The 72,089-nt window shown below is 44.9% G+C and overlaps 1 protein-coding gene across 1 annotated transcript; it reads right to left on the reverse strand.

Annotated features, from left to right (window-relative positions):
• Window positions 1-2,963: 2,963 nt before the first annotated feature.
• LOC144155403 (G patch domain-containing protein 1) lies at window positions 2,964-52,892 on the reverse strand. The gene is made up of 16 exons (XM_077686804.1): window positions 52,658-52,892; window positions 52,305-52,433; window positions 46,804-46,889; window positions 41,761-41,918; window positions 39,736-40,102; window positions 35,577-35,706; window positions 30,488-30,694; window positions 29,923-30,195; window positions 23,402-23,580; window positions 16,088-16,215; window positions 15,260-15,372; window positions 10,916-11,001; window positions 9,076-9,496; window positions 4,727-4,827; window positions 4,462-4,625; window positions 2,964-3,126 (listed from the first exon to the last, which is right to left on the reverse strand). The coding sequence occupies exons 1-16, from the start codon at window positions 52,707-52,709 to the stop codon at window positions 3,099-3,101; spliced, it is 2,622 nt and encodes an 873-aa protein (XP_077542930.1). The 5' UTR covers window positions 52,710-52,892; the 3' UTR covers window positions 2,964-3,098.
• Between the last annotated feature and the right edge of the window lie 19,197 nt (window positions 52,893-72,089).

The raw sequence follows: 72,089 nt of genomic DNA on the forward strand, positions 1-72,089 counted from the left end.
GGCGGAAACCTTCATATCTTGTGTTATGCAAATTTAAAACGACGACACGAGTTTCACAAATATTGCAGTCTGCGATGTGTATGAAACACTAAAAACAAACGTTTTAGTTTTACGGCCCTTCGCGTCTGCGCTGCACATAAACTGTAATCGTACTCACAATTTTCCTCCTTCCACTGACAAAATATGCCATGGCCTTCTTACTTGCTTGACTATTCGTACTGCCAAAATCCATTTCTTGTGACGTTTCTTCTCCCAAGGCTTTCCGTGTACGAAACAATGCCAGGCTGCCCTTCGCGATTGTGGCAGTCCTTCAATCAGCAAACAGTAACGGCGCTGCCATGAATTCTTTCCTGCAGCATTTCGATCCTTTCGGACAGTCCAACTTGCCATTATGCCTATGTTTCTTAAAAAACTTACGCTACACAGCATCGAACCTGAACGGCCGGTCACACAGCTGAACGGCCGGTCGCGACATCTACCGACCCAAAGTTGCTAAGCGGCGGCAAGAGGCGGCGCTGCAGTCGCGGGCAAACTTCAGTGTCCCGTGCCTATAGAGTGGCTGAATTACCTGCCGCTGTTTTTCCAATCGTGAGTGTGTATGTGCCAGTTGGGGGTGGCTGAACGAACCTCCATCTTTTGTGGCCAATCCCTATGCGCATCGAGCTTCACGATCGCTGCGCCGCCTTCCGCCGCTTCTCCGCGGCGCTCACGGGATGACCGCTGCGCAGCTGATAGCGGCTCATGTAGTGTTTTGGTTCTCTTTCGCTTCTTTTTGCCTTTCCGCGCCCTAAACAACTTGTTAGCGTGATGTCTGTAAGGAAATAGTACGTTTAGGGCACTTCAAAAAACAGCTGAGTCGTGATAGTGTTTGGACGCCAACAAGAGCGATCCGGGGACGCGGTACTGCGCACTTCTTCGTCACTCTTACGGGCGACGGCAGCAGCATATCACCACTGTCACCTCCGAATACGTTAGACGCAAGTGAATTCTATTGTTGCCTCATTTAGACCTGATACTGGGACAGTGAAAGGTTGGTTTCGTTTTGCAGCGCACACAATGAATGCGTCTTTGTTTCGAATATACAAGTCGTAGAAAAACATAATTCGGGGATGTGATTACCTAATAGGTAATACCTGACAATAACGCGCCTCTTATAGGAATAGAGGCCACACGAACATGTTAAGTATATTCCAGGTCTGGGGGTCGTTAAATATGTGCCCACTCCCAGCTTATAGCAAGGACAAAGGAAAGTTAATGAAACCACGAAAAAATAAACGGTCTACCAAATCTGGAAGCAATATAATAGCTCGTACAGGAATGAAAAAACCCAGTGCAGCTTTGGAAATGCTAGAGAGGTTCGTCTTAACTTAAGCAAGGTAGAACTCACTAGACCAACTAGATGCGAAATGCACTGATATTTTCCAAGACAGTGGGGGGGTGGGGAGGATTGGCTTGACTATCGTTGTGTACAAATGCGGAGCGAAAATCAAGGAGTAATCCGTTTTAGTAATCACACACACAAGCTGCGCGTTCAATTTTATTTTGGTTTTTGACTTTAACGAACAGCTGATCACTCGGCGGACACATTTTTTGAAGTATACATACAGTAAGTAAGTTCATAAGTGATAAAAAGTGTCGTATCTGATAAGGCCCTTTAATTCCACTTTTGTGTTACATTCTGCAGGCGCCACGTGTCCTATGACGACGTTTCGAAGAAGCGTTTAGTCACGAACACGGATATAAGCGGAGGATATATGTAGCAGATGACGAATGTTTGTGAGGGCTCGCCTCACGACAAGACGACCCAGCAGTAAATTTTTTGTCGTGAACTGACTCCCGATATAATTTTGCATTATTCATCATACTTATTGCGTGAATGTCCATGAAATTTATGCCATATTGGCTTGTTCTGGGTAGTGATTAGTATCCGAGATATGAAGCGTAACTGGCGTGCTGTCAAGTATGAGTGCTCCGCTAGATTATGTAAGCACACGAAACTGATTTACACCGCAGTGTATAGCTGTAGCATGAGCATCTGAATGAACGCTGCTTACGGAGGTACTGTTAGTAAATTTCAGGGCAGTGGAATTAGGTACTATCAGCTCTATGCACATACCGGTTTCATGACGGCGGCCTGTAACACACATCTGGCGCTTATGCGGACCAAATGTACCACACTACGATTGCGTCAGAAGTATTCACACTCTCGTAAATACACCACATTTGCGGACAGAGCGACTGCTCCATATAAACATGTATTTCCAACGCATACAAATGGAAAATATCAGTCGTGAACGTGCCGCAAAAGCAACGGCGACAGTGGGGAGCGGGACGGAGACTCCCACGACTGCTTTCGAAACGGGCTGCTAGGGGGATTTCAGTGGCGCCCCTACAGGCAGCGCTCAAGGCGTATAAATAGGGTAGTTGCCGCATTTTTTCTTGTCCATCACTATCACCATCATATGACCAACCAGAGCTTTCTGTCACTGCCAAACACACACGCAGCGAAAGTGGTAGAAACGTTCCATTTGAAGCTACCACAGTAAAAAATGGGCAATAGCGTGAATTCATCATTCATAAAAACAGAATAGAACTCCTTACCCAGTTTAGTCTGTAGAGAACAACTAAACACTAAGGAGGTCATGTTCTACGCAACAGCACATTGCACCTAGTGACATAGCACGCCTGCATGAGTGGAACGTACAGCTACAATCTGTGCTTTGCCCTGTTTCAGCCAAGTATAGACAAATGTGTGCTTTGTGGCCAAATATGCTCAAAAGTAAACATAATTAAATGTCTCCTTACACATAATAAATGGAAGCATTTAGATTTAAAAGATCTCTCACCATGGCTGGTCACCTGAAATGACTACATCTCATAAATTACAAAGAAATAAAGCACTGTGGGAAAAAGCGAGGATGAGGACAAGACAGAGACCAGATGAGTACAACCTTTGTCCTTGTTTTTTGAGCAGTATTTATTTCTTTGTCAGTCATTAACCAACTACCCAGCAACCAATTCATTTTACATAAAATTACAACTTTTATTGTCACAGCCTATTTACACTCCAGCATCACCCTCTTCCGAATTTTGCCTTATCACATCAGCTTTCTGAGCTTATCCAGCCTGAAAAAAAGATTTAAAATGCAGTGTTAAAGCATGAATTACTATAGTAATGTTAACTATTTTCTGCACTTTACTGCATTCTTACTGCAAGTCTGAACAGCACAAATTTAGGCAAATCCCAAGAAATACTCATATAGGAATTTGGCCAATGACAAATGAAGGCAGTGTGCAATCGTGGTGATACTTATTTCAAGTGAAGCCCGCGTAGCACTACGTCATGAAAGGTGCATGGATGCCTTGCGGGACAATCGTGTTCCACTTTTTCTTTTCAGTCAAAATTATAATTGCCTTATGCACTGTTCATTTAATGTTAACTAGAATATGTTCATTACATATGTGGTACAAGCTGGGGCTTTCTTCTAAGCCATTCTTCAACATCAGTGTATCATGTATAAAGCTCAACGTTTTCTTTCAGTCTTTTAATACCCTCCTTTCTTACTGTTGTTGCTCTCAATCTCTTTATGATGTGCAACAGAATTATTGCTCATGCAAAGTCAGTGCTGTTGCAGCCTATCATTGATACAACACTTCTTGTCCAACATAAACCCAACCACAGGATACTAGTAAGATTTTGTGTGTGAATTAAATCAAGCATTCCACGTATCTTGTGGTACACTTCCTTCTGACCTTTTCTCCTTTTTTTCTTACTGACAAAGGACAAACTTCTAACAGCTTGCATCATGTAGCAATAATTTATTCCACACACACACTCTCTCTCTCTCTTTTCCCCAATGCTCTTTGTAGCAATATTTTAAGTGTTGAATTCGGTATTTTTAAATTTGAACATTTGGAGTTCCACAGTGCAATCATATTTCTTATATGGCCATGAAACTTGAATACTCAAACACCCCCTAACGCACTACACTTCATTCAATATGAACTTGGTTCAGTTGAAGAAACAAACACATTGCAAATAACCTCTTCTTAATTAAAAACTTCTCATAATACAGACTCACCCGGTATCTTCGAGTTCATAAATGAAACATGCATAACTAACATCTTTCTAGCTGTGCCTTAAGAATATTTATTTATGATTATAACAGAGGAATCAAGTCTTTGTAAAATTATTTCTTCACATACTCGAAAGTTTAATGTAGTACTGATTTGAATCAAAGCACTGGGTTTTTGTGTGCCGCATTTAACATGTTGTCTAAAAATGTGCCTTGAGATAAAAGCAAAACCCTTTTATGCATACTTTGAGACCACATTACTCAAAGAACTTTCACGACCCACAAGTTCCTACCACTGAAGACGCAACCTTCTATTTACTGTTTACCTTTTACAATGAACAAACTGCAGAATGCAAACTGCAGAATGCACAAAGGTGATGCATACCTTGACATGATGTCTTTGTAAGACGGCTCTCTTTCAGACTTGGGCAATTCTCCATCTGAACTTTCACTGCTGTCACCACTGCTTTCAGTGCTGTCATGCCTTGAGCTTTTCTCCACAGCAGCTTGTTTCAGATGCTTCTTGTGCTTCTTCTTCTTGGATTTGGACTAATCAAAAGCAACGAAAGAAAGAAAAAATAAATACAAGGATCAGATCAGAAGCCAAGCTTCAACGGTCATGAAGCTTGCAGCAGTGAATAAAGACCTACTTTGAGCTTCTTCTTATGCTTCTTTTCAGTCTTTGATTTGTGATCTTTCTTCTTATGCTTGCGGGAATGTCGCAGCTTTGATGTCCCCTGGAGAGCAGGGCCTTGGAAAGGAATGTCAATCAAAGTATCAATAAACAGTAACAATTTTGCCCTGACGTTGAAAGTGAACAAAAAAAAAAAAAAAAAAAGAGGGGGGAGGAGAACAGGCGCATTAAAATTAAAGCATTGCAGAAAGGACCCAAATTAATGGAAAACAAATTTAGAAAATACAAAAAGAATGCCCTTTTAAAGGGACTAAATTTTCTGAAAAGTCAATCCAGTCCATTCAAGTGATAGAATGAATGGTGGAGAGTATTTGATGCAAATATTGAGCCTTTATGCTCCACCTATAATTTGTAAACTATTTTTGAAAATAGCCTTTCTCAATCAATGATGCTGCCACCACTCCACATATTTTTATCTGCCGCTGTCATTTCACATCAAATGGGAAAGCTACGTCATTTGTAAAGCTAATCTATTGGCTCTTCCCAGCGACAAAACATTAAAAAAAAGCATACGCTTCCTGTCGACAGTTTTATGGTGTATAAAATGCCAGATGGCACCATCTTTCTGTCAGACACTCAAAGAATCTGAAACTTGGATCGGCACGGAGGGGATGGAGTAAGCACAAGACAGGAGGGGAAAAGTCGCTTCCAAGGGTGGCCAAATAATGTCACGAGCACTTGGCCTAGGTTAAGATAGCGGCATCTGTCACAGGAACAGAAAGTGCATGGCCACCGCGATCAGCATTTTGCTGTGCAGCCCTGGAATGAATTGTGGCCGCTATCATTTCGTCCATCAGGTGCCACTGCCCTCTCCTTTGCCGTTGCAGCTTTGCAGTCCACGTTGGTTTGTATTGTGACATTACCTGGTCGCTCACCCACACCCACCGCAATAGGCCATTTTGCCTCCTATATACAATCTCGCTCCGTGGAATAAACCAAATTTTTAACTCTGATGTGTCGTCCTCAGCAGTATTTTTACACGACACTACAAGTTTCTGGGCACTTCTTGACCACAGGAACTGTAGGTTAACAGCGTGACAGTTAGTGTTACACATGTACTCCTGGCCTGTCTAAGGAAAAAAATTGCCCATCATGTGCAGTTGATTTACAAAGCCCCTTCTGGCACTCATCATGAGCTGCAATTCTTTTAAATCAGCGATGGAGCAGCACACAAAGCCAATGAAAAACAAAATAGGGAGATTTTAGATAGGACTGCATGACCAAGAGCAGGTGAGTAACTCAGGTGTACGAGTGGGAGCCAGCAAGCAGGCTGCAGGCGCAAACCGAAAAGTCAAGTGCTCTGACGGGACGGGCTGATTTCCTTGAAAACATGAGCAAAAAGAGAAAGTATTCGGCGGTGACAGAAAGGGACCTATAATCGCTCACGATAACTCTAATCCCACATGGTAAGATAACATCAAAAGTGCTTATTTGGCTTTGTGAGCCCCATCATAAAAGACACACTGTGCAGTTGGCCCTTCGGCATCAACACTTGGTGTTAGTACTTGCACAACACTGCTTTATCAATTCCGCCTGCCCCTCGCTGCTGGACAGGCAGGTGGTCCTGCTTCTTCTCTGTCCACTTCATTGACCACTGTTTTGAAACAGTGAGCATCAGCAGTGCAGCAGTTTATTTGGTGCTAATTGTCGTTGCCAAAAAGGTTGCGTAGGGCAAGACAAAAGTTGCCTTTGATATTGTTCTGGCTCATCCAATTACGCTGGCCGCACCTTCCCAAATTCATTGCAAGACAGCGCACCATTCCTTCCTGGCGTGAGAATTAAAATTAGGAACCCTGCATGCATCACTGTGGTACACAGGCAGGGGCTACAGACGATGTTTGTAAATGTTGTCTGCTTGCTGAACAGGCATGCAGCAAAGCACACAGCAAGAAGGTGGGGGAACAAGGGTGATTTTGACTGTTCGGTTTTACTGTGCGCACAAATACGCTGCCACATCAGGTATACATTAAATGTCTGGTGTGTAATGACTCTGGTTCACTCTTCATTCGGTGCGTTGAAAATCACGGTTTTATGACTGCACCTTAACTCGATCGTTACCACGGAAAATTGGCCGAATTTTAGGGGCCCGAGAAAAAATTTTTTGCGTGCTAAATATATTCGTTAGGCACATATTGCAGTGAACTTGCACATGATTCAATGCCCTCTCCAACAACACCAGTTTTTAGAATGTTTTCGTAAATAATTGTTGCAAAAAAATGATCAAAATCAGAATTTTTGTCACAATGTCGAAAAAAAAATTTAAAAAATGAAGTTGCCAATAAAAACCGCTAAAAGCAGAAAAAAATTAGAATATAAATTTTGTAGTTAAATATTGCAAAAACACATCCCAGAAAAAAAAAATTGAGTCGTGCAGAACAGTTCATAAGATATAAAAAAAAAATGTTAGCACGAAAATGGTGGCTGCACCATAAGGTGCAGCCCAACCTCCATTAATGTGCAATTTGGATGAATCTTTGGAAGAAATCTGGCGACTTGACGATATTAGGGGGCCAATTCATCCCCACATGATGTAAAAACACCTTCTCAATGAATGACTTGGCATTTACAGCCAGAGAAAGATTTGGGACAAGCACATGATGTGCAGAAATTCGCTTGGAGTTGAAAACGAACCTCGGTGGTCGATGCTAGTTGACGTTCACTGTCAGTTATGTCACAACATAAACTTGCGGTTTAGTATCACTTTCTGACTCACTATTGTAGCCCTGCTTGCACGAATGAGGTGCGATGCGCTAGAATTGAGCCCGGCAAGCTTTCACCGAGGAGCTCTCATGCAACAAGGAGTTCAATGCCAACAGCCTCCTGCATTGCAGCACTGTTAGTACTAACCATTTTTTAAAAATGAAAACAGTACCAATCTTGTCGTAGACTTTCTCAGAATAGACAGTTCTGCTGAGAAGAAACACTAGACATCTGGAAATACCCATGTACAGAAGCGAAACTGACTGGCCAGTGTGCAAGGCTGATTTGAAGCGCTCTGCTAGTCTGACCTGATATTTGGTGACTTGGTGTTATCTCTTACTTTCAGCTGAGGCTCTTATTCCAAAAATAAGGCAAGGGTGAAGAGAAATCATGAGCGGCATGCTTTTTTCGAAGAACAGTGGCGCTCGACAAAGGCACTATGGTGAATCGACTTGAAGTTGGGCAACTGCGTAGTATGTAGTGCCAAATATGAATTTTGCAATGCAAGAACGAAACTGGAACTGCTGGAAACTGGCTAAAGATTCCTGGTACACTTGTTAAAAGCCTGTGGGAGACCTTCAGAAATGAAGTTTGGCAAAAGAAAACTACCCAGACTCCAAACCAAAGCTCACTAGTAAATACTACAGCTGGTGTCATTTTCACATAATTACCACTGCTAAACGCTGTCAGATTGCAAAGCTGACAGCATAATTTGATATTTGACTTGCTGGGAACCTTCTGATCATGAAACTTCGATGTTAATGCAGCTGAACTCAGAGCAACATGTTCTTTTGTCAAGCGCAGCAGCCATGTTCCCTATCGCAACAACATATGCACCTTAGCCTGCAAGAAACGCCTTAAAAAATGACAATGTCGCGATAGCAGAAAAATTTAAACCGATTCTAAAAGTGCAGTGCCTAGACAATCCACTGGGCTGCCATAGGTACACAAGAAATGACTAAAACGTGTCGAAATAGGCGATTTAAAGCATCAATCACCGATGATCAATCTGAATAGGCGTGGTAACGAAAGAGTTCAGTATCCAACGCTACAGTGTTATTTTGCAGTCAGCCTTTCTTTTTTCAAATGAGTCCACCCCACCCCAACAGAAAATAAGTGATCATTGTATATGTGGCAGCATACAGTAATGCACACCACACATCTCATGCAGTTTGGAATCTTTTAGTATAGATGGCATGGCAAAAGGAAACCGGCAGCTCGGTAAAGCAAACAAGGGGAGAGACACGGACACATGCATGATGACCAGATGGGATACAGCTGACGGAGGGAGCAAAATGAAAGCCGGAAGCAGTGTGCCATGGGAACACTATCGGAGCGCACAAAGAGATTCTTCATGGTCAGGGTCAGCACTTCTGTATTATCTTACTCAGGGCTTAACACTAAACCTAGGAAACGAATTCTGGTGAGAATGTGTTGCCTCATTGATGCTATAAGGTGCCAGAGGACTCTTGTAATTTCTTGAAAGAGTGCTTCAGGGCTCTTTAACAGTGCCTGCTTAAGGAAATGCAAGCCCTATGCTTAATTAAGGTGCAAGACATGCATGCACGGCAGAGGGGGATATGTACCGCTGCAGAGTCTGCCTACCTGGCCCTGGTGGCTTGGTGTCAACAAGGCAGGTGCCACCCGGTGGGAGCTTGGGGCCGTACATGCTGCTGTCCTCTTGCTTGTGCTGGGGTGATGTGCCACCACCAGGCAAGGCCCCATCCACCCTACTGCTCACTGGTGCAGGCTGAAGGTCCTCCAGTGGTACTGGGGGTGGCCTCTGATTGAGCCGCTCAAAGTCCAGATTGGCGAAAACTCCCAGGGCAGGCCGGGGAGGTGGCTTCACCACTTGAACAGGGCTTTCTTGAGTTGCCCTTGCCTCAGAACCTGCTGCTGCCGTAGGTACTTTTGACGCGGATTCGCCTGCTTCAGGTTTCTCGTCTTCATCTTCTGACGACTCGGAAAAGATGGACTTGAAGAACGCCAAGGAAGGACGCTCTTCTTCCTCTTCCTCACTTGAATCCTGCACCAGAAAGATTAAACCATCACAACATTTAGATGAACGTTTTACAAGAGGGAAATCAATAAATCAATAGAGCGGGGGAGACATATTTCAATTACCTTGTCAGTAAATAAGACAAATACATAACTGAGAGCAAAATGCAGCTGAACCTGGCTTTATAAAATTGCAATTAATGTAGATAAGAGTGACTCAAACCTAAATTGAATTCAATTATCTTGCAAGACTGATGAAAGAAAATGACAATGCAGTTATAAAAAAAAAGCATAAAATTGATTTTTCTCACCAGGTGATTCTTAAAAGAATCATGAAGACAATATAGCACTTTGCTTCCATCAAAAGATAGCTATAAAGGAATAACAAATGTCATTCTTAGCACAATCGGTGGACTACCAGGGTGACAGAGTGGACACCAAGAGACGGGCCTAGAAACAGAGGATGGCCAAGCACTCAATGGAGGGATGAAATAAGTAATTTCGGAGGCGAAGAATGGACTCAAGCGGCGCGGGACAAGAGCAGTTGGAGGCCGATGGGAGAGGCCTTCTGTCTCAGCAGGGAGCACAATCCTACACTTGTACGACATCCCTGTCTGTACCTCTTCGGAAATAATGCCCCAATCTGCTGCTAAAGCATTAGAGTCTGTCCACCATGCACGAGTACCTGAACCCCTGCGCGAGTCTTTTGACAGGGTTATGTGGTTAGTATGGCGTGGTAATTTTTGGTGTAGCGTAGCTAGCCAAAATTGTTTTGCAAGTCTCCCTGGGGTCCTGAAGGACCTTCTGCAAATGCTATGCAGAATATAAGGTCCTGCACCGCACAGCTTCAGTAATCTCCAACTTGAAGCATTTCGTTAATGTGAGCAGTATAAGTGTAGGCATCACCTATCGAAAGAGCACTTGTTTATTTTCCTCTCGCCCACATCGTTCGTAATGTCGTGGACGTCACAGCACGATGGCTGAGAACAACTGGCCTGATTTTACACACATCTTTGTACCACTACAGGTTAGCACCTTCATTTTGTGGACACTTCACCAAAGCTCCCCAGGTCAGTGGGACCATCTGTTGAGCATGCAACGAAGTTCTAAAATTACTGGGGTCAGTGTTAACGAGTGACAGTGATTGTGCCTAGTAGGTTGTCTTGAAGCCCTCACCTTACTTACTACACCTGGTGTAATGTTAACTGTTTCAAAATTGGCATTTGCTGGATAATTTGCCTAAAGGAAGCAAAACACATACCTTTCAAGGTGTACCCAACAATATATGAGCTACGCCAGTTCCTTAATTAAACGAAGTGTAAAGATGTTCCACTTTAAAATTTAAAATGCCGTGGGCAGTGAAGGCAGACCTGTTCTGCACAGGATGGCACAGCTAGTATTATGCCGCTCCTCCTACTTGCATATCACTAGCTAAAGATGTACTTACCTCTTCAGTCTTGCCTGCCTCAAGTTCTGCTGCAGCTATTGACGTTTTGGTGTCCGGTGCAGCAGATTCAGCAACTGGCTCATCACCTGATGGAAGCCAGTTAAAAAAACACTTAATACAATCTATGAATTCAAAGAATTGCAATAAAAGCTCAGGCTAGGTGCTTTGGTTTGAACACAAAGCAGGAGCATGAAAAGCGATATCAGAGTTGCTCGGCACTTTCAGTGCACACTGGGAAACTCCTCTGTAATGCTGCGGGAGCGCTTCTGCCCAGTAGTGAGGCACTAAGCCTGGCAAAAGAAAAAAAGCTGTCAGCTATGGAGATCTCTTTTTTTTTTTACTAATCAACAGCCTGTCTGATTGCTTTCTGCAACTTGAATGAATTGGTGCATGTGAGCGACAACACAGAACGTGCACTGGGGACACGCTACGTGCTGTAGCTCCGATGCTTGGGTGTCCAACGGCAAGTGAGCGTGCAACACATGCAAGAAGGCAGGTGCAGGAAATTTGGCTGCCAGCTGTCCCACTCAACCGCAAAGAAACCACACACCTTTCTTTGCGAGTTATGTCGACCTCTGCTTGAACATAGTGTGGCACAAGAACTGTAGCCTGCTATTTTTTTGTGTAGGGGATTTGTTTTTAGTGTGCTCAAATCAGCTGCTTCTGCAAATATAGCAGTTTTCTTTCCTTCCTTTTTTTTTTTTTTTTCTTCAAGCACTAAAATGAGAAACTTTTGCCCTTCCCTACTATTCTTAGCTGACGTGGCTTTCAAAATCAACTTTTTTATTTCTGAGTGGATTTTGATGAAAATTGGCACAGCAACTGGAAATGCTTCTGTGATAACACCATCAAAATTTCAAGATAATATTTTGATAACTTTTTTATTCATTAAATTTTCTTTCTGTTCCGCTTTTACCGAGCTTGAGCGACTTATAAAACACGATAGAAAACTTGTTCGAAGTGCTTTGCATTCCCAAATGAATGGGCGAGGTCGTGACAGTTTTAGAATTTTTTTTTTACAAAACAATATTTTTTAGTTTTCATTTTTTTAGAGGTTAATGTGCAACAGGCATGTTGATTGTGAACGACTATTTGAATAAAAAAGTCACAAAAAACAAATCTGGAAAACCAAAAGTGTCACGACCTGAACTGTTCATCAAGGAATGTAATGCAAGAAACGGAATCAAAATAGACCCAGTGGTCACGAAGAAATCCCTGGTACAAGCGACATAGGTGGCAAAAAAAACTGTTTTGAGAAAACGGCTTCCGAAGTTGCAACATAGGTTTCACTTATCAAAAGTCGCCACGGTTGCAGCCTTTCATGTCCTTTTGAACATGGGGCTTCTGGAAGGCCTTGCATTGAAATTGGAGTGCCTTTTACAGCCTTTCTCTTTCCAGAAAACATCATTTTCAGCTCCTCCGTGAAGAGTACATACCCCCTTTGCAAACCAAACGGAGGGGAAGATGGGTTTCAATGGGCTTTCAATGCAAAGTAGGTTAGCTGGTTGGCTGTATCGCACTGGACAACCTCCTTTTGCAGTGTTGTCACCATGGCAACAAGTTAAGCATTTTTTTTACTTAAATTTGAACATTTTTGGCTTTTTTTATGTTTTATCTTGCCTGGCACAGCAACTTAGTACTCATACGTGCAGTTGTTCATTGCCAAAAGTTTGCATACCACACGGATGAAAATGAGCTACTTTGAAGCTTGGTAGAGTATTCTGCATAACTCCCAACTTCAATGCAAGAGCATATTTTTTTACTACTTTTGACATTCAAGGCATCCAATATTTCTCGCAGCACAGCCAGTATGCCCTAAGCAATGGTATCAATAATTTCCCTAAAAAAATCACTGTTAAATGCTGCCACAGTAACGTACATTTTTAACGCAGAGAGCATATTTTTATTCCTATATTATTAACTCAAACCTGTTTGCATGAAAATTACAAGTGCACGGGAAACGTAGCGCAAGAAAGGCGATATGGCTCGTGCGCATCGCAGCGCACGCTTACCGCGACATATCGAACTTTGATTATACCTGATATGGCTGGTCAGGTCGCTTTTAAGATTAAATCTAACGTCGCAGGCATTAATTACAACTACTGGCGTTCAATCGTAACCGGTTGCCCAGTCATGTGATGCTCCAATGCGCGTCGGCTATGCCGTGCGCGCCGCAGCGTTTGACGCGTCGACCGTTTCTTTATCAAGGCTAGCGAGCCCACAGTCAAAACACAGCAATAACTAAGCGTGTAAACATCGCAAATCCGGCTAAAAGTTCACTTCACGAACCGCTTTCGCAAGCGCGCACATCGCGTCACCCTCCAAGGTCTGGCGACGGTAGAGACACGCGCACCACGAAGCGTTCGATGACCTCCGCCTTTCGAGCCACACAACTTTCCGTAATCTGGCTCGTTATCTCTGGCATTCCCATCGCGATAACGTGCGTGTTGAATACCACAGACTGAACAGAAACTCGGCCGAGCGAAGCGGCGAAAATGAACTCAATCCGCTCGCTACGCAGCTCAGGCGGCCGCCATCTTGCGTTGCGCCCGCGACATCCAATCAGGAGGGTCGCTGTTCTGCGCCCCGACCGGAGGACCAATAGCGCTTCAGCATCTATTTCTAGCTTCGTTTGTGCGTCGTTTCTTTTCTGCCGTTTGTGCGTTTGTGAATGAACGAAGATACAAGAGACGAGCGGAACCGGAAAGACGATCGCTCGGCCGATCTAACCATATCAAAATGGCCGCGCCCGGTGGCACCGTTGTGGAGATAGAGCGCTCCGAAAATTGCCGTTTTTTCGCCCTTTTGCGCTGATAGTTTGTCACCGCGCCTGACAAAAGTATTTTTTTATGCCACTTTGCGACGCTTTTCAACGTAAAAACTTTGCAGACGCACAGAATAGGAAACATAGAAGCCAAATATGTGGGTTTCAAAAAAACGATGTTTTGGTCATTTTTCCGAAGTTGAAAGCCGCGTCCCCCCTTAGCTTTAACTTCGGCCCCCTCCTGCTTGGGCCTAATTTTGGCTCACAGTGTTAAAATAATTTTTAATTCTATATATGTACAAACTTTTCCGTAGTTCTGCAGCTCCTGGCATCTGCACTGACAAAGATGTATTTTCCCCGTTTGCTTAGATTGTGCCTCTATCTCCTGACATCGCGAAGAACACCATGCATCACTGCTTCATGAGGCAGCTTCACCTTTGATCTGGTGGAGCGCAAAGAAAGTGTGGCATCTTTAGAGCGCATGGTGCTACGGCATCATAGTGCCACCATAGTGGTAAGCTGTTTCGTGATCCAAACAGTCTCTCTTCAAACAATTTATGCTGGCAATGTGCGAAAGGTCAAGCTTTAGGTGCGTACTGGCAAAGTCCATGAGGCTGGGGGCACTTGCTCAATTAACGAAGCTTCTACATAAGTATTCCGAGATTTATAGCGTCCAAGTGGATGCCACAATGCTCTGGTCCAGGCAACCAGCTCAGGATAACAACTTGCAATATGATGGGCACAGTTGAGAGTTAAAGTTACATGCACAGCGACTAAGAATCATTACCAATCCCAGGATGAGGCATGTTCACAGTGTAAAAAGAACGTGGTATCAAGGCAGACCCAAAAACTACTACATGGCTAAACAAGATATCCTGTGCCTTTGTGCTTCCCTGGTACTACATAATGTATATGACATTTTGTGGCAGCATAGCCAGTAAAAACAACACAAAGTACCAAAGCATAAAGATCGCCCTAATCCAAAATAACATTGTGCCGGTCACGGTTAGCGGAGACCAACGCTGCAACCTTTGTACTGAAAGTGTTAGTAGCAGTACAAGAGTGCTTGAGAGCAGCAGCACAATGCGAGTGGTTTCACCACACAGACCTTACAAGAGCATAAAAATAATGGTGGGTATTAGCTATCTATATGTATGTTTGTATGTTTATGGTGCAAGGGCATCCAAGGCCAAACAGCGCAAAACTACGTTCTGTGGTATTTCAGTGTGTCATCTTTATGGTTAAAACATGTATTACAAAAGTAGAACTTTACTAAGAAAGCTGAAAACGTGGGTGTAAAGGACCTTTAGTCTAAAATATGAAGGTGGTCACAACAGTAGATGAAAGTGACAGCAGTGGATGCGGCAAATACGACTGGAAGCTCAAGGCTGCTGGTGCATATGAATGAACCCTAAAAAATCTTAATGCTAAGAGTCCAAGATTACATGTGCTTTAAGATTTCAAAATTTTGTATTACCAATTTGACTTGGTCGCTGTCAATGCCTACAGCACTATAGAAGCCAGCATGCCAAAACCAGCCTCTCGCTAACAAGAACATTAACTTGGGTGTAGAGCTTTACCTTCACCGTTTCCAGAATCTTTGGGAGGCTCATCTTCTTGGGCTGAGGGTGTCAAAAAGTTGAAGATCGAGTGCTTGTCCACTGTAACAGTTGCCAGGCCAACTTTCCCACAGCTGTGAAAAAGAAAGTGTTTCAACAATGGCAATGCAAAAACATAAGTATACGCAGTTTCACTCACTAGAAAGCAGTTTTTAGAGAAAATTATGTTGCATGTGCTTTAGCAGGACGAGTGGGGAAAGAAAGACTGAATCTATGCGATCTTTCATTCTCTACTACCTACCCACAAACAACACAGTGTCTGCCTGTGATTTAGATGGAGCCTGCAATTGGTCCTTCACGACTACAAGTAGGAGCTCTATGTGCAAATGCTACGCTTTGGCTACGAGGCGCCACAAAGGAGGGTTGTCTGGGGATGTTCAAAGCGAGCAAAAATCTTGAAATGTGGGTTTTTTTTGTTTTTAGCTTCCATCACACAAAAACAGCCAACAGGGAGCGGCTCCACTGGCTGTTTTTCCCTTACAATAACAGGTCCCTTACGGAGATGCGACTCGACCACAGCGACCATTTCTATGATAGAAAATTTCTAATTTACAGGGAAAGTAATCATTAGTTTTCACTGTGAATATTGGAGTGGTTATAAGTGCTTCATTATGATAACAGTGCTCTAAGATTCCACTTAACATGTACTGTTATATTGCAGCGCATGGGCTTGACTGTGTATAGTATGTAGAACAGGCACCTAATAAAGATTAACTGCCTTTCCAGTGGCTCTTTCTGATTTCTGAAGTCTGAAGCTTTTGAAAAAGAAATGGAGAGAGTGCAGCATACTTGGGGTATGGGTTGGGCACATTGAATCGCCTGCACAGGAGGTCCACCGGGTGCCATTCAAACTCGTCATGCGTCAGCTTTCCAAACATGCCCAACTGAGCTGCCTTGGCAGCATCAGCGGTTTCTTCCTGCACAACATTACAAAAAATCACAACAATGCTGCAGGGGGAGAGCAAGGTAACAATATAAAAGTATGTTTAGCAATGCACACAATACTTTATTCGAAGGGGGAGATAAGCTTGCAAGGGCCATTCTGATGAAGCCCATGGCTCAGGTCTTGGGTGCCAGCAGCACTGTTGCCATTCCAAAACCTCCAAAATTTAGTTCAAGCTATAAAGAATGCTCCGACCTACTCATGGTGACCTAACAGCCAGCTTAAAGCATGCACTAGTTTATAATAAGTCTGCTTATAGGCCCTTCACTCGGCAACATAACAGAGTATACTGCATAATAAGCACAAGAGGCACTCAGAGTATACGCAGTTTTAAATTGATGAAGATAAGCTTAAGTAGAGCAAAAAAGGTTGCCATAAATTAAAGGATGAGAACCATGCAGTTAAGAAAATTTACCAGGTCAGACAGTCCCCTAATGTTCATGAGGGCCATGTGATAAATTTGCTGACAGCTCCTGGGGTGCACAAATTTCAACTAGGCAATTTCTTTCATGAATTAAATAACAATGGTAACACACAACAGTTTCTTAGCTGGAAGCAATTCCAGCCAGGCAACTATACTGATCTGACAAGTATGGTGATACGTGATAGCACTGCACAGGAAAGCATGAAAGTTCGCCTCAAAGGAAACAGAGAGAGAGAGGCACACAGCAAAGCTCAGCACAATGAACCATCCCCAAGCATGAACCATGGAAAAAGGGGCCATCACGAGAGCACTCAACGCAACACGAGGTGGCACTCATTATACCTACCACAAAGCATTTCTGTAGCACAATACCACTGATGAAAAATACGAACATTCCCTTTCTGAACCAAGTTTCTTAAGTGCAGTACTTATGCATTAACGGTACTATTTTTTCACTCGTAATTTAGCCTGTTTTTGCAATCATGGCTCTACGCTTCATATTTACATGCACTTCTGTTGCTGCTCTCTTTTACTGCAGCGATATATGCTTGATGTGACTCCTGCTTTTTTTCTTCTTTACCTGCAGCTTTTTGATGCTCCATGGGCTCAAGTGTAAGTAATGCAACTCAGATGGGATTAAACAAACTTTAGCTTAAACCAATCAGTGAAGCCTGGATTGTTTAACCCATCTTAAGAAACATGCATTCAATAATAAAAGTCATGGATAAGCTGGTGACCACAAATAACATAATCCTGCACCAAAGTTTGTAAAACAGTAGGCATGTAATGCCAGCAATGCACTGCAGTACCGAGGATGCAGTATCAAGTATCAATATCGGTATCGGTAATTACCTTTACCTGCATCTTCAATTGGTAATAAAAATATGGTTGCACCCTGCTAATACTCCTCGTTGGTGCATTTCCCCAGAACTTGCAGGACATGTCACAAGCATGTTAGGTGTAGGTTTGCCTGTATATACAAATCAAAGCTCAGTCCTGCCACTGTAACATTGGTAGGTAGGTTCAGTACATGTCTGAATATATTTTTCCCATTATCATTGGTCTCATTCCTCCATTGTTTTTACAGTCCGCTTGCAAAAAATAAAAAAGCACTATCGGGGGCTCTGCTTCTATCAGTGATGATGATGATTACAATAAGCAGGAGGATAGTAGCCTTTTTTATTCACTAAAATTTCAAAAAACCAAAAATACAAGAAATAAAAAAAATCATCTTGACTTTTTCCACTACCTTAGGGGTCAGCTTCGTAAGGGTACATAAATTTAAAAACTAAGGGGGGATCAAGACATCTGAACCCCCCCCCCCCTCTGGATCCACCAGTTCAGGGAATCCTGCTCAGCCCTGACACATATAAAATTTCTTTAAATTCACAAAATAGCTTATCAATTGCCTCACTGTACTCGTTGTTCCTGTGTGAAGGCTCTAATGGACCCTTTTCCAGTACCGGTCCTCCTAGCAGCCACTACGGCAAACTAAGCAGTCAGGGCACAAAAGATCTCGCTGTACAGTCAAACCTCGATATATCGAACACGGGTATATCGAATTATTGCCTATATCGAACACTTTCTATATCACGCGGAAAATCACCTGCATTTTTAATTTTTTATTTCGAACTGGGACGAACATGAAATGGGTATATAGAACTCCGTCACCCAGGACTGCCCAGACCGCTCGCGCTCTGTTGCCAGGCGGCGAGCTTTCCCGCAGTACCCTCGAGGATAGTGGTGACGCGATGGGCGTTCCCGACTGCTGCGCATCGGTTGCCCCGAAGCAGAATTGGACGGTGCAAAAGAAGAATGCGAGCCTGAAGAAACCTGGGGCCAGCTGGAGCACTTTGTTGGTGCTGAGCCACGAAGCATGTGCATTGATGACTTTGTTGGCGGTGACGACAGCACCGGAACAACGGCGGAGTTGACGGATGTGGAGATCTTAGCGGAGCTAGGTTACTACAGAGCGCACAAACGAAGACGCTGCCGAGGTTGTACCCGCGAGCGCTGATAGTGCCCTGCTGCCGACTTCGACCGAGGCCTCAGCGGTTTTGGCCCTAGCGCACCGCTACAGCAGCGCTATAGAAGGCACCGGACTGTCGCTTGTGGAATGTTGAGAAAGTCTTGTATAACACGCCAGGCTACCCTGCTGCAGTACTTTAAGCCAAAAGAACAAATACTTTGAAGCACCAAGTGAGTATTTACTGCCCAATTCGTGCATTTATTGATTTGTACCAGTTTATGACACGTTTTTTACGTAATTTTATATATCGAATTCTGGTTATATCGAACTATTTCGCGGGTACCGCGCTGTTCGATATATCGAGGTTTCACTGTAAAAAACTTGTGCCCGTAACATCCTCATTGCCCAATCCTTCTCCTCGCCCCCCAGCCTCCGCTGCCATGAAAGCCATGGAAGAAGGTGCACATTACTGAGACGAATCTGCACTAGGCGAAGGGCCATTTTCTTTTTTTTTCTTTTTTTCGCCTTTGTGACTCCCACACTGGTAGCCATGTGCTCGCTGCGTGGGCAGCCTTCCTTTCCTGTGCAAGCTTTGCCCTTTCCTTTAGAAGCTTTTTTTTCCCTGTGCGAGTATGTACGAACTCACCGCGAACTGTTGAAAAAGCGGGTATGTCGAAAAGGTGCAGCCCTACAAAATAGCAGCTCCTCTCCCAGCAGCAAGGTGGGGATGCGCCAGGTGTTTATTTTGCCCGGGGCAACCTGACAGAATGGTGGACGGGCAGCTCACACATGTGCAGATCACTTCTGGGAAAAGGTTCATCGTGCCAGCACTAGCATACCTTAACTCTTTCGTTACCACACCTTCAAATCGATCACCGGTGATCGATGATTAATGTGGCCTATTTCGACATGTTGTAGTCGTTTTTCGTACACCTAATGCGGCCAGTGGTTAGTCTAGGCACTGCACTTTTAGAATCAGTTTAAATTTTCCCGCTCCGGCGACATTGAGATTTTTGACGGCGTTTTTTGCGAGCTAAGGTGCGGGTGTTTTTGAGGAAGGGGGGCGTGGCTGCGGCGCTTGACAAAAAAGGATGCAGATCGTGGTTAGGCCGCACTACCATAATAGTTTTTTGTCAAAAAGCTCCTGCCAAATCAAATACCAAATAATGTGGTCAGATTTGTAATCCGACAGCGTTGAGAGGTGACAGTTACTTGAAAATGGCACCAGATATTCACTAAAGATCTTTGGTTCGGACAAAGGGCAGCTTTATTCTCCCAAAGCTTATTTCTGATGGACCCCTGCATGTCTAGCTAGTGTGCCTGGCATTTTCAACCATTTTCCAGCAGTTTCGGTTTCGTTTTTGCATTGCAAAGTTCATATTTGGCGCTACTTAGCACTACTACGCAGTTACCCAACTAACAGCTCATTTGCCATAGGGACCGGGCGGCCGTTGTATGGCACCACCGTCGCTTCAGCGAACAGCGCCGCCCGTGGCCAACCGCTCGTCAGTGGAATGCAGGTGGCGTTCAGCGCAGCGTTATTGTGCATGACTTTCTGTCGTTTTTCTGCGGTACGGCTTGCTAAGCGTACATAACCACAAGGACTTTTTTCAGATCGGTAAATCTCGAGCGTGCATGTGACCTTTACGAGGCATGCCATGTGTGTGATTTACGCCCATACTCAGTATTTACAAAAAGCAGACGACGCTCAATGCGCCAAGCCGGAAGTCAAGCTGGAAATGAAAGTCCGTTCCTTCATGTAATTTTTTCATGCCTGCATGCAGTTTCGCTTATCTAGGAGTATATTGCAGCTAAATTCTCCCACAAATCCGGTGTGTGCAACCGATCCAGTAATGCTGCGGCGCTGGCCTTTGGCAGTTGATGACAAAACGGCGTCGACGTCGTGCACAAGCGAAAGACAAAATTGGGGGGGTGCCTTCTAAGATTTACCTCAAAACAGAAATTGTGATGGACGACGCTTCCGTAACTTTTTTACATACAGCTGAAGCATGTTTAATTTCACAGAAAGGCTCTTACTACAGTCATCGGGAATCGTTGATAGAATAAATACCGCATGATAGTAGAACGTTATTGCTTGTCGTGGAGAAGCATTGATTTATAAGAATTGCAATGGTTGCTGGCTAGATGGTAAATGGTTTTTCAAAAACCAATTCCTGCGTGGCTGAAGGACGCAAGACAGGAGGGTGCCCGAAGCCTGTATTCAGCTTCACAACTGAATGCTGCGGTTACAAGCTGCCACATATGCTTGAAAAATCATGCACTCTTCCGTCTAACGACGATGATGGTTTATCGCAAGGCTTTCTCGTATGGATTTCCTTGGTTGCCTTCTGGATTTAAACTTTGACTAGTTGAGCTTCGAATTTGACCAGCTCGCAGTTTGGTCTTTTGATCGCAGCGTCTTTGACTTTGACCATTTCCCATTCATTTCGCACAAAGAAAGCTTCGCGGTCAACCATTGTCGTCGGTAAATGGAGGGCTGGATGATTTTGCTGTTTAATTTTGAACTTCCATGCACCCCTCTCCAAATCGTAACTGCTTCCAGCGCGTCGGGAAATGCGACTGTGCGGGAGGACTCGGGATGATGGAACTCTATTTGAGTCAACTATTCGTGCGTTTTTGGTTTCCTCACAAGGCATTACACGATTTTTCAGGTACTCTGTAAAGAATACTTAAGCATTAAAAAACACCAGCTGACGTTAACACTGCCACATTTTTTAACTATCGGTGCCAGCCTTTATTCCATGCAGGTTGTAGAACGGGAAGGGGAGGAGGGATGGTTTGTGGTTTTGGCTGTTGGGTGGGTGAATAACTTTGGCACTAGTTGATAAAATGACCACCACAAACGTGAGAGTTCCACTTCGGCTTTCAGGCTCCCATGCTGTCACAGTGTCGCTCACCAAAACCGAAGGCACAAAGCTCACGGTTTCAGAAAGTGTGAACTACCGCAACGTTTCTACGGCTACACGGAAATCCACATCCTACGCAAAAAATTTCTCTTCAAAGCACACCTACCTAGGTATCCCAGCGCTAAGGCTGGCGCGGGAACCGTAGTGATTGGAACCAGTGAAGATAATTTAAAGTGGTAGAAATAAATACTAATATTCCTAATAGTTTTATTCCGACTCAGATCGCGCGGAACCATAGGCGCAGAGCGCTGCAAAAACCGCCCATGTCAATGTAGCCTATTCCCAACCTTAGAAACACCCAATAAGTTTGCGTAGCCGTTAGTGCATTTAAGAAGAAATGAACACTAATAATAGTAGTTTTATTCGTACTCAGAACAGGTGAAGACAAGCGCAAATCGCTGCAAAAAGCGCTCATGGCATTGCAGCCGATACCCAACTTTAGAAGCGTCCGACAAGTTTACGTAGTCGGTACTGCATCTAAGAACCCAACACATCGGTCTAGACTTCGTTTCATCTCACATGTCCGCTCACAACACCACCAAAACATTCAAAGCACCGAAGCAAACACGACAAAAACAACGGGAGGCTGTGTAGTCCAATGCACCGGCTCATTCCACTGACGAGGGGAGCGCCGAGTGGTGGCGCCACCCGTCCAGCTGCCCGGTCCCTATGGCGCCTCCGTTGCCCGCTACTGCTCCTCAAAACAAGCATGCCGCTCGCGCTTCCACGTTATCTACGCCTTCCTTCTGCGATAAGACCTTCCGCTGAAAGTCAAACGATAACACCAAGTCGTCGGGTATCAGTTCAGACGAGGAGAACGCTTCCAATTGGCCTTGAACGCCGCCAGTTGTTCACCGGCCAGTTTCGGTTTCATACGTGGGTATTTCCGGAGGTCTAGTGTCGCTTCTTAGTAGTACTGTCTTTTCTGACAAAGTCTCCAACAGCCTTGTATTTGTTTCTTTTCGAAATTGTTAGGCGGCGCTGCAATGTAGTAGGCTTGCAGTGCTGAACTCACTTCATAGCCTGACGGCGGCTTGGTGAAAGCTTGCTGGGCATGATTCTAGCGCATCGTACCTTATTCCTGCAAGCAGGGCTACCATAGTGAGTTAGAACATGATAATAAACCGCAAATGAAAGTTCTGACTGATAAGTGATCATCAGAACGTCAACAAGCATCCATCAAAGAGTTTAGTTTTCAACTCCGAACAGATTTCTTCACATCGCTTGCTTGCCTTCAGTACTGTGCCGGTCATAATCATTAACAAGGTGTTTTTACATCACGTGGAGGCTAATTGGGGCCTTTAATAATGTCAAACCACCAGATTTCTTCTAGAGAACTATCCAAAATAGCAAAACTTGAAATAGAGGTTGGGCTTCACCACATGGCACGGGCACCACGCAGGCTAACATTTTTTTTTATATCTGACCAATTGTACTGCACAACTCAATTTTTTTCTAGGACGGGTTTTTGAAATGTTTGCCCACAAAATGTATATTCTAAATTTTTTCTACTATTGCTCGTTTATTATACACAACTTACTTTTTTTATTTTCTTCGACGCGTGGACAAAAATTTCGTATTCGATAATTTTTTTCGCAATCATTACTTAGGAAAACATTATTAAAACTGGTGTCGTTGGAAAGCGCGTGGAATGATCAGCATTTTATGTCACTGCAATGTGTGCGCCTAACCAATATGTATAGCACAGAAAAAATGTTTTGTTAGACCCCTCAAAATTGGTCAATTTCCCGCGGTAACGAAAGAGTTAAACTTGAAGTTGTGAGCACTGCAACAAGCAAAAGAGGATAGGCAACCACGGGAGGAGAGATTGGAAGCACACCGCTTTATCAACGGTGATGTCTATGACGTCGTCCTCATCCTTGAGTGTCCTGGTGGAGACGAATCGGGATTCCAGGCCCTGGCTGGGCTGGCAGATCAGAGCTGCCCGCTGGAATTCCTTGCGTTCTCTCTCCTTCTCCCACTCAGTCATGCTCAGTGGCTGCATGGCAGGAAACACCTCTGCAAGTGGACGTGCAAATAAAGTTCATTCACAGACGTACCACGCTTTTTGTTTGACAACAGAAAATTTTTATGCTACCAAAATGCAGCATCATAACTGCCGATGCATTTTAGGAAATGCATCTACAAAGGCAACACTTGTCATGCGAAGAAATCGCATCGGCATAAAGGACCAGCACGAGACGAAAAAACGCAAAAAAAAACTACGACAAAAAAGAAGACGCAATGCACGTGGCGCCAAATTCATCGACACCGTCCACGGCGCGATGTGCTTGCGACCACGGCACGAGCTCGCGCCGGCAACCGGCGAATGAGAAGCTGCCAGCGACAGCGGCTGGCGGGCAGAGACGAACCAGAGAAGAACACCGAGAGAAGGGAGACTGAGAAACGTGGAGCGTGACCGGGATGCGCGGCGGTCGGGCGACCAGACCCGTGCCGTGCCCCAAGAGGTCATCCACGACTGCAGCCTCCAAGACTTCTCCTCCGCAAGTAAGTCGTCTCGCTGTGCGTTGTTGAGAGACAGCGACTCTCCAAGACTGCTGCGTTGGCCTCTCCGCAACGGGAGCTGGGAGCGCGCTCGACCACCTTGGTAACGACATCCGCTAGACCATGCAACATCGCATCACCACGACTGCGCCTCTGGGACGTGAGGTAGGACAACCCCGTTCCCGCAGCGAACACCTACCGTGACCTTGTCGTTCACCTTGAACTCTTTCCCGCTTATTCGAACTGTTGTTTCCCTTCATTCCCTGACTTTGACTCTTTAACGTTTGTTTGATCTCTTTAGCATTTTCCCCTTCTATCCTTTGGTTCCTCAGTGCTCTTTAGTTTCTCTGTCCATAGTGTGTGTATTTATTTGGGTTTTGGATAGAACATAAACATAGTCTTGTTCAAAATTTATACTTTTATTTGTTATTATTGTCCCGAACCTGACACACTATCATTATTCACAATATTGACACTGTCATTACATGACATGATAAGTGGTTTACAGATTAAGCTCACGTTTCTTCACACAAATTCTTCTCTCGTGATGTCAATCCATAAATAGTTTGAAGCAGAAAGCACCCTGGTGCATGAGGTTTGGCCAATAGTAGGGATTCATATTAGTCTGCTGCTAAATGGATTGCAGGTCTATCAAAGATAACCTTCACACTGACGTTACAGATGTCTGCAAGACCACATCATCAATGACTGTCACCACTCCAGAATTGTTGCTGAACTTTGTGAGCACTATGGTACTGACACTAGGATGAAGTTCAAAACGGTTGAAAGGAACCTTGCAGATGAGCAAATTCAACATAAAGGTTTTGATAGAAATGTAAAACTTGCACTGTTCCGTTTCCTTGAAATGTATACCTTATTTAATCGAGTATAACGTGCCCTTGGTTCTAATGCGCACGTAGGTTTTGTGACTGCAAAAAAATTAAAAAAAAAATAATAATAATAAAAATTAAAAAGCAAAGCCCCGCTTCTAACGGGCATGTGATTCCCGTAAATAAAAAAAAAATGTGCAAACACTTTCATATTTCAAGGGCAAGCTGTTTATCCCCCTGAACTTCACATTGACTGTCACTCTCAGACAGATACTTCCTCTCCAACCACATTTCGTCTTCAGTGTTGTCCATGGCATTAGAAATTCTGTATTTCTTGGATGCCTTTGCAACCATAATTGGTGGAATTCCACAGCAAGCTTTGGTCACCCACCTGTCCATTTGCTCAATTGAGACACGCTTAACCGCTTGCCGCTCTCTTCCACGTGTAGAATAACTTTATGCTTACAGCTATTCTTATAGGTTGTATTCACTGATGAGGCATGCATGCAGGCAACCATGTGAGTGCGCCGTCACTGGTTACGTCGGGCTCCACAAAACAACGCACGCTGGTGTTTTTTTTTCTGTGGCGTGCGGGCGTGGTGGCATAAGCCGTGCCATGTCTGTGGCACATCGGACATGTCCATGGCCATTCCTAGTGTTGCCAAGCGAAGAAATTGACAGCTAAATTTTCAGTTAATACCATCTATAGCAGACACGACACATTTTCATGGTCTCTGCTTTTGTTCTGAGTAGAGGACGAAAGCAGAGACCATGAAATTACTTTCTTTGCTTTTTCCAATGAAGGTGCTTACCTCCAGGCCCATAAGCCCTGACCTTTGGGACTGTTCCATTACCTGCTGCCACTTTCTGTGGCATGTACAGGGATGCTGCTGTGTAGTTCATAGCCACTTATAAGGTGTTTTGGCTTTCTCTCACTTGTTTTTCTTTACCCACAACCTTTACCCACATAAAGCTTGTCACAGTCACATCTCAATGTAAATAATACAATTAAATAGGATGTCCAGGAACAAATGAGGCTTGGTAAGGTGCTCGAGCACCAACAAAGGGCTTCTATGGGTGCCTTTCTGTGCGCTTCCCTCATGAGTATCAGCACGACCACAGCAGAATACCATCGTCTGGCATCCCACGTGCATACATTTGTTGTCTTCTTGTTTAACGCCTGTTAAGTGCACATGACAGGTTGCTTTAGCCTTTCAACATGCATCTGCACCAGTCATGATGATTGCAGCGTCATTTTGGAACATAAACGTCGTAAAAAATCTTGTTGTAGACCCCCCCTAAAGGTTGGACGTAGTGCAAGATACTGCATTGTTAAGTAAGGGCACATTCGGCTAAATATGCGCAGGGTGACACATAACAGCAAGAAGCAACGAAAGTTAACATCATGCAATAATTCAGTGTCTTCAAGTCAGAAAGGAACAGAAAGGCTTATATGTGTTCAAAAAAACCTCATGTAACCTCAGAAATGACAGCGCCCTTTCGTCTCAACTCACGCCAGGCAGGACTCATCAAACTCAAAGAGACTCAAATCCCTGTGTAATTTGAGAGTGTAGCCGGAACGCCAACTATTGCTGCATTGGAAATGTAAAATGAAATCATGGAATAAATTTTTTTGCACGTACCTTCAGGCGGTATGCATTTTCTTTCATTTTTCTTAGTTAACAAACAAGTTATCCCACAAAGGACACAGTTAAAAACTGAGTCTTTAGTGGGATCACCTGTTTGTGTAGTACTGTATGCAGCACACAAAAAGAGAAATGCAATGCTGGGAGCTTTTGGTTTCTGCTACAGCCCATAGCCCCCGGATTTTAGTCTCATCAGGCTCTGTGTGGCATCTATGTTCTCAAGAGGCTAAAAGTAAGAGATGGGTAAGGTTTGTTACCACTCGCCTCAGGGCAAGCCAGACACAGCCCAAAGCCTTTCATACATGTTCCTTCCAGGATATCGTACCGCCTTATTCTACCAAATGTTTTCCCAGCACATCCAAAAACATTGTCACACTGACACCTCCAAGCTAGGGTGGCTTGTGCACTGTCGCAATAACTAAATAACGAGGCTGTCAGTCAGTACAGAATTATGACATTGAAAAGTGTAACCAGTGCTACATGAGGTATGAGTGCTACACTTGATTATGTAAGTGCGCTACTGCACCATGGCCATGTGAGTAAACGTGGCTTACTAAGGCATCGTCACAAGGCTTCAGGGTAAAGGAATCATTCAGAGCTGCACCTCACGCTGGCTTCGCGATGACAGTCTGTTACACACACCTCGTGCATATATAGAGACCGATTGTGCCCCATTACAGCGGCATCAAAAATATTTCCACTTTTGTAAATCACATGTGCCCTGCGAGCAGTTACTGCTCCACAAAAATATTAATCTCCAATGCACACAAATGAAATCGCAGCTGTGAATGCGGTAAATACATGCAGCAACAATGGGAAACCAGCAGGAGTACCCACAGCTGCTTTCAAAACGTGTTACTAGAAGGCTTTTAGTGGTGCGCCTACAGATGGCCAGCTAAGCAGGGTTTGGCTGGCTCTTTCACGAACACGCCATAGGCCATCGTCATGGGTGAACGATGATTTTCAAACCTCACGCAAAAAGTAACAACGGCAATATTCGGACAATTGACGCCATCTGGCGTGTTCAGTGAAAACCCTTTTTTCAGTTCTGTTGCCGTTTATTTACATTTCACGTGAGTAGACCGCATCATGAGTGAAATTTGAACGCAAGGTAGCAGCGAGTTGGGCGAAAATAGCGTCCTGTTTCACTGCGCACTCTGCAAAGGCGGACAGCGGTTTCAGGGACTTCGGCCACTGCTGCTGCTGCTTTTTTTTACCGCAGCAGAAGTGATGACTCCAGCAACGATGTGGATTCTTCAGATTTTAGTTCTGATGAAGACTCTCCCGTTCAACCGCCTCACACTTCGATATGTGCTCCCAGGGAAGGTTAGTTTTTGACTTAGCGCTGTATTTATAAACAAAACCTACTTAACATCTGACGACTGCGGTATTAATTTCATGTGTAGGATCTGGACGATGTGTGGCGGGGATATTTTGCCAAATGCACCGCGCCACATCGCGTTATCACCTTCAAGATAGCCTGGGGCTCGCGTAAAATTAGCGCTGCGGTGTGACGCGTGCTGCTTTTTAAGAACGCTAAATTTTTTTATTGGTTTTTACCACTGCAGTGACAAGGATTTCGTGTGAAAACACCAACACGCATGCTTGGATGCATATTTTAGAGAGACCGATTGAGTCTCGAGTGGCTTCGCAGAGTGGCACAGCCGTCAGGGCCGTTAGGTTGGTGGGCCCACAAAAATCCAGAACTTGGTGTACAGCCTTGATTTTTTTTTTTTTTGTCAACTACGAAGTTTCTGAGAAAGCTGCATAGCTTTCCTTTGTAGCCATATGGTTGCATTGAGGTGGATGTCAAACTTTCCTTCGCAGAAACTTACTCCACCTTTGGGATTTCCCCCAAATCTGGTCGATTAAAGCCTTGGTGTATATATTGAGTCATAGCTTAGGAACGTACAAACATTTTGTATATCTTAGAATTCGTAAAATAATTTTTAGGCTCAGTAAAATTGCCTATTTGTGTTTTGTGTATACTTTTTTCTGCATTTGTTTTTGTTTCGTTGACCAATAAACTGTCAATAATTACACATTTCACAAAACTGCTGTTATGTGTTTGAACGAGAAATCTATAAGCTACAATTTCATGCATAGCAATGCTAAATGTGTCCAGTAGCTCAAGAGAAAAAAAAAAAAGTTTTTGGAAGCGCTCAAAATCGACCATTTTTCCGCAGTCACAGAAGAGTTAAAGGAACCACGAAGACAACATACAACTTGGCTCCAATTGTCAAAATAGCACTCATGCCAGTTTTCACACAAACTACAATCAAATAAGCTATATACTAAGAAAAACAGAAGAAAGGGTGGCACCAGCTACTCTACTGCACTTAAGCTGTGACACAATACATAGGTATCTAACTTGTGTGATTGGCTGATGCTGAGCAAATTAACCAGTTATTGAAACAGCTTTGGAAATTCCAGCTTGAGCTCATAGTGTTTCAAGTAAAGAATAATGTTACGCTGTGACAATAAGGTAATCAGCAAATAGCTACAGTACAACAACATGAAGAAAATCAACATTAATTGCAGGCTTGAGGCCAAAGCCACAACTGACACTGTGCCATCTCTTGAGCTGTCCAAAGTAGAAAAATTACCGACGAATCCCACCTGCCATTTTTCTGACGAGGCACAGAGGGTACAGGTGAGCCCAAGTTGTCTAATTCTAGTCGCTTGCATCGGCTGAAGCAAGGAGAAAGCCCACTGCCACAGGGTTACTTTATGCTGAAACCCCTGCGATATCTTACTAGGTTTGATCAGCGATTTCAAACTTCTGGTTTTTTTCCATGACAATGCCAAGTCGGTGCACTGACTCACTGTTTTTGGCAGGTCCCTCAAATATGTCACAGGACTTTTTACACATCATGCTGCGGCACAGTAAGTGAGTAATTTGAAATCCACCCCTTTAAACACTACTTCCCAAGTGATGGCAGCAACCTTTCTTGTCGAACAAAATTGTAGCGAGGTACAAGATGCCCAATCTTACAAATAAAGCAAAGTTATACGTATGCTGTCTTCATGTTCCCTTTAAAAAACTGTGCATGTAAAAAGGATGTTGCCCACATCCTGTCACCTGCATGGCTGTTCTTTCTGGCATAGAAAGTGACAGAAGGGGGGAGATGACATGGGAGAGAAGGGAGGAGGATGCTCCTCATCCCCTCCCCTGTCCTCTTCCTCTGCACTTCAAACAGGGACACGAATGGCTTTGGCTCTTTTTTCAGTGGTACACTGCATTCAAGATCATGGCAATGATGAGAGGTTATAAAAAGGACAACAAATCAAACTGCGCTCCTCCCTTATATCAACACTGCGCTAGCTCTATGCTAGGCTTTTCCAGGAACCTCTACACCTGACAAAAACAATACACTCACCCAGTCTGTTTGAACCCTGGAGGGACAGGTACTGCTCAAATCGCTTCTGCTTTGCTTCGTCTCGTGCAAAGGGCTTGGTAGGCTGTCCTGGCACCGGAAGAGAAACAGGCACAGGTGGCTTAGTGGCGGCTGGTGCTGCTTGGGCGGCAGCTTGGGATGGCTGAGGGACGCTGGCATCACGCTGCGCTTCCTTTGGTCGCTCTCCACTGCCGCCTTTCTTAATGCTCTCCAGCCTCTCCCTGTCAGCAGGGGACACGAGGTCAAAGATCGATCCTGAGAAGAAAAAAAATAATCAATTAATTTGCCCCGCTTGAATGCCAGACAGCAACTTTTACAGAGCCTTGAAAACTATTGGAAACACAGGATATTAGCAAATTTCATGCAGCTTTTATAAAAATATTTATGACCCAAAGAGTCCTTCATAACCTTGCTTTATTAACTCGCCTTGCTGCATTTCAAATTAAATGTTACACATATACAGCTGTCCCAAAAGCACATCTGCAAACGTGGGCGCAATTGCTGTGAACACTTGTGGATGCAGAAATTGAAAAGAGTGCATGATTACCTGAGTGTTCCGTTATCTTGTCCTTGTAAAGGTCACTCTTCGGTTCTTCAAAACGTCTTCGTTCACGCTTAGGTGGCTCATGAAAAGGTTTGAAATCAGCAGGAATCTTCGGTGGCGGGTAGAGTTTCATCACAGTTGGTGGCTCTTTGGCCAAGTGGAAGCCTTCCAGGGCCTTCGAGCGGTCATGTACGGGCTTGCTCTTTGGTCCTAGAAGAAACGTTCCAACTAATGTTAGCTCACGTATTCGTGCAAACAAGTGTTAGAAGGACACATCAAAAACAATAAGAGGAAGATAAACAACAGCTCATTCAAGGAGTCCAATGTACTTATGCAGAAAATGCCCTGATGAATGTCTGAGATACCAATAACAAAAAAAAAAAAAAAACATAATGCCCCGTTCTGGAAGAAAGATGGTTGAAATGCAAAGCTTTTTCCGATCCAAATGCAAAGTACACAATCCAATCAGTCATAGTTCAAATCTACAACAACATTGAGCTAACTGAATGTGATGTTACGATTTTCTATTAGTTTGTGATTGGTCACTTGAACATGCTGATTCGGTTAGCTAAGCGGTACTGTTCATTTGGACTTTGGCCGATTGGATTGCGGCCTTTGCATTTGTATCAGAGAAAGCTTTGCATTTCATCACCATCATCATCGTGTGCCCTTTGTGGAAACCCACTGTGCAAAGTTGGCTATCTTGCAGTGTGTTTTTTTCCCCCAACACCACAAGTGAGACATAGAAAGCTTCACTTTAATACAGTAACAGATGCCAATGGGCAGAAATAATACTCAAACTTTTGCCAACCCTGCCAATAGCAAAGTAATTTCTGGCACACCCAGAACCAAAGCAGACTGACCTGGCAAAGGGCCTCCTGAGGCTCCCTTTAGCAAAGAATAAAGTTCATGAGCAGCCTTTCATAGCTGCCAGATTGGCGGATGACTTCAATTAAGCACTGCAAGAATGGTAACACTGCTGTTAAGCAAATTTCCAGTGATCCCGCAAGTACATGCCGCCTCCGTTACATGCTCAGTGTAGCACAAACAAGCAATTCTTGCATAGGAAGCTACATTAGGGCTCTGTGCGCATCAGATATGTGCTACGTACATTCCTCCCCAAATAGCATTGCCACAGGAGGGATAAGAACGAAATTCTTACAAGACACCCTACACGTAGACCTCAATTCAAGACAGTTCTAGTGCGCAGCCATTCCGAGCGAACTGCCATGATGGAGTGTGGAAATACTATTGGCTGTAACGTAGTGGATGACAGCTAACGTTGCCAGCTTCAAAAACCGCTGGTAATCACCAGTTCTTCAAGCACTCTGCCATAACTAAAAGTTGATAAGTGTACTACTCCCACAATTTACGTCACACAGAAAAAATCAGCGGCTGCCCACAGATACCTCGAATTCACATTAGAGCTGAGTAAATAAACAGTCACTACAGCCCTGCAGTTAAGAAACTTGGCTTCAAGTTTTTACAGAACACTTGTGCGCACTTTAATTATCAGGTCATCCAACAAAAGACAGTGATGTGGCTACGCTCACTTTTTACTTGGCCCCCCTTCCTGCCTCCCCTCAGATAGCAAGCAATGGCAGCCTCTAGGGGCCTGTAAGTGTTAATACTGCAAGGAAGCTACCACGCCCATGAACTATGCGATGCAACTGCCACTGTCATTCCCACCCATCTGGACAATGAAAGTGGAAGTGGCCACACAGTGAGCAGGCAGTGCAAAAACATACAGCAATTTCAGGAAGAATGAAAAGCCCTGCAGCATTCATTTGTTCAACGCACAGTTGAAACTGCTGAAACATTCGTATCTGTGTGTGTATAATGAGCAACATTTTAAAATGCCAATCTATCTTGCTGAATGAATCCTGCATTACCAAATGAATTGGTCAAATGCTGTTATATCTTACATATGCAATGAATGACCTAACGTTTCAGTAGTAAAGTATTTCTACATGAAATAAAACTTGCAACAGCTAGTGTAGTTAGGAAATGGCAATGGCGCTATGTAAAAACCTTCAAGCCTCTCTCGGAGGGCCTGAAATCTTATAAACCATGATAGCTGTTTGACTTTATTTCGAGGAGAATAACAAAAATGTTTTTAACAAGGTTTTTAATGTAAAATTAACAAAGCAACTTGCTAATAAGTTGGACCCCCATCAAGCCTAAGCTGAATCCTCAGGAAGGCCAGACAAATGGGAAGTCCCTGGTTGGTTTTAACTCGAACCACATCACTCTCAAACTTTATCCCAACCTTCTCTGACAATCCAGCAAATTCCCATAAGGACTAAGAGCTGCACAAGAAGCAACACATCAGCACTAACGGCTTACTCCGACCAAATGATTAATCTTAAGGGGGGACGCGGCTTTCAACTTCGGAAAAATGACCAAAACATCGTTTTTTTGAAACCCACATATTCGGCTTCTATGTTTCCTATTCTGTGCGTCTGCAAAGTTTTTACGCTGAAAAGCGTCGCAAAGTGGCATAAAAAAATACTTTTGTCAGGCGCGGTGACAAACTATCAGCGCAAAAGGGCGAAAAAACGGCAATTTTCGGAGCGCTCTATCTCCGCAACGGTGCTACCGGGCGCGGCCATTTTGATATGGTTAGATCGGCCGAGCGATCGTCTTTCCGGTTCTGCTCGTCTCTTTTATCTTCGTTCATTCACAAACGCACAAACGGCAGAAAAGAAACGACGCACAAACGAAGCTAGAAATAGATGCTGAAGCGCTATTGGTCCCCGGTCGGGGCACAGAACGACGACCCTCGTGATTGGATGTTGCGGGCGCAACGCAAAATGGCGGCCGCCTGAGCTGCGTAGCGAGTGGATTGAGTTCATTTTCGCCGCTGCGCTCGGACGAGTTTCTGTTCAATCTGTGGTGTTCAACACAGACGTTATCGCGATGGGAATGCCAGAGATAACGAGCCGGATTACGGGAAGTTGTGTGGCACGAAAGGCGGAGGTCATCGAACGCTTCGTGGGGCGCGTGACTCTACCGTCGCCAGACCCCGGAGGGTGACGCGGTGTGCGCGCTTGCGATCGCGGTTCGTGAAGTGAACTTTTAGTTGGATTTGCGATGTTTACACGCTTAGTTATTGCTGTGATTTGATTGTGGGCTCGCTAGCCTTGGGAAAGAAACAGTCGACGCGTCAAACGCTGCGGCGCGCACGGCATAGCCGACGCGCATTGGAGCATCACATGACTGGGCAACCGGTTACGATTGAACGCCAGTAGTTGTAATTAATGCCTGCGACGTTAGATTTAATCTTAAAAGCGACCTGACCAGCCATATCAGGTATAATCAAAGTTCGATATGTCGCGGTAAGCGTGCGCTGCGATGCGCGCGAGCCATATCGCCTTTCTTGCGCAACGTTTCCCGTGCACTTGTAATTTTCATGCAAACTGGTTTGAGTTAGTAGTATAGGAATAAAAATATGCTCTCTGCGTTAAAAATGTACGTTACTGTGGCAGCATTTAACAGTGATTTTTTTTAGGGAAATTATTGATACCATTGCTCAGGGCATACTGGCTGTGCTGCGAGAAATATTGGATGCCTTGAATGTCAAAAGTAGTAAAAAAATATGCTCTTGCATTGAAGTTGGGAGTTATGCAGAATACTCTGCCAAGCTTCAAAGTAGCTCATTTTCATCCTTGTGGTATGCAAACTTTTGGCAATGAACACCTGCACATTAGTACTAAGTTGCTGTGCCAGGCAAGATAAAACATAAAAAAAGCCAAAAATGGTCAAATTTAAGTAAAAAAAATGCTTAACTTGTTGCCCTGGTGACAACACTGCAAAAGGAGGTTGTCCAGTGCGATACAGCCAACCAACTAACCATACTTTGCATTGAAAGCCCATTGAAACCCATCTTCCCTGCGTTTGGTTTGCAAAGGGGGGTATGTACTCTTCACGGAGGAGCTGAAAATGATGTTTTCTGGAAAGAGAAAGGCTGTAAAAGGCACTCCAATTTCAAGGCAAGGCCTTCCAGAAGCCCCATGTTCAAAAGGACATGAAAGGCTACAACCGTGACGACTTCTGATATGTGAAACCTATGTTGCAACTTCGGAAGCCGTTTTCTCAAAACGTTTTTTTTTGCCACCTGTGTCGCTTGTACCAGGGATTTCTTCATGACCGCTGGGTCTATTTTGATTCCGTTTCTTGCATTACATTCCTTGATGAACTGTTCAGGTCGTGACACTTTTGGTTTTCCAGATTTGTTTTTTGTGATTTTTTTATTCAAATAATCGTTCACAGTTGACATGCCTGTTGCACATTAACCTCTAAAAAAATGAAAACTAAAAAACATTGTGTTGTAAAAAAAAAATTCTAAAACTGTCACGACCTCGTCCATTCATTTGGGAATGCAAAGCACTTCGAACAAGTTTTCTATCGTGTTTTATAAGCCGCTCAAGCTCGGTACAAGCGGAATAGAAAGAATATTTCATACATAAAAAAGTTTTCAAAATATTACTTTGAAATTTTTATAGTGTTATCACAGAAGCATTTCCAGTTGCTGTGCCAATTTTCATCAAAATCCACAAAGAAATAAAAAAGTTGATTTTGAAAGCCACGTCCCCCCTTAATTAAGCAAAGGTGCCTGCAGAGACTGATTATTATGACAAAGACAACACAAGAGTTGCTGTTTAGAAAAAAAACAATTAGTACGTTTTTGCAAGGTTTATTTGCATAAAGGCACATTTTTATTTACTTGATTCAACCATGATGTATTTTATCGCTTGATATTTCAAATGCATCATGATTATTTCGCAGCCAAGTTCTTTTGATATGACAATGTACTGCCAAACAATGCACCCATGGGCTGCTATTCCCCGTGAGGGTCATTCATAAACAACCTGGGCCATTTTTTAACCTAGTTGTTTGCCTGCTCAATGTTCATCCAAGACAAGGTGTCATAGTGCAATGTGTACCATGAAACAATTATACACAGACTAAAAACATAGTTTGTAAAATGGTCCAAGTTGCTTGTGAATGACTCCCTTACAGAATATTACCCCTTATTTCCAATTCAGCCTGAGAGAACTGGAAACTTAAGCTCATGTATTCAGATTCATACCTTCAATGGCTGGAAGACTCTTGCGAGGCTTTTCGTCGAGTTCATCAGCTACCTCAAAGCTGTACTGAGACATATCTTCTCGTGCGTATATATCGCCATCTTCCTCTTCAAAGGCGCCAACACCAAATGCCTAGAAGAAGAGTTTCACACATCATAAAAACATATTGTGAAGAAATCTATTGAGTTTCGGGGTACCACAACATGCTTCAATATATGGTGAAGCACACAAATTTACTGTGATAAATTTACTGTGAGCATGTGAAGACAAACATAACCGCTTTCAAATATAGCAAAACCTCGTGAAATGAAAGTTGTGTAAGGTTTGTTGCTCAAAAATAACAACCCAAGAGTAGTTTGATTTTGTAAAAATAAGCAAATGGAACACATTTTATAGGCACTACTAGTGGCATCGGCAGAAATTTTCCCAGGAGGAAGCAAAACGGGCCTGGGATAAGCAGAAGGGGGGGACTAATGTGTTTGGAAAATTTTAAAATAAAGCTAGAAAAAGATATGCATAGTGTTATGTAAACAATATAATCTAACTGTTATCCTTGACTGGCTGTGAAACCAACCTTGCAACAATGCCAATATAGGAGGCATGGAATGCCCTGTAGGCTTTGTAGGGCCAGTTTTGAGGGCTTTTGGTCAATTGATTGATTGATTGTAGGGTTTAACACGCCGACGCAACGCAGGCGATGAGGCGCGCCGTAGATGAGGTCTCCGGATTAATTTTGACCACCTGGGGATCTTTAACGTGCTCCGAAATCGCATACACACGGCCGTTTTTGCTTTTCGCGTCCAACAGAAAAGCAGCCGTCGCGGCTGGGAATCGAACCCGCGTCCTCGTGCTCAGCAGTGCAACGCCTTAGCCACTCTACCACCGCGGCGGGCGCTCTTGGTCAACTCTCCCCCCACTTACTCCCGTGTAGATTTACCAGTGCAGGCTCTTAATGTAACAGCTGTCTTCATTGTGCACAGCACAACAATTTGTTGTGCACGTCTTTTGCCGGGTTTCCTTTCTGAACAAGGGAGTGCAGGCCAACGAGCAGTCATTTAAGCTGAGACAAAATGAGGTTACTTCAAATACTGATAGTGCAGTGTGCCATGTCTGTTTACTCATGTAAGTACTAAGCACAGCATGAGGCGTATAACGATGATCCAAACCCATCCAAATAGTGGAAAAAGTGTGGCTTTTACACAAGTATATATGCTACATTGCCAAAGTTTAGGTGTGTTGCACTGTAACCAGATTTAAAGCAATTTGAAAACCACCACGTATTCTTAGTGCAAGAGCGCTATAAAATCGTGACCGTCATTCTATCGAGGTGCAAAGCCTGTTAACCAATGCCCCGGAGCAAAAGTACACCATGCAAGCAATGATGAGGGCGTCGAGCCTGCTATGCACAACGGTTGCTGTATGTGCCGATGGAGAAAATAACGCATACGTAGCCACGCTCCAGCTTAGGTGGCCTTTCCTCCTTGTGTTGGCGCAGCATATCGCCTCTACCACCTTTATCACCGCGCAATAGCTTCATAGAACGGGCAACCCGGGTACGCTGACTAATATCGATGCTTAATGACATGCTCGTTGAGCTTAACACTGCCGTTACCGCCGCCAAGCTCAACGTGTGTTGATCGACCCTAAAGTAATGGCTAAATCAATAAAAAAAAAGTTAACCAAGAATAACCAAGCAGTACACCCCCGTTTGAGCGCTATTACTTGCATTCATCATAGTTACCTGACTTTCGGTTAAATTTTTAATTTCCCTTCAGCACTCCATTCAGAGTCTCACAGCATTGACCATTGAGGGTGTGAAACTTGCTTAAAGTTTGGTCATGATTACAGTGTAGCCAGCAACGTCAACGGCATTGCTATGATCATCCCAAGACACTGGACATCCTTAATTTACCAGCCCTGGATAGTCCCTGGGTAGACCAATGAAGGCCTTCAGGCTGGAGGTCTCATAGGAAATAAGTAAATAGGAAAATCAAGCACTAGATTGCGTCCCAAGCAGTCCACAGATGTTCCAGAACTGGTAATCAAAGATGCACGTGCACTATGGCCTCCTTAGGACATGGGTTCGATTCCCGGACACGGCGGCCGCTTTTCTGATGGAGACGAAAAGCAAAGACGCCCGTGTGTTCGAGATTTCGGCGCACGTTAAAGATCCCCAGGTGGTCAAAATTAATCCGGAGCCCTCCACTACGGCACACCTCATTGCCTGCGTTGCGTCGGCGCGTTGAACCCTACAATCAACAATCAATCAACTATGGCATCCTTAAAGGGGCCATGCAGACAAAACACAAGTTTGGTCCATTTGAAAGATTGCCTCGTTACAACCATACTGACACCACCTTTGATGTAAACTTTGCTCAAATAATTCAGAAAAAAAGTGAATGGTCATGCGACCCACTAGCTCATTTGCCTCACTAGAACCTATGACGTAATATGCACAGCTGCGCGATTGGCTGAGAACAGCAAAAGCAAGCGCAAGTGTTAGGCAAAGCTTATAAGCTTGCAGAATGAGCTATTTTTGCTTAAATGTAATGCATGCTCATTTCATAGTGGTAAGAATGGTGGGGTAAACAATGGAAGTTATGAAAGTACACATAAACGTAGAAGTACCGATACGTACTGCTGTTGGTACTGTGTGCACTATGCTTGTTATATCTGCACAGCAGTTCGGTGCTTTGGGGTTGTCTCACACGACACTGGCCAACTGGCATAAGCAACACTGTCTTACGTGACCCCGTTTGTTGAGCATACCCCATGTTTTACAAAACGATTTCTACCTACCGCAACAGAAACAAGCCAGGTGCAAATACAGTCACAAACAAAGCAAAGGTGCACAGCGGTCCTGAGCAGTATGGTGGCGCCATCTGGGAGGACTGACGGTAAACATGGTGCTCCACAGTCCGCAGCAGGCTAAACAGTGCACTAACGTTCATTTGAAGACCTGTCCCGATTACATCATCGCAGACATCACGAAACACAATATGGCACGAGAACCAAAATAGTAACTTCATTTGATTAATTCCTCAGTGAATAAAGCATCGTTTGCTGCCGGATAAGTGCTGGGGGCCCTATGAAACACCAAATCTATCGAATAAAACAAACTTGTATTTTGTCAGCATGGTCCCTTTAAACAATGATAGGATTCAGGTCTAGCATTATGGACTTGGCAGAATAAATAGGGTCTCGCACAAAGCCGACAAGTGATAGATAAGTCACCATGCAAGAAATTCAAATAATAATAATAATAATTGCAAAAGAACAAAACACAGAACTGGCTGTCTCCTTGCTATCCATCAAAAGTGTTCTAAATATGTTGCATTCCTAGCGCCTGCAGGAGTTGCATTCGTAATTGAAACTATCAGAGTTCGGAGAGATGTGCAGTTCTACAACTATTATTGCCTCATTGTCTCTGCCTACAGTTTCTGTGGTGGGGAATTCTATGCTCATTCAGTCTCTAATGGTCGCAGAGTTTGACCAGGACAGTGCTGATTCATCATACTGGTCGCTCCCCTGTGAGAGCATGCGCTGCCTCTAAGAGGAACTGCGGGGGCTTGGCAAGGTGCCCAGTCCTGCAACCATGATTGCCTCCCTGTGTCCGACTACTTAGTCCTGCTACTCGGATGTTCAGTTGCTGCACTTTCTCTTCTAGAGTATGCAATGGGCACCTAAAATGGTCACCCCATTTCAGTGAGAAGGGGCCCTTATTATAGGCAACAGCTGCACATAGTTTTTGCCATCAAAAATGCCACTCAAAGATGACGCTCTCATGCTGCTTCACTGCACTGCCTAGCACTGACATACAAAAGGCTATAGAGGCTACATCAGACATCAGGCAACATTTTAAGGGCTGTCCTCATAAATGCAAAGGATTTAAAAAACTGGATAAAGAATTTAAAAGAAACATTCGATTTGGCTTTTTGCTATTGCGAAAACAGCCATGCATAGTGGGATCATGATTCCACTGCTCATTTGGGGCACACAAAGAGACATAAAAAACCTTTAATCAAAAAAAGAAGAAGAAAGAAAGAAAAAAGAAGAGAAAACCACCCTGAAAAGACAGAAAGAACAATGACAACGTGAAAATGTCCACAAAGTCACTAGGTAGCTAAGAAACTTGGAAGGACTGTAAGGGGCCATCATCACCTGTCCTGTTATGGCGAGCTTTCGTTTCCCTTTTCCCAGGTGGCATTTAGTTGTCGTGGGCTGGTCAACGTCAATCGGGGCTGACAGCACAGAATGCTGGTCCAGTGGAACGTAGCCAATGCCATGCTGATTGTTCTTCGGCACGTACAACACGTCATCCACATCGGCAGGGGCGAAAGTGTGCTGCGCAGCAAGTTCATCCTCTTCGTCCGACGACTGGGTGCCCGGTGGCAAGGCACAGCCATACACCTTGGCTCCCGCTGGTGCCTCGGGCTGCTGCTTGGGCTTGGCGCGCCTGACGTGCTCTCCAATGCCCTGGCCTTGGCGCCAACCCATCTGGTTCAGGAGCTTGATCCCGATACTCTGGCTGCAAGAGCCACAGTTTCAAGTCACGTCAGCACACATGCAAACAAAAAAAGATGTGTCACGTTGGCCAAGTTACACATTTAATAACATTTTGCAGATAAAAAGCCCTCAATGCACAGCAAAGTGAATTGATTACTTCATTAAAATGAAGGGGCAAGAGTAGATATGAACTTACACGTAAGAAATATTTAGCTTGGGCCAAACATTGGTGCACACACCAGAAGAATCGCATCGTATCAGATAAGTGAATTTTTTTACCAATCGCTCAATAAAATAAAAATGAAATTGTTGCGCTTAAGAAAACGGTTGCCACCTACTGAAGGGCAAAAGCAGAATTCGACGGTAGGTTTTGGATTTTGTAAAACACAAATGCTGCAGATAGCAAAATCTGAGCAAACCCTGCATCCTTTCTAGTTAATGTGTCGATGTGAGCTAGTTGGTATGCCATCATATGAATTAGGTTTAAGCGCCAAGTGCAACTTCAGGAAAAAAGGGTTTTGATAGGACAGAGGCTCTCCTATCAAAACCCAGAATCCTTGGGGAACGCCCTAGTAAGGTTCTGCAGGCACAAGATTCAAGAAAGTTTTGTGTCGCAGGTAGAGAGGCTGTCTGCAGCGGGCTACCCCGCATCTATGCTATGTGGGTTAGCAGGAATGCTTTCAGGTGAGCAGCATGTAAGAGCTGTGGAAAGGGAATGCCCACCGAAGACCAGCCAGAAGATTGCCATGATTCCATACCTGCATGGCATTTCACACCAAATCAAGAAAAATGCGGAGCGTGTCGGTGTGCAGGTAGTTTTCAGCGCACCTAACAAACTGGGTGCTATGTGCCGCAAAGTCAACCGTTGTGAGCCTAGGCAACCTGTATGTACAAAAGCACATTGCACTCTACTTTTACCATATCAAAAAAAATGTGGTTTATGAAATTCCATTGAAATGCGGGTGTGTCTACATCGGGCAAACAGGGCACTGCTCAATGACCAGTTAGTGGAGCATGGCGCTACAGTGAAAAGAGGTACAGGAAGCAACCTGGCTCTACATTGCAAGACCCAATGCACCACAGAAGCCTGCACACCAGAGTTGGGCCAGACGAAAGTATTGAAAACATACAGCAAACAGAGTGAAAGGGAAATTTTCGAGGCCTATGTGATTAACAAGACTGGGAAGAGATGCGTTAGCAAGCCTCCTATTGATCTGTTTGCTTGCGAGATTGATTACAGTGCGCAGCTGCCGTCGTGCTTCTACACGTTTTTTGTAGCACTGTGACATGTTGTATTTTCAGAGCTTTATAATCACTGTCACTGCGACATAAAGCGTAGTTGTTAGCACCTTTGTCCTATCAAAACCCTTTTTTCCTGAAGTTGTGCTTGGCGCTTAAACCTGATTCATATTATTTCTAGAACCTATTTTTTTAGCATTACTCCCTTGAAAAGTCATTTTGATGTAGTGTGGTGGGGTGCAGATACACATAAATTATTTTGTGCACAACACTGATCTATTCCCACTCAGAGGTACCTAATCTCATAGGCTTCCACTATACTTAGCCTTGCTGGCTCTGCAATAAAATGTCAGCCTTTAACTAAGGCATTCAGTTTTTTTAAATTCTGGGCCTCTACATGTATCCACTGCAAGGAGACTTATAAAAACTTGCGTCTTCTACCTAACAGGCTTGAAAAGGTTCTTCAGTGGTGGGGAGCCAGGAATGGGGCCTTGGTTCATTCGTGGTGGATCCCGAAGGTGTTTGCGTTGTTCAGAAAAGTCAACAAAGTCCTCACGCACTTGAATTTTTTGAGGTGCAATCCCGAACTCTCCAAGGTCCTAAAAGGCACAAAAGTACACCACTTAAATCAGCACAAGCATTCGTTAGCAAAAGTGCTTTGATATGAAGCTAGACTATTTCATAGTAGACGACTCATGGTGGAACATAACAAGCCTGATAAGCAACTGCGGCAGTGTTGCACATTTTAAACCAGTTTGTTACAATGGCACGTACACAATGACACAACTGTTATCCCAAATAGACCCATTTAATTGTGGTCACACAAGGGCTTTTCAGACCTTCACTAACATTTCAGTCGCACAAGGACTTTCCAGTGCACCAAGATATGAGTGCGCAAGGTGTGATCATCCTAAAGAAAATAGGTGCCAAGCTGTCCAGCCCAGGGCTCTGCTGTGAGGTGCTTACCGTGACGATAGCAGAGCACTGTGCTTTTAGTGGAAAAGTAAAGTAATTGAACGGATGTCGTGGACAGGTGGCGACCGTTCATCAGGTAGTTGCCCCTTCCCGGGTAATGTAGAAGAAAATTGTTCAGCTAAGAGCGCAGAGACTTTCACAGGACAGTTGCCATGCCAGCCTTGAGTGTTGAAGCTGGGGCAGTAGCGAGATGAGTGGAAAGGATTTGTGTAGGTCCGAAACACTTTCGGGTCATCTTGTGCCTTTGCACCTACCCTGGCAGTATAGCTTTGCTGGTGGGATTTAGCTGATGGCTGCCTTAAAGGAGTACTGACACGAAATTTCAAAGCTGAGATAACTATGTAAAACGCTTCCTTTTTATCAGGAGATATCTCCCAGCAAGTTTCAACAGCAACGGTTCAGCGAAACATATTTAAAATCCATTTTAATCTTCGCCCGCACGAGAAAGCCCAGAGCGGGCCGACGTGACATCATCTGCTACGTGCCCCAAACTCCCGACGTCGGGGCTCCCGTGACGAAGCCGACGCGCTGGCTGTGGTTGGCGCGCGCTGCTCGAGCGTGTGTACACGTCATGGTTTTGGGACTGACGTCATGCTGCCCGGGCCTGTGGGGACGGCGAAGACCTCGGCCGGTCTGGGCGCGCGCGTGCGCTCGCTCGCGCGCGCTTCCAGAGAGGCAGCGATACGGCAAGAATGGTGACGCCATGTCATACATGCTGTCATGGCGGCCGCTCGGCGTTTTTTTGTCGAAACCGAAACTGGCACGAATAAACGACGCCGTAAATGAATGTTTACGCTTCGCTCGACCGTCTAATCTGTCATTCTATGATTAGTGGGCTGGTAGGCGCGCATAGCAGCGAAAAAAACGTAACATAAAAATTTCGTGTCAGTACTCCTTTAAGAGAACGCTGGTGGTCCTTCGCCAGTTGAAAAGTGATGGGCACTACGCAGAGGGGCTATTTTAAACAGCATTTGACTTGCTCTCACTGCCTTTATTTTTTCCAGGGTTGTCCACTTGTACATGGACGGGCCAACACAAGACGGCCCCCACATTTACAATGAATAGCTAATGCCATTTCAGACCATAAATCGTAACTAGCGATTCAGTCATCTCGATACGTGTTCGTGCACCAGGGGGAGGCATGCAAAGTATCTGTGGTTATACACAGCCAAGAGCACGGCACCCACTCTGAGTAATACAACTACGTAGCTGACTTCAATGACCTGGTGGTCACCACAAAACAAGCCCTCAGTGTGACACAAGAAAGGATTCGGGTCGGGTCAGCCACTAACACAAGGTCAAAAGGATTTCGTAGTGAATCAAGTACACAGTCTCCAACCACACATACACAAGGTTGACTGAAGTCATGACGTCAAGGAGTAGGTTGCCGAAGTAGTCTCAGGAATCCCCTAGATTTATGTGGTGGGTTACCCTCGCTGACGCATGGAAGGCTCTCAAAACACTACCACCTAGGCTATACTTGTTCTTCGGAAACATGGTGTGCACATTTGTGTCGAAAAGTGCACCATCAGTCACACTAGGTAGTGTCAAGCTGCATCATACATCATACACATCCTGACAGTGCCTGGCAGCATGAAAGACAAGCATGCAAATCTATGATTTTGTTCCGCACGCTCAGACAGTTACCGTGCCAGGGTGTACACCTTTTCTTTGTGCAAGGAGGAAAACTGCTTGTGGGTGGCACGAACGCCACCTGACTAGCATGCAAAGCCGCAAGGAATGCGTGGTGATCACTGATGGTGAGACGTGATGGAAAATGTCATCTGAAAACAGGGCCCTGAACACTGGAAGTGTACTCCCCGAAACGTCACAGTGGATGAGGTGGTGGTATTCCTTTCGTGATATTTAAGCATGCCGATGGTGGCACCAGCAGTCCCAGCGGTGCTTGGTGGTTGCACACACTTTTTCCGCAACGTGCACATGCTATGCATGCTAGTGCTTGAGGACCCCAGTTACTCGTGATGATGCCACAGAGGAGCAGGGAGGAGTGGTGACTGCACGAGAAGTATGTCATCAGCAGGAAGGTGGTGGAAGTGGACAGACTATGGCAGGCTGGTGAGGCAGTTAAGCTTAAAGGGACACTGAAGGCAAATAGCAAGTTGGGCTCAGACGAAAAATCAACGGCCCCGAAGCCCTCTCGGCGTGTATTTGTGACAAAAGATGCTTTAATTGCCGAGAAACTAGCATTTGAAAAATGCATCGCATTCCTCGCGCCATTTCACGACGTTCCGCGTGACGTCAATGGTTGCTGGAAGCGAGTGAGAGAGTGGTGTGGTCTAGCAGGGAAACTAAAACCTACCGAGCAAACCATCGCGGCCGCAGGAGCTACTGGTCGCACACTCGGCGCATATGACAAAACAACTTGCTTGTCCCACACTTCCCTTGCCTGCCAATCTTTGCGCATCAATATTGGTGCCATACGGGACGTGAGATGGTGGTTAAACAATGTCAATGTGCCGCACAGCCTTTTACTTTAACTACAAAACGTCTAGTGGACAGAGCAACCACAGCGACAATGACAACAGGGGTGCTCTTTCGATTTGCATTCTCATTATGGATAGTTGGGTTTTAGTCGCTTCAATGCACTCGGTTTAACAACATGGCGTCATCTGTCAGTTTAACCTGAAACAGCGTGCAATGCTGAGTTTTTTTTATCGCAATATGGTAACGCTTATTGTGGCATCTGTTAAATGTTTCGCGAAGCGAGTTGCCTATTAGCCCATCTGCCAGAAGTGTGCCTAGGGCTTTTACGAGCACCCAAACTACTACTAACAAATGCCTTGGCACCAGTATGGAATGAAAAACGTGCATGACGTGATACAAATGTAATTTTACCTAAGTACGCACTGCAGTGGAAGCATAGCAGCCCTGTATCAGAAGACCCAGTTTGAAGAACGCATTTTATTCAACTTCAAGACAATCAAGAAATGGTTTCGAATAAACACATCATCACAGCATGCGCTTTGACGCCAAAGTGCAAAATTAAAAGGCGATTGACTGCCTTCTGTTCGTCGTAAGGGTAGCACTCGGTTCTTGCAATTTACGGGAGCGAACAAGTCACTTCACTCCGGCGCAAGCCAAGGAGGTTTTTAAAAAACTTGCACACACTCTACTGATAATTCCAACACAGTAAGCCCAGTTACACCTGCAGGAGCACGCCGTCGAATTTCATCGTGAAGAAGACACACACAGCTTCAGCCACCGGCGGCCTGGGTGCAAAACTTTGTTCAGGCAGACAGAGCTACCGGAGGGAGCAAAAAACTTGTTCTATCAGACGCAAATTACTGTCCACAGAAGAGCGGAACCATGCAAGGCGCTACTTGTCGCCATGGCGCTACTTGCCGCCATGATGTAAACAAGGAGATAACAGACATATGACTTTGCCGAACTAGCAACAACCATCACAACCGCCCCCGGCGCCGTGGCTTGACAGCTTGCGAATGTCAGCCCCTGTACATTTATGATTAATTGTTTATGACTTATGAAAGTGAACGTGCAAAGAAAGATTTTATGTTTCTTTGAGACCTTGTGTGCGCGGTTCTCGTTCTGTTGTTCATCAAGTGACTCTTGGCACATCCGCTCAGTCGCTGTTGACATCTCTGTGGGGCGACTGAGAGATTCATGTTTTGATTATTTACGTGATTATTTTCAAGGTACTGACCCAGAGACTGGAATATTCGTTTTCTGCGGATGCCAATTTATTTTTTAGACCAACGTCGGTTTCGTCTTCAGTTTCCCTTTAAGTCAAAGTGAAAGGCAGAGTTCGTGGAAACAACATGGGGGACATGGAATGGGTGCCTAGTCATAACGGGGGATGATGTTGATCCACTGCCAATGCAACAGCGCAGAAAAGAAAGGTGAGCACCACTGCAAAGCAGAAATTGCGAGAGCTTTGATGGTATGGGAAGCGACACACCACCATTTTCAAAAAGAAAAAAAAACTTATATACTATCAAAAACACAAAGAAGCAAATAAGTTGTTATTCGAGTCAACCACATTTGAATGGCCTCCCAGCCCACAAATGACAGAACTGCAAAACAAGTAGGCTCAATATGACACTGGCTGATGGAATAAGGGAAACCACGTTTGGGTTTACAAGGGGGTGACCAAGACTGCTGGGCACTCACTTGCGATGACATTGGTTTCACTCACAGAAAAGTGGTGGCACTGACCGGAAATCATGCTTAACATAAAATGGCTCAAGCATTATGAAATAAAAAAAAATCGACTAACAAGGGGTCAGATGCATTCACGTGACCTAGACAATTAAGACCTTTACTACACTCTCCATACTGAAGTTAGGTACACTGAAAGGTAAAGCTTACAATTCAAAGCCATGTGAGTAGACAGTCAACTCCACATTCGGCTCCCAACACTCAGTAAATTTGCATGAAAACCTTCCCAGCCAACATTTTTGAGGGCACACATATTAAGTGAGCACTAATCATTTGAATCAAGCTCATCAAATCAGCTTCGGACATGCTTACCTCCTCATCCATAAAATCTACAGGCCGAGATGAAAACTTTTCTGACTTGTTCGACTTTGAGGACTTGAATGTTGAGGGAGTCCAACCTGGATTGAGTCAAAATGGCAATGTCATGAACAGGAAAAACAGAAATATCAACTGAGTGCATCGTAACGGCACGCAATAAGGGAAGCAAAACACACGGTGAGATGACAGCAATGCTGTGAAATGTAAAAGGTTTGTATTGAGGTGTGCAAATATTCAAATCTTTGAATACCTAAAAAATAGGGTTTACCGCTCGATTCGATTTGCAGTGCAGTTCTACGGCTTGAAGTATTCCAAGTTTTCAAATATTCAGAATCTACGATTACATAGAGAAATAGAAATGTGCCTCACCGCACAACTTACCCTTTGTGTTGGCTTTCTTGCACAAGGTCAGAGTTGTGCAAAAAAGCCTGACACATGCAGGCCTTGCGTGAAACAAGTGTACGCTAACGCTGGTGCATATTAGCTGCACAGGAACACTGCTTGTGCAAAATTTATAAGCTGAAAAGAACTCCCTGTCAATATAGTGGAATGAGTGAAGAATCAGGAGCTCTTTCTAGTTGGCAGTGCTTTCAGTTAGGTACTGGTAATACCTGCCACTAGTATGTCTGGCCTCTTTTCGACGAGTGGAGGGACTGCAGCCAGTCAAATATACTTGTGGTATTCACAGTGTGTTAAGCAACACATATTCCTTCATGGAAATTTACTCCGAATTTTTGTTGCGCTGCTTCGCTAGCTTGTCTTAATCGTTTATTTCTAATTTTTTGTACCATTTTTTTATGAAGCCCTAGTAAATGAACCCTCAGATGTGTTGAGTCCTTACATTTTTTTTTTAGCTATGCTCTAGAAGCTTTTTACACAACAATAAAGCAAAGATATTGTATTCGAAAATATTTGACTCAATTCACAACCAATTTTTATTAGAATATATTTTATTTGCAGTCCCACATTTGATATCTGAACACGTCTAGTTTCTAGACTTATTACCTACAAATTAATTTACTATGTTAAGTATATGTATGCTGACAACCTGGCTAGTGGTATGTCACAGAACTACAACTGTTATTTTTTTATTACTGCTTAACACTTTTCCACAGTGTTTCCAAACTAGGCTCCCCTCACACCAGTCAAACCCATTACAATAAACTGCAAATGAACCAGGATTAGTTCAATATATCCATACCTGCTTATAGCGATTTCTCATCATGAATTCTCTATACGCAGGATAATTTCTAAACAGAACTCCAATAAATAAAAGACTCCCAATAATGATAAACCAAACTGCCTTGGACACTGTGGATGTCACTGCTTTAAACGTGCACAAACATAATGCACCACAGCTCTAGTAATTCACAGCCACAGCTACTCAAAGCCATCTTTGCTATTCAACCGAGCTTTTACTTCATGCAATCGTTATCACGAAAAGTGGTTCAGCTTCGCTTTGGCTGGGACGTTATAAGCTTTAATCCACTAAGAAAAGAACACCTTGTTAAAAGCCGTGGGTGCCAAGAAGGATGACATAACTTCCAGTAAGTGTTTGGAAGTGTAGGCCAGAGCATTGGCCCGCAGTATTGTGAAACAAATAAATAAACAAAAGCAAGACAAGGGCTGAGGCTTGATACACAGCCATGTTGTCAGCAGGCAAACAAATGAAGCACAAAGGTTGTATTGGCACGAGCTACCAATGCTTTCCAGAAGCTCCTTTTCTCTCTCTGAAACAATGATAAAGGTGGCACTGGGGTGATGCCACCTGCTTCTATTTCTTTTATTGTACATTGTAAAATATCTTACCCCTGAAATCGGAGGAACCGGCATGTTTTAGAAATGGTCGCATTCCCTCAGAATTCGCCATATGTGACACATACAACAGGATGTATTTACAGGTGGTAATGCAAACATACACATTCCTAGATGAGCAAAAAAATTTCCAAAATGAGATTTTAAACTGTGAAGCTATACCTGGTCAATGGACTGCTGTAGTGGAGGGCTACAGACAAATTTAGGGTACCTGGTGTTCTTTTATACGTCCTGAAATCGCATGCACTTTGTTTTTCGCCTCCATCAGGAAAAGAGCCATCATGCATCTAAGGGCTCAGCAGTGTAACGCCTCAGCCATTGATACATCGATAGATACCGTAATTACCCGATTCTAACGCGCCCCCGATTCTAATGCGCACCCGATTTTCCAGGCGAAAAACCGAAGAAACTTGCACCTCCGTTTGTAACACGCAAAGAACTTGTGAGCAAGAAAAACGAATGCGAGAGAAACGGGTGATTTATTCCCCGAAGTAATCTCACTCATCTCACTCCTCGTCACTCTCCGAGAGCTCCTTGTCGCCTTCCGCTGACCGCAACATCTCGTCATTGGTGCCGTCAAGCGCGTTCGCAATGCCACACTTCTGAACAAACGTTCAACCATGTTCAATGGGATCGTGGCGCACGCCTCGCATGCCCATCCCGCGAGCTTCTCCAGAGGCATACGCTTCAGCCAACCGCTCGTTGTGAACGCGTGGGAGCCGCTCGTAAACCGCGGAAGCGGCACACCTTCGTTGCCGCTGCTGCCATTGCTGTTATCAAGCACGCAAGTGGAATAATTTGACGATTTGTGTGAACGCCCAGAGAAAAGCCTAGGCGCCTAGATCCGAAAAATTGTTGCTAAAAGCTTTGGCGCCATCTTGAGATGACGATGGGTGGAACAAAATTTCAGCTGTTTCGGCAGTTTCGGTTTCGTATCCGATTCTAACGCGCATGCGATCTTTCGGCCTATTTTCGCGGAAAAAAAGGGGTGTGCGTTAGAATCGGGTAAGTACGGTACACACATGCATAGTGAAACCTTCTTCAAAGTTACTGAGGAGCAGGCATCTTCCAGGCTTCCCCCACAACATGTCAGTCTCCCTCGTACTACAAGTCCTGAGAAGGGGAATCCATTCGGCCTCTCCCCTGCACACTAATATCGGCCCTAGTTGTGTGGCCTAAAACTAGGACCAGAACAGAGGTGGTAGGGATCTTGAAGAATCCTTTCTCCCAAGGGGTTACTAGTGACAATATTGTGACGTACGACTAAGAGCAGAATGTAAGTTTGGTTTTATGAGGCCACAGTTACACCTGGGCTATAAGCCACGCAGTTAGGAGCAGGAAACAATTTTGGACAACTTAAGGTTCCGTAAAGTGAGCTAGATCCCATACACATCGGAATTATTACCTTTGAGCCCCATCAGAGGTGCAGCCTTCATGGTCAGAAGCCTAGGCTACGACCTTGTGCATTGCCACCCGAAACCTCAGCCACTCTACCACTGCTCGAGGCACCAAAAGTGGGATTTGGTTGCAGTGGCATGGTCTCGTGATGAACATTAGTATACAGAGGCATTCTTCTTCTGGCACCTGGCATACATCATACCTTAGTGACAAATTACAACATTGCCTGCAGTGAGCCAGTAAAACCAAAAATGTCACCAATCCCGTAAAGCTGCCGTACAGCTTGTTGGAACAATTTTAAATAGGTCAGATAAAAGGATCTTTAGCTGACAAGTAGCACTCATTTTAGCAGCTTTTCTTAGTATAACAATGACAGGCACAACTTTTTTTGCATTTATAAGCCCCTGTATGACCACCATATCACGACCAACATGTGGCGCTAATCACAACCTCAGATGATAAAGAATGCTAGCATAACTGCCTACTTTTCAAGTAACGTATTTAGGGCAGCATTTCTTAACGTTATGACGGCCAACTGAGCTTAGAAATGGCAGCGCCTACTCACTGCGTGGCAATCTGAAGGTTGCCAATGAAAAAAAGCATTTTTCTTCTCTTCACTGCCACTAAAGACATGAAGTGAGTTTTTGCAACTGGAAAGTGAACACAAAGTAGTTAACAGTAGGGGCTTAAACACGATCACACGCCATGCATTAACACTGACACTGCAGTGCTGCAGTTGGACACATCCACTTTTACTGTTAAAACTTTGATTAGATATCAATGAAAGTGCTCCAGTTCCGCTGCAAAGTGGTTACTTCATGGCACGTCCAGTTAGACAGAGAAAATATTATGTAGTGCAGGAAGGCACCCACGCTTATAAATGTTTTGAGGCAATCTCGCAAAATAAAGCAAAAACTTCCTCAAAATTTGAAGAGAGCTGAGTCGTGTGGGAAACACAGCTCTATACCAAGCTGAGTTGTATCCTGCCATATTGATAGAATGGGGTAATTTTTTTATGGTAGGCAAAGTACTACTTGGCTGCACTAAAGGCCAGACATTTGGTGGCCAGCTATACTCGGGTACAACTTAAGAACGGCAACAGAAGTTGCCACTGTGCCCCATGACCACAGCCGGATACTACTCCATGTGGCGCGAGTAGTGCGTTACTGGGAATATTATGAACATGGCACGATCTGTTTCCATGATTTTGTGGACTTAATATGCCTATAAATTACTGCAGTGACGACAAACAAACTACGTGAGAAAAGGTAGACGATATCCCGCATTCATAGCAATCTCCTTTCAAAACGCGCACGCCCGTTGACATCCGGGTCCGTCACTTAGGCGGAGTTATACCGTACAATAGCTATTGCCGTTCTTAATTAACTTGTTCCCAAGTATAGCACCTTGTTTTGGCTGACATGGTTAGGTTGTCAGGATCAGCCATATCATGCACTTCTGGCTTTTCAGGGCTAAACCTGAATGCTTGCCAAATATTAAGATAATCAGAACATCTGTGACCTGAGCACAGGCAATCATACAATAATGACAAAACCTATTGAATACGACTGCTGATGTACATTCTTTTAATGGTGACCATGAACATTAGTCACCGAGATTGAGTCAAAGGTTATGGAATCCTCTGTCAGCAGAGCACACTGCCTGGTGTTATTATTGTGTACTGGAAGTAAACAAGTAATACTGAGTAGACAGCCTCTAAGTATGGATGGGTTAGAAAGTCCGCGAAAAGTTAGGAGCATGAACATTGGATGAATGCTGGCTACTTCACGCCCACGAACGTAGAGTTGTTTTGGAATGACATGAATGTGGATTGCCAATAGGCTCGTGAGGGTTAGTTAACAAGAACTTGTAAACCCCGTGCTTATATTGTAACTTGTTCGGTGATGTGCGTATGAGCAAAAAGTGCTTTATACCTATTAACTGAGCAATGCCAATAAGTGGTGTATTCATTTGCTAACAGAAAACACCAACGAGGAGGATTATAAAATGGCTTCGAGAACATCCAGATACCCTAGGCACCTATTTCATAAACAGTACGCTTTCAAACGTTACACAATACAAAACCCCGAACGAATCACTATCTTCTTAATTGCAGGGCCAACATTTTCACTGCGTCTAATTAAGTTCGAACACAAATGGAAGATTCGACCAATAATCTCAATTGCTACAATATTAATTCATAGGTTGTTTATTGCTGCTTACTGCACTAGCATATATGCCCTTACACATGGATTCGTGTAAACCAAGATGCCCATTCTTACCTTCCTTTGTTCCAACAGTGTTGAAGAACCCGGCTGAAAATCCGCCAGTAAAAGCACCATGAAACCGCCGCCTCCCCTGAGCATCTCTAACAGTGAGGTCGGGCTGGAACTTCTTACGGGGGATTTCATCTGCGTGGTACATGAATGAAGGTAAGCACTTCATAGCGAGTCCAATTTTTAAATAAATATCTCGAGTTTTTCATTGTTTACTGTTCATTGTTGCTTACTACCATTATTTGCCGAGCTAAAACAGCAGCACAGCATGTGAACGCCAGCAAGTTTAACTGGGACAGGAATTCAGTGTCCATTGCATCCAGCATTATTGTATTCTCAGCATTCAAAGTGGAACGGACCTTCATCGAGTTCCTCCAAAGGAGTTCCCAGGAACAGGTGATCCTCTGACATTTTGTTACGACAACTACACGCTTGGTGTGAGCTCAGATGAGGCAAAATACAGCAAGTTCAAACTGCCACTAGGTTGAAAGCACTGTGATTAAAACAAGTGCAAAGGGGTTAAAAATGCAGTCCATTTCTGCGCGTCGAGTTGTACGCGCGCGGCCATCTTTGCTTTCGGTACACTGTGGCCAGGCTGCAAAGTCTCTAGTGGCTAAAGCTAGCCGCGCGTCTGCTCATAATTACTTTTATTACATCTTGACATTTTATGGAGGTTGATAAATAAGTTTCTTTAATTATTTTCATATTGCAGTTGCTTTCCCCGCCGAATGCCTACTCCAAAAACGTTGACTTGGCCGCACAAGACGATATGGTGCGCGCGTGCGTGCTTGCGTGCGCGTGCGTGCGTGAGTCGAATTTGTTTTTGCTGGCAAATTATGTTACCCATGTAACTGCCTAAACAAATGTAATAATTTTGCCCTCAAGCGCCTGTAAAAGGCTGTAGGGATTTCTTCGAATTAAACGCCAAAGTGCTGTTCTAGAGGCTGCAAATTTTAGTAGGGTGGCTACCTCATGGCTACCTTACCCGAGAGAGTGCAAAGTGCCAAAATAAAAATTTTGTCAGGATTTTCTCATTGGCTGCGTCTGCTGCAACCCGGGGCTTCCGAGCCGATTCCCCCCGAACTGGCTGCTGCGCCCCACGGAAGTGACGTGCGTCAAGAAAAAAATTGCGTAATTGCATTACATTGCAATTACTTCAATAATATTGCATATATTTTTGGCAGTGACATACTAATATTACAATATCAAGATTTATTTTTAGCCTGAGTTTATTGTCTTTTAATATGACGTCACCTAGTTACCGTGACGTGATGAATATGCTTTGTAGATGTTTGCATTATATTTTTCTCTGCGAAACTCGAGTTTGTTATTGTTTTTGACACTTGCGTAGAAGTTGTGTAAACAAAGCACTTTTTATAGATTTACCACGGGTTTTACGGATGACCTACGGGCGAGCGGCATGGAGAAGAGGCCGAATTCCATCGAAGAGCGAATTTTGGCCCCGTATTGGCATACGTACGGGTAGAGTTCACTCTAGTACGGGCTTGTCTGTTCCGAGTTTGTTCCGTTGGCCTATTTCAAATATTCCGGCTTCGCGCGGTGCCGAGGCAAGCAAGAATGTTACGAGCGTCGGCGTTGTGTGGAGTCGCTCACGAGTGGTGCGGTGCTGCGCTGTGTTTTCGTTTCATATGAGGTGTTCAGCTCCAAGCCTGTGTCACCGCGCTTGTATCTTCTGCAGTAATTCACCGTCTTCAAAGTCCGATGACTATTCGTGGCAGCAACGCGAAGTGCTGGTCAGCGCTTGCGCAGAGCGCAATGTTTTCATATCAAATACGTACGTATCAGAACCAAATGTTGCCCCAAAATGTGCAGTAAAGTACGAAGCACCGTGTTGCCTTCAAAACGTGACCGATGTCTGTGGTGCGTCATAGTTTTCCAGAGGTTTGTTTGTGTGAAGCTGCTGGCACCGCAGTCATCGACGCTATCATCACAGTCATTGTTATACACGGTGTTGTGTCGGTATCACAACGCGAGGCAAATACTTTGATACTGCTCCGTACTCGACTTGCAAGTGTCCAGATTCGTGTCGCTGCAGGAGTGTATACGTGAATAATCAGAGCCCCATCAGCTAGCAATGGTGCGTCGCAGTGACAGCGAGTTTTCGTTCGTTCGCTTCAACTTGCCGTGATCCCTGTCGTTACAAGCGTGGCCAAAAAATGAGCCGGATATCTGTCGTGAGTTACTGTGGCATTTTCCGTGTGTGTTGTGTTCGTGTGCTCCAAAATTTACGATGTCGCCAAACGTACGTGATCGTGCCCATTTATGACAGGCTAGGTGATGCGTCAGTGGCTTCAGCAATAACAGATGCTACGTGCTGTGTTGAACTGTTATATCTACATTCTAAGCATACCATCTAGGTGACTCTGCGTAGTTGTTGTTTCTATTTGCTCTAACCTCAGTTGCCTTGTTCATCTTTTTTGCAGGGTATTTTTATTTACGTGTGCACGCAGCATATTAGCACTAAATCAACTTTACACACTTACCTGTACATGCCATAACCCTCTTTGTAATCACGTGTGCATGTGCTACTGTTACCCTGCAGTATTTCGTCAGCTACTGTGCATGCTAGCAAAGATTGTTTGCATGTCGTTCTGAGCCATTGCTAATAGCCTGAATTTCCTTTAGTATTACTAGCATACCTTTTTCTTTCTCACCTGCTGGCTTCGTGTTGCTTTTAAAAGGAATGAATGATTTAACGCTTATGTCGGACAAACTTGTAAAAAAACAATACACGGGATATACCTGCTAAATTTCTCAATGGCACAAAGCACGTACACTGATCGCACAGGCTAAAAGTATGTCTGATGTGCTCCACACTCTTCGTCTGCCCCTCAACGTAGTCATGCTTGATTTTTATCCAACCAGCAAAACCACTTCTGCTCACTGATGAGCCAGGGTCACTGTCACGCCCACTTCACAACATATAGTGAAAGCAGTCTGTTCTGATTTTTACCTAACAAACCAAACCACTTCCACTCACTGACTAGCCATGTAGAGTCACTGTTAATAATTAATCGTTACTAATAATTAAAAAAATCCAGATGTAACTGTAGCGATGTAACTGTAGTGAAAGCCCGGGGTGGGCGACTTTGACGGCGCTTGTGGGTTTCAGTGCATTTGGACTAAGAACGGCTCTCATGGGGTGGAAGCCCTAACATCCTTCTGCTCGCAAATCCATTGAAAAGCACCATCAGAGAAACATGAGAAAGCTTTGCTTTTGCCTCTGTGGAATGAACCAAGGTGGACCTGCTAGGTATATCTGCATCTAAGCATACATTGGGTGCTACTGCGCAGCCGACTGGTACCCGTTGGCAAACCTGCTTCCCACATAACAACACAAACACATGCTTGTTGCATGCGACCTGTGCGCATTTTGTTTGTTTGTTTGCGTGGAATGGAATGGCTGTGCCAGCAGGAAATAATTCATGAAGCACAGCAGGGCAGTGCAACAGTCGCCAGAAAAAATTTCCATCGGCAGACTCGCATACTCGAATGGCAACTGGCAGGCTCCATGGTTTAACACAGTGGTAATTCCAGTGTGCCACCAATGCAACAAGTCTCTCCATAGTATCAGGAGATTCGAATATAGGTTAACAAGGGCGGTGTGACAACTGTCGCCGTGCTGAAAAATGCCACAACAGGGCTGTATTGTGCACAGATTTTTGTTGCCACTCCCATCCCACCTAGTTGTGCCAGCTTCCAAGTTTACCCCGTATCATTTCAAATTAACTGACGTTTGCTGGTGTTTGATTGATAGATGCAAGCACCAGTAAAGTGTGTCTGTCATCTTTAGCACTAAAATCATGTTCTCAAGGGGAAACCGAGTTTAACGAGGTTGCGGACATAAAAGATGGCAGTGCTCATGGGGGTCGTAGCAGAAAAGTTGCAGCATGGCGTCGTGCTGTTTTTGCTATGTTGATGTTATAAAGCGCATGGTATTTATATGGGTCATACGTTTCAAACAAGGCACTAGCTGGAAGTCGTTGCTGTCCCTTCCCTTTGTTACACTTTGTAGTCGTGCTCTTTGTTTGAAAAAATTATTAGAAACTAGCTAGTGTAATTACAATTATAGAACTAATTTTCTGTGAAGGAAATGCTGCCTTGTGCCGGCTAAAGGATATACACTGTTTTGGCTACACACATCATAAGACAAGATAGCAACGCAATACTCTACAGAGCCCGTGCACAAGCTGCTGCCTTGCATTGGTCTGACCCACAGAATTGACAGGAACAGCTCCCCAGGACTGATCCCGAGCAAAGGTTCTGCCTCGCTCATGCCCCTCAACTTCACAGAAGTCAATGGAACCTTGTTACACAGGCTGCGGCTTAAAGTAGCATTGGCCTGAAAGTATCTGCACACAATCGGACGCGAGGACAGCCCAGACTGCCTTCTGTGTAAGGCTGTACAGAGACAATTGATCATTTGCATAGTTTTTGACCAAGGTATACTAGTGGGTGAAAAGACCTTGAAGCAGCCTTACTACGCTTGAATGCTTACCCTCTGTCTGAACGAAAGATTTTTGGCACGTGGGCTGACACGAAGAAGCAAGATCGAGCTGTCAAAGCGCTGCTTGTCCTGTCAGGACTCTTGGGTCTATGTGGTGAAATTTCACAAACTGCAGAACTTTTTTTTATGGTCGGTAAATAAGTTATGCGAATTACGCAGTGATTAGTCTGTTTCTGCACCCCATACATGCTTTAAGGGTACAAAGTTCATTGGTTGATTTCACTGTCATTTCTCGTACCCTCAGTATTCAGTACCTTCCTTGCCCCAGTGGGATTTAAGTAGCAGGCCCAAGTTCAGTTTCTCAGGCTGGCCTCTTCTCCTTTCAAAAATCTTTTACTATCTCTACCTCTCTCTTGCCAGCATGCCAGGTGCTTGTAACGGTTTACTAGGATTCGCAACGGTCACCATACGATAAAAATTTCTTATGACTACTTTCATTGCTGAAGTTCACTGCACTCGGTGTACTAGGGTGTTTGGCGCACAACAGTAATTATGACTGCAGACAGCCTACAGTTCTTAAAGCCCACATCGAAATCCTGCCACGGACTCGTTCTTGCCTTCACTTCGATAAGGCTGTCACAAATGGGTTGATCAGCCGAACATGCTGGAAGGGATGTTTTTCTACACTCTGAATTATTGTTTGATCATTGTGCATACATTAAATTCATTAAAGCATTTTTGCTGGTTCTTCCTTTTTATCTCTTGACACCCAGTGCAACCAATGGGCTGGTAAAAGCTGTGGCTTGTCATATGTGTTTCCAGTTCATAATGGTGCATTCTGCTTGTTGCCAAAGCCAACTGCAGAAAAGTTCTTCAGCCATAATGCAGTGCTGGCGATGGTCTTTTGTGGCTATAAAAGCAAAATGTACTGGTTGTTGGTCAAATAAAGTGAGCCAATTTTAAATGTTTCTTCCCAATGCCGGTTGTGTTTTCTTGGAGGTTGTGTGTTTGCTTAGTCCTTTTGGGAACAGGAGGGCATGTATGGCTCATGTGTTGCCCATGAGACTAATCAGCATTTGAAGGTTCATGGGACAAGTACAACTTGTACAGCTGGTGAGTGAACGGATATAACTATTACATTTTCGATTTTCTTGCAACATGTTACTAGCATACAACAATTAGGATTTATAATTTAGCTGCAGTTCTTTTTTACAATACTGCTATTATGCTCATTATAAATGAATAATTATTCAAGAACAGTTATACAATGTCAAAGACGTTTCATTTAAATGTTGCTAGTGTGAAGACCCAAAAGATAAGTTAGTAGTATAGTGTTCTGAAGTAGCACCATGAATATGAGGCATGCCATGGTGGAGGGCAATGAATAAACTTATACCACCTGGAAGTGTTCAATCAACAGCAAGATCACTTACTCACGGACAGCTGTGTTTTCTGCCTTCTTCACAAAAACTGGTATGCCCAGGAAACCTGCTGCCTCGTGTTCAGTAGTGCAACACCTCAGCCCATGGGCTGCTACCGTTTGGATTGGTGTTTGTGTTGACATATAAATACATTTAATGCTCTTAAATTCCGCATACGTTTTTTACGAGTGCCCCTCCGTGTGCATGAATTTACGGCCAGCAACAACAGCAGAGCTGTTGTTGCTGGCCGTAATGTGTGCGGCGTCATCAGAAAACATCTTGTCATAGTTACTCCCGCCGTTTACCGCGCACGCGTTTTGCGATGAGCGTCCGGCATCGTCCTGGCTTGCGCGTGGCGCTCGCAAAAATACCAAGGGAACAGTCACGTGCGTCCGCGGCACAAGGAAGAGCACAAGGCAGCTCGCAGATGCCCAACTCGCGAAGCCGGTTCTAGCGCGTGCCGACGCGTTCCACTCTTGGAGGAATGGGAAAGCCTGCGGACAAAACGATCCGGGTCAGCCAGTCATGCATGCGGAAGATAGTGGATATGACGATGACTACAACTGCCACGGTGAGAAGCGATGACGAAACACGTAAATAAACTGGTGTGTCATTCAGTGCTTACATAAAAAGAAATCCTCCAGCTTCGCCTTGTGTCACTTAGTGCAAGTTTCACGAATTTTAAAGACGAAGGTCTAACATCAAACGCGAAAAATGACCGTATATATACGTGGCCGTCGGCGGGGCCACCGCTGTATGGGCTGGTGTATACGACTTGAACTCATTTCGCCAGAGCAGCAGCCAAATCCTCTCACCACGGCGCTAAACCGGCACCTTGGCAGAATTGAACCTTGCTGCCACGTGCTGCCAGGTGCACGTGGCAGCACGTATACGCGTAAACGGATGCGCACACATAGCTCTTACTGCGGGGAACTTCAGCGTGATGAGCATCCAGTCTGCTTGTAAGAAAACGAAGGCCTGAGTGCTTCTTTCTTTTTGGACAACAAACATCGCATGGTTGGCCGGTTCTTCAGCACTTGCAGTGGTGGGCTGTTGGACAGCTGATGCTATGACCAGAAGCAACAGTACTTACATGACGTTTGTATATATGTGCAACAACGCTGTTATCAATTTGGTGTTGACAGGAGCTGTGGGCACAGTTTATGTGAAAGACCATTGTTGGCGCTACATTTGCTGCCCTTACCAGCGTGTGGTACAGAGCTGTGCTCTCGCTGTTTATTGATTACGAGTACAATTTTTACAACGGTGTGTGAAGTTGATGAAATGAAGTACAGTGTATCTCCTGGATTGGTCGGTGCTTCCTGCTTCGGCGTGGTTCTTCACAGGCCATCACTAACAAGGGTGGCAATGGGAAGCCAAAAGCCAAATTTTTTGACACTTTGTGATCAGTACTTGTAGCCTATGCTTGTAGCACTGCAGTGTATCCCTTGCAACTTTGGAAGCGCGGAAAAGTTGGTACAACATGACCAGATATACAGAGTTGTAGGCACGGCGAAAAGAGGCATTAACAGTGTTTACTCCAAACATCTTTTTGTCACATCCAATAAACTTACCAGCTGTGCTGGTTTCACCCCCCAAAATAAGGCACCTGCTGGTCTTTCTATGCACAGAAAGTATGGTGAGGTTGCAAAACATTTCAGGCTGCTGCACCAAAACTATACGGACAAAAACGCTGGTGTTCAGCGGCGCGTACTACAGTGCACCAGAGTGGAAGATCAAGTGCACTGGGCACCAGTAATCTAGACCCAAGAGAACTCTTGTCAAATGAGGCCCTTCAAAGGTATTCCTTCGGCCTATTCTTCTCCTCACAAAAGCCACAGATTCTATGATCTAAATGGGAGCGCAAGCAGCCTTCGTGCAACACTATTTAGACCTTTGCCGGCAGAGTCTTCAGCCAGTGCCCACGTTTGAGGACACAGACCCATTCTTCCCTATTGAGCCACAGCAGATCAAACCTGATGGCGTGATATGGGGCGCGCACACACCTTCCAAAATAAAAAGAAAGAAAGAAGTGCGGTTACAAAAGCCGGCGAATTTAAACGTGCAACACATTCCTCCGAATCCTCCACTCGGAGTGGTTTTGCCTCGCCCGCAGGTGCGCCGTAGATAATACAACACGTACCGAACGACCAAGGAGGAGAGTTATCAGCCTGCGCTTACGGCGCGTACAAAAAGCACAGCCGACCTAAACATGAGTGCCGGCACGGCCGCTTTGCACGGCGGGCATGGTACTTCGTACAAATTTCGGCGATCAACAACGACGACCAAATCCAAGAAATAATAACAAAAAACAGGTGACGTCACTTCCGTGGGGCGCTCCAGCCAGCTCCGATCGGGCGAGGCTGGAGCACCCCGGGGGAAAGGATCCCCGGGGTGCAGCAGCCTTTGCCTTTCTCATTTCATAGCAGGGCCGTCCAGATATCGAACTGGCTCTTGCTGGTATTAATAACCAATACGGTTATTTAAAAGCTGTTTTCAGTGGGTTTTTTACATTAACCATGGTTAATGTATATATATATATATATATATATATATATATATATATATATATATATATATATATATATATATATATATATATATATATATATATATATATATATATATATATATGATGATGATGTTTAGAGTTTAATGGCGCAAGGCCGACTAAGGGCAAAGAGCGCCAAACAAAAGTGATTACATGAAAGTGACATGAAAGTAAAAGAACACTTTAGTAAAAATAAACAAAGTAAAACACAACGTAATGAAGATGACTGGTGTAAAGGGCCAGGTTGTCAACATGCATGATAAGAAATGAGATGTAAAAATTTTACGTCGGTGAGAAACTCGAAAACGCGTTGGATTGAAAACAGGGCTTCGTCTCCTAAGAAGTGTGACGGGTGTGGTGGAATATGTCGTGTGTGTAGTTGAGGGAAGTGTTTGCGTCGTGTAGTGTCGAGTGCCTTACATTGTATGAGGATGTGCATCACGGATAGGGCCTCTCCGCACCTACTGCACAGAGGTCTTGGAGACCCAGAGAGAAGGTGCGAGTGTGTTGCATGAGTATGCCCTATCCGTAATCTGGCCAAGGCGACTTCAGTGTATCTATTGCGTGTGTCGGTGGTGTATGGTCCCAAGTGTGGTTTTATTACGTGTAACTTGTTGTCTGTCTGTTCACTCCAGTGTGTTTGCCATGTTTTGCGAAGTTGTTGTCTGATGTGTGGTTTCACGTCGGTGTAGGGTAATGTGGTTATGTCTACTGTATTCGTGAGTGTAGCAGCAGCAGCCATTCGGTCCGCTGCTTCATTCCCGGCTATACCACTGTGGCCAGGGACCCAGCAAACGACTAGTTCAAATTTGTGGACAAACACCGACATAATATCCTTGATGATCAGATTGACAACGTGGTTTTTCAAAGGCACTGTTGACGACAGTGCCCGCACAACACTGAGGGAATCTGTATAGATAATGGATTGTGGGATGTGGCTTTGAAGTATATGATTGACAGCAAGAAGTACACCGTAAGCCTCTGCCGTAAAGATACTAGTATGACTATTCAGAGTTCTAGTGACACTAAGGCCGGGCCCATGCGCCGCGCAGGACACAGAGGTGGAAGTCTTAGAGGCATCCGTATAAAATTCAGAATAATGATACTTCTCCTGCAAATACAAGAAGTGCTGCTGAATTGCACATGTGGGAGCTCGGTTTTTATCTACATGTGTGAAGGATGTGTCGCATGATACAGGGCGGAGATGCCATGGTGCTATAAAATCTGTTTGAGAACTTTGTATGGTGTCTAAAAAGGAGACAGAAAGCTCTGACGCTTCCTCTCTAACTCTGTAAGAGAAGGGCGCAGAGAACGATGGTCGGTTTAGGAGTAGTGCAGTCTGAGACGTATCATAAAAAGCCGATCTAAAAGGATGGTGTGGCATAGATGAAATTTTAAAAGCAAAAAGAAGATCTGTGTATGCTCGCTGACGTTGTAGGTTCCACTTATTACACTCCACATAGAGGCTTTCGACCGGGCTAGTCCGGAAGGCGCCACATGCCAACCGGAGCCCCAGATGAAGCACTGGGTCCAGCATTTTGAGGGATGTCTTACTTGCTGACCCATAAACAACGCTTCCATAGTCTAATCGTGAACCTATCAGGCTGGTAAAAACACGTAAAAGAAGTTGTTTGTCAGCACCAAAAGAGATGTGCGACAGAACCTTCAGGATATTCATTGTTTTTAAGCATTTATGTTTTAGTTGTTTTATGTGTGGGATGAATGTGAGCTTTTCGTCAAAGATTATACCTAAAAACTTGTGTTCCTTTTTGACAGGAATAGAGGCACCGTGGAGTCGAATGTCTGGATCCGGCCGCATGCAACGCCTCTTAGAAAACAGAACACAAGTGCACTTTCCTGGATTAAATTTAAAACCGTTGCGATCTGCCCAGACGGCTAGCTTGTTCACACCAAGCTGCACTTGGCGCTCGCAGATAGACAAGTTACACGATTTGAAGGACAGTTGAATATCGTCTACATAGATTGAACAGGAGATCGCTGGTGGCAGTGCCTTCTGAAGAGAATTCATTTTTACAATAAACAAAGTGCAACTCAAAACACCACCCTGCGGCACGCCGTTTTCCTGCACATGAACCCTAGAGAGTGCAGCTCCAACTCGCACGCGAAACGTTCTTTCAGACAGGTAACTAACAAGCGTATTCATCATGTTACCCGACATGCCAAAGGACTTCAAATCGCTGAGGATGCCGTACCGCCAAGCAGTGTCGTACGCCTTTTCAAGATCAAAGAATACTGTCATACAATACTGCTTATGCAGGAAAGCATCTTTAATATGTGACTCTAACGCAACGAGTTGATCGTTCGTAGATCGCCCCACCCTAAAGCCCGCCTGGCAGCTCTCGAGAAGACCGTTGTACTCTAAGAAGTACACGAGTCTCCTGTTTATCATCTTCTCGAGGAGCTTGCACAGGCAGCTTGTGAGGGCGATGGGCCGGTAGCTAGCGGGAGAGGAAGGGTCCTTTCCTTCCTTCAGGAAAGCCACTACTATGGCCTCCCTCCAAGAGCGAGGAATGTGCCCCGAAAGCCATATGTTGTTGTATAGATGTAGGAGTGTTTCAAGAGTGTCTGGGTGCAGGTGTTGTATCATGGTGTATGTGATTTTGTCTGCACCTGGAGCTGAAGGCTTACATGTGCTCAGAGCGACCTTCAGCTCATGAATTGAAAAAGGAGAATTGTAAGAAGTGTGCGACTTGTTGTTATCACGCAGGGACTTCTTTTCTACAGATGTTTTGTGTTTCATGAAAGTGTTTGTGTAGTGTGCTGAACTGGACACGTGTTCGAAGTGTTGTGCAAGTGTGTTAGCCTGGTCTTCCAGTGTGTCCCCTGTTGTACTAACCAGGGGCAGGCTGTGTGTCTGTTGTCCTTTTAGTTTTCGTATTCGTGTCCAGACTTTATGTGTGTCAGTGTATGAGTTGATGGAAGTGAGGAAGGTGCGCCAACTCTCCCTTTTCACCTCACGACGCACTCGCTTTCCAAAAGCCTTTGCCCGTTTAAAAGAAATGAGGTTATCTGACGTGGGGTACCGGCGAAGGACACCCCACGCCTTGTTCTGGGCCTCTCGCGCACGCCTGCAGTCCTCGTTCCACCAGGGCCTCCTTGGGCTGCGGGACCCACTGGAGGCCTGGGGAATGGACTTTTCGGCGGCGTCGAGGATGTGTGCCGTGACGAGTTGGGCGGCTTCCTCCACGTGTAGGTGTTTTATGGTTGTGTGGTGTAGTTTAGATGTTTCTGTGAATGTACTCCAGTTTGCTTTGGATTCATTAAACCTGTTATGGGAAGATGGACTGCTCGGGCCTATACCTATATACGTTAATGAAGTGGGGAAATGGTCACTACCATATGGGTTCGTGCCCACACCCCACTCAAGACATGGAAAGAGAACTGCGGAACCAATAGCCAAGTCAAGATGAGAGTATGTATTGTGTCCTAAGTTATGATATGTAGGCTGTTTTTTGTTGAAAAGGCATGCTCCGGAGGATGTAAGAAACTTCTCCAACAGGCGACCTCGGGCATCCGTTCTGGAGGAGCCCCAAAGAGAGTTGTGCGCGTTAAGGTCGCCTGTTAGTATGTATGGTTCGGGCAGCTGGTCAACCAGTGCCTCGAAATCAGAGCTCAGAAGTGCAAAATCAGGAGGAATGTAAATGGAGCATACCGTTATCAACCTATTAAATATTATCGTACGGATTGCTACAGCCTCGAGGACAGTGTTCAGAGTGACAGGGTGGCAGGCTAAGGATTTCCGGGCAATTATGGCCACACCGCCAGAAGAGTGTGCGCAGCCATCCCTGTCCTTTCTGAAGACCATGTAACTATTCAAGAAATTTGTGTGCTTGGAATTCAAATGTGTTTCCTGAACACACATTACACTTGGCTGATTAGCATGCAGTAGTTCGTATACATCGTCAAGATTTTTAAGAAGACCTCTACAGTTCCATTGAATTATGTTTTCTCTTCCCATTATTTAGTGTGAGAGCTACTGGAGTGTGTGTGTTTGTTTATGTGTCGTCTTTCGGGGCTGTGACTCTCGCCTTTTTTGGCTTGTCGGGAGGCTTTGGCGTCGGGACGCGTTCCTTGCGCTGCGTTGCAGGCAGGAACGGCCCGACATCCATGTCGTCGTCGGATGTCCGAGGGGTGCCCGACGGACCGGGCCCCCCGGACTTGGCCCCCCCTCGGGAGCCCTTCGTTTGAGCCGCCACCGCCGAGGGCGTCCGGGGCGCCAGAGGTGGCACGGGCGGTGCGGTGGCGGTGGGAACCGGTGCGGGGCCCGTGGTGTCCATCACCTCGGTACCCTCCAACGCACTGGAGGACGGGGAGACAGAGGCGGGAGCGGCACCGGTCCCGACGGAAGAGGTTGCCACCACAACCGCTGCTGCCTCAGCAAGCGGCGTGGTGGCGGGTTGGGCTGCCAGGGGCAACCCAGAGGGGGGCGGCGGAGGGACCAGGTCAGACTCGCTGAACTGGGTCCCTGTGGAAACCAGACGCCGCTCCGCCCCCCGGCGAGCTGCGTCGGCGTACCTCCCCAGAGGGAAAGAGGCGAACCTCTTCCGCGCCTCTGGGAAGGTGATGTTCTCAGTTACCTTCACATTAATGATCGCCTTCTCCTGCTTAAACTTCTCGCACGTTCGAGAGTAGGCGGCATGGGGTCCCTGGCAGTTGGCGCAGGTGAGGGTTGACGATGGACAATTATCAGACGGATGATCATGCTGAGCGCACTTTGCGCAGGTCAGACGACCACGGCAGGAGTTGGTTCCGTGCCCGAACCGCTGGCACTTAAAGCAGCGGCGCGGGTTTGGAATGTAAGGACGAATGGAGCATCGGATGAACCCTGCGTTGATATGGTCAGGAAGTGAGGAGCAGTTGAAGGTCAGGATAATATGTTTCGTGGGGATTATCTTATTATCTCTACGCATCGTGATGCGGCGCACGGCTGTGACACCCTGATCCTTTAGACCTTCAAGAATGTCGGCATCTGTCTCGTTAAGAAGATCTGCCTCAGAGATCACACCCTGCGAGCTATTCAGGCTGCGGTGGGGTGTGACCCTGATGTCCAGATCGACCATTTTCGTCTGACCAAGAAGTGTGGTTGCCTGCTGCTGGTTTTTTACTTCAACAAGGACTTCACCTGTGCGTTGTTTTTTGGCATTGTAGGTTTTCCCAATTGTTCCATCAAGGTATTTTGTAATTAAAAATACTGATTGTGAAGCAAGAGGGCGGGCTGAGTCAAGAGATTCGATAACAAGGAAACGAGAGTATTTATCTGGCTTTGGGAAGCTACTGCTTGAAAGTGGAGGGAAAGATACTTCGGTGCGGCCCCTTTTCAGGGACCGATCACGTTTGGAGGGGGGTTTTGAATTTTCCATACAGCATAGAAAAAAGCAGGGGACGGGGGTACTTTCTTCTCAAACCTTACCCTGATAGCCTGAGAGGTCCCGGAGCTCCCTGCCTGGTAAACAGACAGGGAGCCCATCCGCCGGAGCTTGACCTGGGCTCCGACGGCCACCGTTTGAGGCTTCTACCCTTCACCTTTAAACACATCACCACGGTAGGTTACAGTTTATGTTGGGGGCTCGGGGTCCGCGGTGTCGCCAACACCGTCACCATGAATACTCAAGGTGCCCCGTGCGGGGATATATATATATATATATATATATATATATATATATATATATATATATATATATATATATATATATATATATATATATATATATATATATATATATATATATATATATATATATATATGTGTGTTTTTCTAGCTGGATTATTGAACCAGAAATTTCCTCGAGCTAGAAATATTCTAGCAAGAAATAGCAGAATTTTTAGCTAGAAATTCAGTTTCTAGTTTATTTCTAGCTGGATTGAGATTTACTTCCACCTAGCATTTGTCAGTCCAGCTAGAAGAAAAAAAAACCGCAAGCTGGAAATAATCGTCTCTAGCTAGGCTAAGAATTTTTCTAGTTAGAAGCTGTCGATTCCAGCTTGAATCTAATAATCGAGTCAGAAATGAAGCCGGAAATTATGATTTCTTGCTAGAAATGCTCTTTCCATTTTCACGGGGGAACCCATATGGGGCGAATAATGATTCGGGGGTGACGGCGAGTTTTTACGGATTTCAGGAAAAAACCATTTCAGGATGTTGTCCTAGCAAAAATGTTGAATAGTGAACGGGATTGTTGACATTACACCCTTCACGAAGTGAAAATGGCAAAGATGTGATATAAACGCCCATCGTGAAGTGCTTCAAATATCGGTACTACGTGAAATATTTTTTTATTGTAGAGCACAAGACCAACGCGACCCCTTACTTCGAGGTGAAGGTTGAAAATAATAAAACATGTCTCTGCTGGAGGGACACACGCAGTGGTTGATTTTCACGGCGACTAGTGCATACGCACACGCTGAAGCCTCATGTGAGAAGCATATATGCTTCTCTAACGGGATGCGCCCTAGCGCACGCGAAGAAAAGACGCCCATTTCACGGCTCACGGCGTTCGCTTCCTTAGAGCCGCCGATTCGGCGCGTAGGCACATGCACGGTCCCCCTCCAAGCCGGAAATTGTTTCGCCGACGTCTTACGCCAACGGCCATAAACAGCCTTTCAGCATCAGCGATGTTGATGATGCGCTAAACACGCAACTATCGTAGAAAAAAACTTAGGCCATTCGATATAGTACACCCAGCAACGAAAGTGGGCAACGGAAGTATTTTACAAGCAAGTGTGTATGAGAAGAGAACGAGTGTATGTGGAGTAATTAGGACATCAGCAACAACTGTAGCGAAGGCCCTTCAGCTGTAAATATGGATCACGGTGTATTCTTACGCCCTGGTATGGACATATATTTGGGGCCCATATGTATCCATGCGAGTGGCCAAGCTTCATTTCATATGGAAGCATTAGAGAATTTCATCGTGCGGCCAAAACACAATGTGTCGCAAGTCAACCGCTTGCCGATGATATGTCGGTAGGCCACACTTTCTCGGTCACCAGTCACTGTTGGCTACGACGGAATGGGCTATATAATCGTGGTCGAGATGCCACACAGGATGACAGGCGTACACAAGGGATTTTTCAAGGAACAAACAACCCAGGGAAAATTTTATTCGTTTTATTCGATATTCGGTATAAGAGGGGAGATCTCTGCCAATCATATCTGCAGTTGAACGCGCCCAAAGTCTCACGGGCGTAATGCGAGGTATGTATGTACGCTTACGAATTCCAAGGGATTTCTCTCGAACGAACACCAGAGACGCGTATCGTTGCCGCGTTAAAAATTCATACCACCCAATGCAACTTTGAATTTCCCATACAGCTGCGCGTGACATCTAGTTAATTCCGTAAAAACCGCCTTCATTGACCCTACCTGTTGGTTCGTACTGCGCCTTTAGAAAAAAAAAATTCATCAATTCGTACAAAATTTGCTTAAGAAGTACGTCGCCTTAGAAGCAGTTATATAAAGAACCCTCCTTCTAATACGGCGTACTTCCTGAGTAAATGGACGAACTATAGCATCTTTCTACACCCGCCCATATATGGATGAACTCCTAGAACTCCTAGTGCTTGTTTTTTTTTCGCTGAGATCTTACCAGGTTTTTGTGTCTGGGTGTTTATGTGGCTGCAAGAGAGTGTTTCTGAGATAAGCTTCACTCCGACAAAGTTGCTAAAATCGCTTTTTTTTTTTTTAATTAGTGAGACAGTTGAGACTGCAAGTATACCAAACTGGAAAGCCAGACATTCTGGGGGCTGTCCTTGTATTGAAGGCCTACGAGGGTGGAATTAGTGACTAGTTAATAGTAATTAAGCAACAAAAAGAGGCAGAGAGAGAGTGAGGAGAGAAAGCTTGTAAAGATGAACTCAAGCGTAAAGACCCAGAAATCCAGCTCTAACGCACTGATTTTGAATTTCGTCAGGCCGAAGGGCAAGTGAAAGGAGTGAGGAACATGGATACAGGACAGCGAATTCGTTCCAGAAGAAGGTTTCAGGCAACCGTTTGAAATAGTCGAAGACACCGCCTTGTTTTTAGTCAAATTCTAGCGAACCTGCGCGCAGGCAACGTTTCCTCTAGGGACATGGCCGCAGCGCTATAGCTTACTGACTATTGCTATGTGAGGCAGCAGACGAGATAGCACGCTTGAGCGCACAATATGCTGGCCGTTATGACTGCGTCAAGTCAAGTCTCCTAAAAAATACCGAATATCCGCAGAAGCTTTCCGGACGTGTAGAAGGGAGGACATGAATTTTGTTCCGACTTCATAATCTACAATCTGATGGCCAATATCCAGGAGTAGCTCTGAAGCATTGGAGAATCGCGAGGAAGCGATGCATTGCTTTTGGCTATAGAACAGTTTAACGCCAGCTCTCCGAGGGGAGATGAGCAGCCGCGCTTGCAGGGAAATTTGTCTCCCGATGTGCGCTTGAAGGTAAGAACGACGTGAGGGAAGGATTCCAAACCTATAGGATCAAAAAATGTTTGAAGGGAGGCCGGAAACGCAGAACGCGCTCTCGTAACCTATACGCCTCCACAGCGCAGCCAGGCCGAGAAATTCGGTACTTCCCCGCGGCCAAGAAATGAAACCGACAGCAGATCAGTTTGTGAATGCAGTTATTAGCAACAATGCGACAGTGTGAATCCAGTCCCCTCACCAACGCGACTTCGGAAAAATGAGCCGCATACACTTAAATGGGACAAAAATCCACCGGTCATTCCACTTGTGAAAGGCGAAAAGTGAAAACGCCCGTGTGTCGAGATTTCGGTGCGCGTTAAAGATCCCCAGGTGGTCTAAATTATCCCGGGGCCCTCCACTATGGCGCGCTTCATAGCGCAGGTGTAGTTTCGGCGCGTAAAGCTCCCCGAACTTACCCTGTGAAGGTGGTTGTCGTTGGGGGGTTAAACGCAGCTCTTCCAGGCGGGTTTGTGTCGGACTCTCGTGTCTGCGGTCATCGTTATCGAACAACGGTATGTCGGTATGTCGCACACGTTGAAGGTTGAGCCGAAATGGCAATCGAGAAAGACTCTTTGGAACCATGGCGTACGCACCCTTGAACTATTCATAGGTGGCACCTTGCACCTTGGACCACGACTTCACAGCCCAGTAGATACCTGACCACTCGGGCATACCGGGTGACGAAAAGGCAAACCGACTAGCACGCGCTCTACTCCAATCCACGCAGTCGGGGTGCCATAGTTCGGAGGACAACATCGAGCACGAAACCGAGACGCCACCAACAAGTTACGACCCAAGATAAACCATCGTTCAAGCTAAGAAGTACCGGCGGTCACACTTAACGAACGCCTACAACGCCTTGTGCATTCCTCCTCTTCCTGGCCATGTCGTCAGTCGTCGGCAGCAAGTCACGATCCGACAAGTCCAGTCTGGCACACTAGCTCTTAACCCCCTTTCTGCTGCAGCGTTTCCGTCGACACCAAAACGCAGGTTCATCCCTTCACAGCTTGGGCACGTGTGATACGTGCCTATAGTTCGAGCGCACCTGGATCATCTGGTTTGGGCCTATCCGCTCTACTCAGTGCTCCGGACTCGAGCCGTGGCCACTCTGCGGTCCGACGTATATGCCCGACCTCCCTGCGAGCTGGAGAGTGTCGGGACTCATCTACCCCGAAACCAACAGGGACCGCCGTCGAGCTCTGGCGGTCTCTCGACGAGTTTCTTCTGGATCAAGCTACTCCGCCCACAGGCGCCAGGCTCCTCGCCCTTGGCATACCACACGAGTGGCATACCGGGAGACTTTCGCAGTGGACATTGGCGCCGTGGGCCCCGATCCGCAACTGCCCAGGACCTCGTTTCCCATTTTCCAGCACCTTAAATTTCTTTTTTCTATTTCACAGCAGCATCCCCGGGGCAATTCAAGTGAAATAAAGACGTGAAACATCAACCTTGCGCTGAAGGCTCTTTGCGGCATTCTCTGACTCACGATATGCAGTCGGTTCTTGCGTTGCCAACGTGCCGTCTCGCGGACATTGCTCATTGATCGCTGCGTTATATAGTATCGGCACGCCGTCGACGATTGCACTCGAGCCGTTGTTATCATGCCCCGTTCACGATGCGCTTTTTCTTTTTTTTTGAGTAGCCATCAGTCATCACTGCAGTGTACAGCGCACAATGCGGCAAAGCCAGCTTACAAAGACCAAACTTGCACCGATCTTCTTAAAGCGGGCTTCACTACTAAACACGAGCTTCTTATTGGGAAGGCGTTTTCCAAAGGAAATAAAGTCACCTCATTCAAAAAAAAAAAATACGGAGAGCCAAAGTTCTTATTGGTGCAAATATTCTTGTTATTTGTAAACTGCTAAAGCTAACACCAATCGCCGTACAGTCGGCTTCACTTCTAAACACAAATTAATTGCTGGGAAGACATTTTTCCCGTTACCTTATGAGCTGTCATATCAAAATATGAAGTCCCTGGTATTTTATCGGTGTAAGCTCGGTCTTTGTACACTGGCTTTGACACATTAATTGCTTTTTCCGCTCTGACGCCCTAAATCCCGCATCCTAGCCATAGACAGCCACGCTGTAAAAAAAGGCGCACGTTGACGTATCGACTCATACTGACTGCGTCCGACATCACTCGACCTTTTGTAATTCAGCGCGATGCAAGCAAGCGGGGCATGGGTGTGATGTTATGTCACATAAGAGATGCCGGCGAGGAGCTCCCAGTGCTGTATTCGAGCCGCGAGCTCTATACACTCGAGAGGAGGCATACCGCGCGATGTACAAAGAGTACGCGTGTGTTGTAAAGGTGGTGAAAAGGCTGCAGACTTACGACGCGACTCAAAATTTATCTTTGAAACGGATCTCTGCCCATATCGCCAAAGAACGGCTGCCTGCTGCGCTGGCGCCTTGCACTGCATGCAACAACAACAGCAACAACAACAACAACAACAACAACAACAACAACAACAACAACAACAACAACAATAATAATAATCTTTATTACAGGAAAAGTACACATTACATTCCAGCCCACTTAAGCAAAGGTGCTTGTGAGCGGGCTGGAACACAAACGAAGACTTAACGACAATGCCAATGGTCTGAGTCGTTATTCTTATTGTCTGTATTGACCTCCAGAAGTCCCAATTTCTCCATTCCCTCCTTGATGAAGGTTTTCTCATTTTAAATATAATATTTGTTTGCTTTAGTTTGTTTGTGTGTTTATTTTCTCAAATCGGGTTTCATGTATACAGGGTAACTTGGTGCAGGCGCGGAAACATTTGAGAAGGAAGGGGAAAAAAATCAAAGCACCTTGGTTAAGAGAAAGGTGGTTAGAACGCGGAGCTTTCTCCTACGCAACCGGAGTCAAAGCCCAAAATCCAA

This window comes from Haemaphysalis longicornis, unplaced genomic scaffold (genome assembly GCF_048455015.1).
Source record: "Haemaphysalis longicornis isolate Haplotype H1 unplaced genomic scaffold, Haemaphysalis longicornis Haplotype H1 scaffold_1, whole genome shotgun sequence".
In the NCBI taxonomy this organism is placed as follows: Eukaryota; Metazoa; Arthropoda; class Arachnida; order Ixodida; family Ixodidae; genus Haemaphysalis; species Haemaphysalis longicornis.

What these genes read in the sequence shown, in the direction of transcription:
- LOC144155403 (XM_077686804.1), bottom strand. Translation starts at nt 52,709, where the DNA reads ATGTCAGAGGATCACCTGTTCCTGGGAACTCCTTTGGAGGAACTCGAT. An exon ending in AACCTTTTCAAGCCTGTTAG is followed by an intron (nt 40,103 to 41,760) that starts GTAGAAGACGCA and finishes TGGCTCTTGCAG; the next exon opens with CCAGAGTATCGGGATCAAGC. An exon ending in CAAGATAACGGAACACTCAG is followed by an intron (nt 30,196 to 30,487) that starts GTAATCATGCAC and finishes TTTTCTTCTCAG; the next exon opens with GATCGATCTTTGACCTCGTG.